Source organism: Oncorhynchus tshawytscha, linkage group LG02, assembly GCF_018296145.1.
Source record: "Oncorhynchus tshawytscha isolate Ot180627B linkage group LG02, Otsh_v2.0, whole genome shotgun sequence".
Classification (NCBI taxonomy): Eukaryota; Metazoa; Chordata; class Actinopteri; order Salmoniformes; family Salmonidae; genus Oncorhynchus; species Oncorhynchus tshawytscha.
The window spans coordinates 39232190-39304278 of NC_056430.1; the positions used below are offsets into that span (position 1 = coordinate 39232190).

At 44.5% G+C, this 72089-nt stretch overlaps 1 protein-coding gene and 1 long non-coding RNA gene across 2 annotated transcripts; both read right to left on the bottom strand.

Annotated features, from left to right (window-relative positions):
- Window positions 1–15403: 15403 nt before the first annotated feature.
- LOC112215695 (transcription factor SOX-4-like) lies at window positions 15404–22067 on the bottom strand. Its single transcript, XM_024374976.2, has 2 exons — window positions 21679–22067; window positions 15404–21201 (listed from the first exon to the last, which is right to left on the bottom strand). Exon 2 carries the CDS (start codon window positions 21151–21153, stop codon window positions 19960–19962), a length of 1194 nt encoding a protein of 397 aa, XP_024230744.1. The 5' UTR covers window positions 21154–21201; window positions 21679–22067; the 3' UTR covers window positions 15404–19959.
- A 28106-nt stretch (window positions 22068–50173) lies between these two features.
- LOC112223277 lies at window positions 50174–51727 on the bottom strand. The gene is made up of 3 exons (XR_002949268.2): window positions 51479–51727; window positions 50395–50532; window positions 50174–50229 (listed from the first exon to the last, which is right to left on the bottom strand). It is a non-coding gene; the product is annotated as an uncharacterized LOC112223277 (long non-coding RNA).
- Window positions 51728–72089: the final 20362 nt, after the last annotated feature.

The window sequence follows — 72089 nt, forward strand, 5'->3', positions numbered from 1 at the left end:
GTGAGTCCCAGCGATAACGATTACAGGGGAGAGCGAGAGCGATGGGGTGAGTGAGTGAGAGCATATTTATCCAGCTACAGCGAGCTGGTTTCCTGCCTGACACACTGAGGTGTGACTGTGAAAATAGATTACTTTGCAGATTTCAGGCCCAACCCAGTTAAGTGTGTTGCCGTGGTGATGCCCACATTAAGCAGCTCACCGGCACAACCCAAATTCATCACCACCAACACCTGAATTGATCCAATTTCCCCTTCCTTCCAAGATTTTCTCCTCCCTGCCTTAAATGTCATTCCTACTTCACTTCAGAGTTTAGTTTCAGTGCCAGGCTGGCTGGCTGGGAGGAGGAGGAGAAGAGGAGGAGAATGTGTCCCTTTATTTGTCTCTCAGCGGATCCTCTTCCAGGATGTTATATTGAAGAGCCTTCCTGGTTTAAAAATATGACTGAACAGGAGTAATTCAAACTAATTGGCAAATTTTAAAATACACTATAGATACAAACGTATGTGGACACCCCTTCAGAGTAGTGGATTAGGCTATTTCAGCCATACCCGTTGCTAACAGGTGTATAAAATTGAGCACACAGCCATGCAATCTCCATAGACAAACATTGGCAGTAGAATGGCCTTACTGAAGAATTCAGTGACTTTCAACGTGGCACTGTCATAGGATGACACTTTTTCAACAAGTCAGTTCATCAAATTTCTGCCCTGCTAGAGCTGCCTCAGTCAACTGCAAGTGCTGTTATTGTGAAGTAGAAACGTCCAGAAGCAACAACAGCTCAGCTGTGAAGTGGTAGGCCAAACAAGTGCACAAGATCTGTTCGTTGGATGCTTCATGAAATGGGTTTCCATAGCCGAGCAGCCACACCGAAGCCTTAGATCACCATGCACAATGTCAAGTGTCGGCTGGAGTGGTGTAAAGCTCGCCGTCATTGGTCTCTGGAGCAGTGGAAATGCGTTCTCTGGAGTGATGAATCACGCTTCACTATCTGGCAGTCCGACGAACTAATCTAGGTTTGGCGGATGCCAGGAGAACGCTATCTGCCTGAATGCATCGTGCCAACTGTAAAGTTTGGCGGATGAGGAGTAATGGTCTGGGGCTCTTTTTCGTGGTTTGGGCTATGCCCCTTAGTTCCAGTGAAGGGAAATGTTAATGCTACAGCATACAGCTACATTTTAGACTGCGAGCCAGGCCTTATCACCCAACATCAGTGACCGACCTCACTAATGCTCTTGTGCTGAATGGGGGGGTGGGTGGACCAACTCAATATTAACCTCTTTGGGCTAAGTGTGCACCAACTCAATATAAATGTCCATGATTTTGGAATGAGATGTTCAAGGAGGACGTGTCCACATACTTTGGTCATGTAGTGTACATGCTCCAAGTTGGAAATACCACCTTAGAAATGAGTGTTTGAACTCAATGACTCATTGTTGGCTTAGATTTGGGCTCGAACTTCACCTCTGTCTACTTATGTTTTTCAAAGTCATTTAGGCCCCAAATCCTATTTTCCTAAATTGGCTCATCTGTTTTTACAATTAATTGTACTGACAAACATTTGAAAAAAATCATTGATAAGAGTAGATGTATTGTCAAATGTGGGCCAATGTGGCTGTGTTACTGCAGTAATGTGCACTAAAACCCATTCAGACTAAGCGACTCCCCTCAATGTAACTATGAAGCGGCCATTTTAACCCTCTGCCCCACAATGCCCCCAAGTTCATGAATCAAGTTCGCCACTCGCACGTGTCAGGTTTAGGGGGGTTAAAATGGGGGCTCTTGTTGTAATTCATTTCCTGCCATTACACGGTAGCAGGCCTGACCCGCTTGATTAAGTGGAGGGGGATTTCAAGGGGAACACTTTGGCACCAGCTCCTGTCTGCCTTAATTGCAGGCTTGTTAAGGTGTAGGATGTGTGTGGGGCGCGTTTGCCAGCCCCCTGTGGGCCAGCTCCATTTGGTATGAACCGGGACTGGACTGGCCTTTAATATAATGCTTTCACCTTCACTGCTGGCGCAGAGGGAGTGTCTTTGCTTTTCTGTGACGCGCAGTGGGAGTAGTGTGTGCATCGGTGCTCTTGAGGGTGCAGTTGTGTGTGTGTGTGTGTGTGTGTGGAGCAGATTGCCTGTGGGCTCCCTGCTGTGTGGGTTCAGCTGTTGTGTATGAAGTGTTCGGCCCAGACTGTTCTCATCAGTGAAGTGTGTGTGTGTGTGTGTGTGTGTGTGTGCGCCCGTCCATGTCTTTGTGTGTATCCTTTATCCTTCCCAGCATAAGGCATGACGGACAGCTGCCCGACACTAACAAATAAACAACAACAACAAACAAACAATAGCACTGTCCAACACTGTAACCACCACATGGGTGTTCATGAACTGAACCTGTTCATAGTGGCCTACTGCCTTAGTGAGTTTAAGACCGAAAACCAATGCAGGAACATGTGTTTACATTACAATGTCTGGCAGTGATGGTTGAAACCAGGAAAGGGGGTTTGGTGTGCTCCTTTGAGCACTGGTTTAATGTGAGTATTGAGAAATAGTACAATTATTGTCATTTTGGGCTCCATAATTACAAAACAACACATTTTCTATGGTTCATGTATCAAATCAAATCAAATCAAATTTTATTTGTCACATACACATGGTTAGCAGATGTTAATGCGAGTGTAGCGAAATGCTTGTGCTTCTAGTTCCGACAATGCAGTAATAACGAACAAGTAATCTAACTAACAATTCCAAAAAAACTACTGTCTTATACACAGTGTAAGGGGATAAAGAATATGTACATAAGGATATATGAATGAGTGATGGTACAGAGCAGCATAGGCAAGATACAGTAGATGATATCGAGTACAGTATATACATATGAGATGAGTATGTAAACCAAGTGGCATAGTTAAAGTGGCTAGTGATACATGTATTACATAAGGATGCAGTCGATGATATAGAGTACAGTATCTACGTATGCATATGAGATGAATAATGTAGGGTAAGTAACATTATATAAGGTAGCATTGTTTAAAGTGGCTAGTGATATATTTACATAATTTCCCATCAATTCCCATTATTAAAGTGGCTGGAGTAGAGTCAGTGTAATTGACAGTGTGTTGGCAGTAGCCACTCAATGTTAGTGGTGGCTGTTTAACAGTCTGATGGCCTTGAGATAGAAGCTGTTTTTCAGTCTCTCGGTCCCAGCTTTGATGCACCTGTACTGACCTCGCCTTCTGGATGACAGCGGGGTGAACAGGCAGTGGCTCGGGTGGTTGATGTCCTTGATGATCTTTATGGCCTTCCTGTAGCATCGGGTGGTGTAGGTGTCCTGGAGGGCAGGTAGTTTGCCCCCGGTGATGCGTTGTGCAGACCTCACTACCCTCTGGAGAGCCTTATGGTTGAGGGCGGTGCAGTTGCCATACCAGGCGGTGATACAGCCCGCCAGGATGCTCTCGATTGTGCATCTGTAGAAGTTTGTGAGTGCTTTTGGTGACAAGCCGAATTTCTTCAGCCTCCTGAGGTTGAAGAGGCGCTGCTGCGCCTTCCTCACGATGCTGTCTGTGTGAGTGGACCAATTCAGTTTGTCTGTGATGTGTATGCCGAGGAACTTAAAACTTGCTACCCTCTCCACTACTGTTCCATCGATGTGGATGGGGGTGTTCCCTCTGCTGTTTCCTGAAGTCCACAATCATCTCCTTAGTTTTGTTGACGTTGAGTGTGAGGTTATTTTCCTGACACCACACTCCGAGGGCCCTCACAACCTCCCTGTAGGCCGTCTCGTCGTTGTTGGTAATCAAGCCTACCACTGTTGTGTCGTCCGCAAACTTGATGATTGAGTTGGAGGCGTGCATGGCCACGCAGTCGTGGGTGAACAGGGAGTACAGGAGAGGGCTCAGAACGCACCCTTGTAGGGCCCCAGTGTTGAGGATCAGCGGGGAGGAGATGTTGTTGCCTACCCTCACCACCTGGGGGCGGCCCGTCAGGAAGTCCAGAACCCAGTTGCACAGGGCGGGGTCGAGACCCAGGGTCTCGAGCTTGATGACGAGCTTGGAGGGTACTATGGTGTTGAATGCCGAGCTGTAGTCGATGAACAGCATTCTCACATAGGTATTCCTCTTGTCCAGATGGGTTAGGGCAGTGTGCAGTGTGGTTGAGATTGCATCGTCTGTGGACCTATTTGGGCGGTAAGCAAATTGGAGTGGGTCTAGGGTGTCAGGTAGGGTGGAGGTGATATGGTCCTTGACTAGTCTCTCAAAGCACTTCATGATGACGGATGTGAGTGCTACGGCGGTAGTCGTTTAGCTCAGTTACCTTAGCTTTCTTGGGAACAGGAACAATGGTGGCCCTCTTGAAGCATGTGGGAACAGCAGACTGGTATAGGGATTGATTGAATATGTCCGTAAACACACCGGCCAGCTGGTCTGCGCATGCTCTGAGGGCGCGGCTGGGGATGCCGTCTGGGCCTGCAGCCTTGCGAGGGTTAATACGTTTAAATGTCTTACTCACTTCGGCTGCAGTGAAGGAGAGACCGCATGTTTTCGTTGCAGGCCGTGTCAGTGGCACTGTATTGTCCTCAAAGCGGGCAAAAAAGTTATTTAGTCTGCCTGGGAGCAAGACATCCTGGTCCGTGACTGGGCTGGGTTTCTTCCTGTAGTCCGTGATTGACTGTAGACCCTGCCACATGCCTCTTGTGTCTGAGCCGTTGAATTGAGATTCTACTTTGTCTCTGTCCTGGCGCTTAGCTTGTTTGATAGCCTTGCGGAGGGAATAGCTGCACTGTTTGTATTCAGTCATGTTACCAGACACCTTGCCCTGATTAAAAGCAGTGGTTCGTGCCTTCAGTTTCACACAAATGCTGCCATCAATCCAAGGTTTCTGGTTAGGGAATGTTTTAATCGTTGCTATGGGAACGACATTTTCAACTCACGTTCTAATGAACTCGCACACCGAATCAGCGTATTCGTCAATGTTGTTGTCTGACGCAATACGAAACATCTCCCAGTCCACGTGATGGAAGCAGTCTTGGAGTGTGGAGTCAGCTTGGTCGGACCAGCGTTGGACAGACCTCAGCGTGGGAGCCTCTTGTTTTAGTTTCTGTCTGTAGGCAGGGATCAACAAAATGGCAGGGCCTTATATGCGTCGCGGAAGTTAGAGTAACAATGATCCAGGGTCTTTCCACCCCTGGTTGCGCAATCGATATGCTGATAAAATTTAGGGAGTCTTGTTTTCAGATTAGCCTTGTTAAAATCCCCAGCTACAATGAATGCAGCCTCCGGATAAATCGTTTCCAGTTTGCAGAGAGTTAAATAAAGTTCGTTCAGAGCCATCGATGTGTCTGCTTGGGGGGGGATATATACGGCTGTGATTATAATCGAAGAGAATTCTCTTGGTAGATAATGCGGTCTACATTTGATTGTGAGGAATTCTAAATCAGGTGAACAGAAGGATTTGAGTTCCTGTATGTTTCTGTCATCACACCATGTCACGTTAGTCATAAGGCATACGCCCCCGCCCCTCATGTATCATTACATATGAAGTATGAAGTCATCACAGATTGAATGATTATGCACGTTCTTTATTTTATTTGATGAAAATTACTACAGTGACTGTCATGAACGTGTTTTATTTTAGCACCATAATCAGTTAACATGGCCATGTTATACAGTATAATTGATACTCCTCACATGTATTCAGCAGGTGTGGATTTGCATGTCAAAAGCCTGTGCTGCTACTCCATATCATACTCCCCGCACCCCTTCACAGCACAGTATGCCTTACACGTTCTATAAGCGCAGGGCAGCTGTAGCTACCTCACACACACAGGCTCCCATCTACCACAGAGGAAATTGTGCATGAAATTGGTTCAGAAAACATGAACTGGAACGATCCCATCTTCAATTCCATTTTCCTTGCTCTGCAAAAATGGTGTCAGAAGTTTAATTACAAAGTATCAATGAAGTGGTGTTGCGATATGGGCAAATCAAGTCCAATCAGCTCAGGCCATGCATAACCACTGCTGTTTTCCTATAGGTTGATTAATGCTATGAGCCCAATCAAGATTGAAGGATTACATATAGGCCTCGGTTATGGGAAATGTCAGTTGGTCTCCCCGTAGGACTGCAGTAATAGAACGACTGTGGCTCTCTGTGTCTTCAGCACTGCTGTAGTAAGATACTGTGTATTGTGGATTATGATATTTGTTATGTTACGACATATTAGCTGATCTTTTCAGTCTTGTGACGTGAATCAGGTAAGTTGTGCATACAAAATCATTCTGAAACATTCTTCAGTAATTCCTGTCGAAGGGGCTGCCGATACACCGGGTGTCTTGACTTAATTTTTTTTGAACGACCAAGGTGCAACACCTTTAAGCGGTTATGGACAAAAACCAGGGCATTGTATTCTATTCAGATATAAAATGGAGGTCACAGTTCATACAGATGTAGGATCTTAATTTGATCACCCTGTTGTTGCAGGAAATGTCCTGCATAGCATGTAGTGTAGTCAAGGATTGAATCACTTGAAGTGTATTCAAGGTTTAAAAAGGTGTCTAAAGTTTTTAATTTTCACTTTAAAATAGTTGATTTTCGGGCCTCCCGGGTGGCGCAGTGGTTAAGGGTGCTGTACTGCAGCGGCAGCTGTGCCACCAGAGACTCTGGGTTCGTGCCCAGGCTCTGTCACAACCAGCCGTGACCGGGAGGTCCGTGGGGCGACGCACAATTGGCCTAGCGTCGTCCGGGTTAGGGAGGGGTTGGCCGGTATGGATATCCTTGTCTCATCGCGCACCAGCGACTCCTGTGGTGGGCTGCGCACAGTGCACGCTAACCAAGGTTGCCAGGTGCACAGTGTTTCCTCTGACACATTGGTGCGGCTGGCTTCCGGGTTGGATGCGCGCTGTGTTAAGAAACAGTGCGGCTTGGTTGGGTTGTGTATCGGAGGACGCATGACTTTCAACCTTCGTCTCTCCCGAGCCCGTATGGGAGTTGTAGCGATGAAACAAAATAGTAGGTATTAAGTAATTGGATACCACGAAATTGGGGAGAAAACGGGGTAATTTTTCTACATAAAAAAAAATAAAAATAAATAAAATACTTGATTTGCCCCAACTAAAAATGTTTCAAACCCTACAAAAATGTCCATTAATTGTGATCCACACAATAATTCACATTTCCTGTTGCTGCAGGATTATTTTCCTGCTGTGAGAAACTGGTCAAATTAAACATCCTATATCTATCTGTACCTTCAGATTAATTTCCCTCCCAGCCAGGTCACAGTGGTTAAATGCCACTGGCTTAGGTGTCTGTCATCGTGGTTGTCACGGCTACACTTACTAAAACTAGACCGACATTATATTATAGCTCCTTAATCCCCCAGGCTAAATGTACATTATGAACTATGACCTGGATTCAAGTATAAGAGGCTTATGTTCTTATGCTTATTTATTCACACTTTGGAGGCCTTGCTGCATGTTGTGTCTTCAGATTGTTATTGATTGAAATGGGAGCGTAACCCCATTGAAATTCTGCTGAGGACATTGGTAGGCTGGGGAGTCTTGAGCATGGCGCTTTTTGTCATACGTGCTGCGGCGAAGTTATTGGGGTGGCATTTCTGTGATTGATGTGGACTCGGCCTGCCATCCGTGAGGCGAATCATAATATCATGATGTGGTGGGTTTAAGCTTCCCTATGCTATGTGCCTGTGGCTCCGTGCTCATAGGCCAATATGACATATTGAACCTATAGGATGATTTGACCTTACAGGAAGGTCAGGAAAGCAGAGCATCAGGATTACTACATTATCACACTTGTTCAGATAACTTATGTGTTTTAAAATAACACAACTGGCAACAAGACGTAAAATCAAAAGATGAGAGAAAAAATATTATAGTATTTGAATTGGAACAGACAGATTAGATTAGACCACCCAATCAAAAGACAGTCAGGGTCCCTCAGAGCCAATTGACACCCTCATGAGACTGAATGGTTCAGTCGTAGCGAAAATAAACTATGCTACATGTAAAGGTCAGATCTCTGTTTGTAAGATAGCTTTCTCACCAGCCATTTTGATAAGACGATTATGTAGCTCCAAAGTGAGGCACTGCTATGAAAAAAGCACTAGATATGACAGATTTGTACATACAATGTGGTGGCCTAAGCAGATTCCCTTAGCTTTCAATGGGTTTTGTCACTCGGCCGCAACAGCAGTGTTCCAACCATATATTCCAAAAAGGTTCTTTGGCTGTCCCAATAGGAGAACCGTTTCTGGTTCCAGGTAGAACCGTTTTAGGTTCCATGTAAAACCCTCTGTGAAAAGGGTTCTTCCTGCAACCAAAAAGGGTTCTCCAAAGGTCTATCCTATGGGGACAGCCAAATAACTTTTTTAGGTTCTAGATAGCACTGTTTATTCTAAGAGTGTAGAAATAGAATCTCATTCTGGTTCTGTGGTTTCAACCCTGCTACAGTGACATAACTGTGTTCTAACCCTTTGCTGGTGGAATTATTCAGCACTGATAAGAATTCTCATAGAACATAACAATAGAGCAATACAGTAGGAGCTGGCAATATTCCCACACATCTATCTCATTATGAAAGGCCCAGTGCAGTCAAAATTCTGTTTTATATCATATTGTACTACAGCTGATGAAACTAACACTTTAAAAGTGTGAAAGCATTTGATCAGTATTATTTCCTGATAGTTGCTGCTTGAAAATACAATCTATAATGGACCTTCCAATCAGCAGGTTTGCATGGGCGGGAGTTTTGGCTTTCAATGGTGACATCACCATGTGGTAAATTGGTTAATAGGCCAATAACAAAAAGAGTTCCAAACCTCTCTGCTAATAACAGCTAGTTTTCAGTTTTCCCCTCCCCACTCAGACCACTAACAGACAAGCACAATTCTTGCTTGAGAAATCGTTTTTTGCAAAAAAAGATTTTTTTTCTCCATTTGAATGGAAATCTGTTACAGTAAGGTACTTAATTGTTACCCAGAAATTATAATATATTCATATAAAAACATCTGCATTTGGCCTTCAAGCACATGAAGGGTCAGGACAAACCAGCATGTGGTATTGTAAATCCAAATAAACATTCCCTGTGAAACCACCAAAAACACAATAAACATGTGACCTTTTCATCTCCTAATCCCTGGAAATTGGAAACGTTATCAATCGTGGATCCTATATTCCCTGCATGCAAATTCACTTTTAGCGTGTTTACAATTGATTAGAAAAAGAAAAGCGTATCTAGCTACAGTGCGGTGGTAATACGTGGTATAACTCATGGATGTAACAGTGATTATTTTAAGGCTTTAATGTGTTGGGGATGTATTGAGGTTAATCTGTTTTTCCCCACTAAATCTATAGAAACCCTGCTGATAGATCCACACAAAGTCCATACAAGACGGGAAATGATGGAAGCAGTTTATACAGTATAACCCGATTTTCACTTCCTTCTCTCTATATTGTTTTTTTTTTCTGTGAGATGAAATCCTCTGGCTTGCACTTCCTGTGATGAGCAGCATACGAGTCCATGATTTGATATAATAAGCCACTCCACAGCCTCTGAATCAGAAGGCAGAGACAGAGCATGCAGAGAGCGGCCAGAGAGAGAGAGAGCGTTGCGTTTTGCTACGGTCCAAAACTCCAGCATCCTTTTTAAAGGGCTTAGACTGGGCTTAAGGGGATCCAGGCCTCACATTTAACTGTAAACCCAGGGAGAAGTGGGTAAATCCACCGGCGTACATAGGATTAAAGGGGAATCCATTTGGGCCAAGCGTAAACAACATCCACAGGAGGCGTGGTGGAGGATGATGAGGCCTGCTAAAACTACTGCAGTGTCCTTCCCTCAGACTTCTCCCAGACTTATGTGCAAATAAGAACTAAAATGAAGTTTTGAACTTCATTTGACAAAATGGCAGACATTGTACAAGAAAATGTACAGTAAGGAGGTCTAACACTGTATTAGCATCTGACCTCTTTGTCTTGCAATGTCATTTTTGATGAGAGAATTGACATCTAGGGCAGGCTCTGAACCCCAGGATGCTTGTAATGAGACAAAGGACATCTCCATCTTGATTTGACGTGAGTTCAGAGATAAGCAGTGGCCTACAAACCCATGAGCCTTTGCAACGTGCGTATGCGTAGCTCGCTGCAGATGCATCCAGGTGGGGAGGATGTGTGTGTGTGTGTGTGTGTGTGTGTGTGAGTGTGTGTGTGTGTGCACATACAAGTACTGCATGTTGTCTCTACTGTCAGCCAATGGTTTGTGTTGACAAGCCGAGCTGAGCAGTGTGTCTGTGTGTTGTGGTGTGAGTCATGTGTCTGAGAATGCACCCACGCTGTCTACTCATCTGCACTCATCTGCCATAGATCTCTTCACACGAGAGTTCACATTACATGCACAGAACAGTGGGAAATGTGTATTAATGTTTTACATTGCTATACATTGGTTATACAATACTGAATGGTATTGCAGTTAGTCATTTTACAACCAACTTTAATTCCATATCATACAGGGGCATATCATTGTTTATTTATCCAACTACATTTTTAAAAGACTGATACGCATTTACAATCTTGTGTGTCTGTATACACTATGCATGTGTGTATGTGGGGGCGTGTAGGTGTCAGTGTATATCATGTTTGTTTGCCTGTCTGTGTCTATGTGTGTCTGAAGAATGTCCTCCACCACTGAAGGTCAGTGTGCAGAGAAGTGGGTCATAGCCAGAAGCAGGTTGCCAGATTGGTTGTGCCTATCCTGTTGATGCAAGACTTGTCCAGACATGTAGGCTACCGCTACACTGCCTCCCTGGAAATGCTAATGTAAATGGCGTCCCAAATGGCACCCTATTCCCTGTATAGTGGACTACTTTTGACTAGGGCCCATAGGGCCCATTCTGTGTAGAGAAAAGGGTGCCATTTGGGACGTGCCTAAGAATGATTGCTTGTCCTAAAGTCTATACGTCTGGGCTTGAGCCTACCGTCTGGAAAGGAAAGGTATGCATAGTCCTACAAGGCTTCTTCAGATGTAGCCTAGGCATTGATCTCACCTATTCAAAACTATTCCAACTAATACCATGACACATTCTGAGAATCAAATCATTTTATTCAAACAAGTCGATGATGTGGTCTATATTTTTCAGTGTTCAATTGAATGTGACTTCAGCAATCACCTCAGGCAGTGAGAGGAAATGTCACCAAATGTTGTTGCCCTTTATATAACAAGTCAATGATGTGGGTAGTAAGCTACTAGCACTGCAGAGATTGCAATGCATGAGGTGTAGAAGCCATTAAAGGTTAGGCAGGACAGGTTGATGTTTATTGTCATGAATCGTACCCTGGAGGCAGAACTAAGGGATTTCCAATAGAATGGCTAGCTGCAAAGTCAAAATTGTCTGTATTGTAAAAATTAATGAAAACAAAAATGTGGTTTTTGGTCTTAATTTAAGGTTAGGGTTAGCAGTGTGGTTAAGACTAGGGTTAAGGTTAGGGTTAGGTTTAAAATAATATTTTATGTCTTTGTGGCCATGTCAGCTGGTGACCACTCCGCAGGGCTTCCTCCAGAACAAGATCCATGACGAAAAACACTAACCTGCGCAGGGCAGACGGGACTGTTTTGGTTAGTTGTAAATTTGTGGGTGAAGTGGTGTGTTTCTGCATCTATCACTATAAAGTTGGGCTCAGGCCAGCTGAGGTTGAAGTGGTACAACAGCTTTTACGGAAATTTACAGGACTGCATGAATGATGCTTTTATAGCATGCACAAAAATACAAACTAAAACATGGAAGGACACGCACGCAGGCACACACACGCACACGCGCACACACGCGCACGTACACACGCACACACGCACACGCACACACAAACACAAACACAAACACACACACACGTGCGCGCATGATCAGATAAGACTTATGAAAGTGTCAGTGCTCAAATGACTTTCCCAGGAAATGAGAACTGGTGCAGTTCATGACAATATAACATCTACAGACGTCTCTGTGATACATGGTGTGTATATTGCCAGCCCTTTAAAAACGCTGCAGTTGTCACTATTTTGAACACCTACAACTCAAGGGAACTAGGCTCAAGACAAGAGGTGTTACTGTTGGTAGCAGAAAACAGTCAACTCCTGACAAATGCAATGTGTTGTTGTGACTGTCATGTATGTGCATGCCATACGGAATCTAACTAGCTATGTTTAATTGGAGCCTGTCGAAAATAATGAACTTGAATGAATGCACATTAACAGTTTGCACTTTCCAATCTGCACTTATCTGGAGTGGCCTATAAGTTGTCCACTGTCTATACTGACTGAGGGTGACTGTTCCATAGACTTCTAGGCTCCGGTAGCAGTGGAAGCAGACTTGGACTGCATCCCAAATGGCACCCTATTCCCTATGGAGTGCACTGCTTTTAACCATAGCCCCATGGACTAAAGTAGTGCACTACATGGGGAATAGGATGCCATTTGGGACACACCCTTGGTCTTGCTGTGTGTCTGTATTGGCTTTCAGGACAGTCCTGTTGTGCAGCGGCTTGCTGCCTGGACACTGAGCATGGTGCCAGCTGTTGGCCCGCACCGCTCCTTACAGCCTCCGTGCTGTCCCCTTCTGGCAGTGCGTGGCCTCCTCTGGCCCCCTTCACACCGTAATGCAGCCTGTCTGGAGATGCTACTAGACTGGCCCAAAGGGGACAGCCAGTCCAAATCTGTCCACACCAATGTCTCCTACCTCACTCAAATCCTGTAGTCTATCTCAGCTTTCTCCAGTGGGCAAACACATGGTGACGGTTGTTTTTCATTATCTGTGTTTGTGTGTGTATGTGAGGGGATCCAGAGAATAACTAGATTTATAGGAAGCCCACTCATGTAGCCTGGTCTCCTTAAGCATCTTGTGTGTCTACCCCGTGTTTTTCCAAAAGGCCAGACATGAAACTCCACTTGAGGTCTTCCTATGGAGGGAGGAGTGAGAGTGAGAGTGAGAGTGAGAGTGAGAGTGAGAGTGAGAGTGAGAGTGAGAGTGAGAGTAAAAGTGAGAGTGAGAGTGAGGAGTGAGAGTGAGAGTGAGAGTGAGAGTGAGAGTGAGAGTGAGGGTGAGAGTGAGAGTGAGAGTGAGAGTGAGAGTGAGGAGTGAGAGTGAGAGTGAGAGTGAGTGAGTGTGAGAGAGAGAGTGAGTGAGTGTGAGAGAGAGAGAGAGAGAGAGAGAGGAGCTGCAGCGTTTTGCTCTGAGCGCTGTTTCATCCCAGACAGAGCTCTCTTAATCTGGAAACACTTAGTCACTGGCTGTGTCCTAAATGGCAGCCTATTCCCTATATAGCACACTTCTTTTGACCAGAACTATATTGACCAGAACTCTATTTGGGACACAGCCACTGACTGACTGTGTACTGCAGTCTGAATCTCCAGCGGCACTCGCAGTCAGACCCAGGTCAGGGGAGACGAATGCAGCTTCTGCAGCCTCATCTGAGAGATCACATCATGGCACAGACAGGACCCTAATTGTCTGTCTGGTACATTGGACTGGCTGTTTTGCTGCTTAGGAGCACCACACACATACAAAAATACACCAAGATCACACATACACTGGACGCACGCACCCACACATAAGCACACACACGCTAGCACACACACTTTTACGCGCTCTCAAAAACTCCCACAAATACACCCAGGCGTTCCCTGTCAATCCTGGCCTCCTCACCTGCCAGGCTATGTAGGAGGACTCTCCTTCAGTCCTTCGGAGCTCCCTAGCAATAACCATGTCTCTCTGCTTATGACTGTGTAATTGGAAGAACAGCAATTAGGTCTCGCTAATTGATCCTGGTATGGACCTGAGTGGACTGACACAGCAGTTTACAAGGACATCATTCTTTTCCTATCAGGACTCTGTATCCCTGGGGAAGATTTATAAATCAGGAGGGACGGAGCAGTACTTTTAACTTTCTCTGACCAGGGAGAAAAGTGGTGCAGAAATGCTCCTTTATTGACAAATTCCGTCGGAGCCATTGGTATTTGGTCCCAGTGAAATATAAGCTTCCAATGAATCAGCCAGTAAAACAGCTATGTGCTTACCTAAGCTCCCTGTAACTCAATAAACTGTTCCACAGATGAGGCTGTTTTCACCAGGCAGACACACTTTTGGGGGCATTTATCACTGTGGGCTGCTCTAAAGAGGGCTGTTAGGGTCAAAGGGTCCAGGTATTAAAACAAAATGGATGCCAGTCGCCCTGTACCCCCTTGGTGGGCCATGATGAGAGAGGTCACACGCAACCTTCACAACATCAGTAGAACCGATGTAGCACCTTGCACTGGGAGTTCATTTTCATATAGGTAGCTTTGTGCATTTGTGTATTCAGGGCATGAGGAAAGTGCTATTTGTCAGACATTATGGTGTGACTCCAGGGTAAACTAGTGTATGCTGTGGAGAGGGAGGAAAGAGTAGGGAGGGGGTGGTAGTGAGTGACAAGCATCCAATCTAATGTGAGAGCTGCTACTACCTATTATCCTTTGAGTAATCCTCTCAGGTGTTTCTCACCAAATCAGCTTATTAGAATCAGGGAATCAAAAGCATGACACACATCAAACCTTCACCCAACCAACCACATCTACTCTGTCTGCACGCTGCCCGCTCGCTCCGACAATACACTGTCTCTCACTCTCACAACGCACAAAGTGTCAGTCACCCCTGAAATGGTCTGAATTCCTAGTGCGGCCCCTATTTCAGCAGCAGTTAATACCATTTGCTGTTTTGTTTAACCCACATTTGAGTTTGGAGCTGACATGACTGTGCAGAGCACACTGCACGTCTGCTTGATTCACCACACCGCTTCGTGTGTAAGTCTCTGAAGTGACAGAAAAGGGATAAATGTCACCCCCATCAGCATAAGCAGTCAAACATGGCCTTTGGCTATAGGAGCCCGGCTGACCCAGGCTAGAATTCTGAATGGGAATCCAGAAGGGCACACATTATTTAGTCAACCAAATAATTCCCCTTTAGAAACATTTTTGTCACTCAGTTGGATTTGGGATTAATCCCTAGCTCAATAATTGTTTTCTTGTATTTTCTTCACGGTGCTGAAAAAAAACAGTAATGCCACAGTTTAAGTGTTAAAAAAATGCTTCTGAGAATGTGTTGTGGTGGGTTTTCAGTCAGTGTGTGACGGGGGTTTCAGTGTGCACCTCACATATATCTCGTGTACACGTACCGTGGATGACATCATGAGTGTGAGTGTTCAAGTTTCTTAAGTTGACCACAAGAACATCTGCATCCTGACAGACACAGAGTGAAACAACAGTCACATAACGTTGTCACAGTGGAAGCCAACTGTTAAAACCCCATAAGGAAGGCAGTTTCGAATATTCCACACTCCACCGTCGTTTGATACAGAGACAGAGAGTTTAAGACAGACACAGAAGACATCCGATGTTGACTGTAACAGTTTATTCAGTGATGGAGTGTCATTACACTGATAACTCTATCCAAAATGAAAAATGGCGTCTCTCAGATCTACGTACATATTCACAACAAAGTGCTTTGATTTCTATACACATACTCGCTGTCAGAACAGCTGAATGTACCACACTACAAAAAGCATACATATACATGATAAAGCAATGCTAATTATTGGTCAAACGCGATACTAAGATGAACGAGATGGTTAGCTGTTGAACCATTTTGCACACAGATTAAATGAGCTTTATGGAATTGCAATACAGCAAATGACTGATCGATAGAAACACATCATGTTTGTTATGCACCAATCCATAATGAATAGTGCAGGAATGACAGTCTACACAGCAGAGGGGGGTTCCAATATGACAATATTAGCATTAAGTTTTGTTAGCATAGTGATGCATTTTTCTAAATGACTTTTTCCACCATTTTCCCCTGGTTTTCAATACAAGTGTTGCATGGGAGGCTATACGAAGTGCAATTACTCCCATTGTTAGAGACATTTACTATTTGTACATGCATACCTATTATCAATGCAATGTCAAGAATTTTGGTTCTACTTATCGACCAATTACATTTATCAACACAGATCTTAAAATGTATGCCAATATATATCTATATACGGATGAATAGGGGTGAGCCTTATAGATTTGATTAGACAGTTTGTTCAGACTAGTACACTCTGGAGTGTACTGCTGGATGCAATGCATTTGTAACACATGAAAATATATTTAAACATCCCCATTTCCCCTGTTTTACAATAACGCTGATGAATCAAAGTTCAACACAAGCATATTTTCAGCTAAACAAGATTCAGTTTGTTTCATGTCGCAGAAATAGGTTTTGTTACAATTTGCCACGACTAAGACCAAAACGTGCTGGTGAATAGACTACAAATCATATTTGACATTGTAAACAAATCAAAATAACCCTTGCTGCGAGGATGAAAGCGGAGGAAACATTCTGTATTCAGCTCAGACTATAATACTGTAAAACCTTGTAAACAATATGTACTTGTATGTGAGGCATCATGGTCATATTTTGGCTACTTCTGTGTGCAGCAAGCCGGGTCTCCCAGTGCTGCTGTTGTGTTGTCAGGTCGGTGTGGTTTAAAGGAATGGTAAGTTAAGTCCTACTAGGACCCTGAGGTTGAGAGTGGCCCCTGTGGACCTCTATAGCCCTGGACTGGTCCTGCTGGGGGCCCCTGGTCACCGTGGTGGCAGCCACATGCAAGACGCTGTAGCTGGAGACAGACAGTCAGACAGTCATGCTCAGTATGGCGGGGGCTGCTATGCCCCACTTGTGATGTGAGGGGGAAGGGGTGGGGTGGGGTGGTAGGAGAGGGAGGCCGACGGCTCGATGAAATTTGCATTGTCCTTGTATTTCTGTCTCAGGGAATGCTATTCATCAAAGGCCGGCCCAGAGTAGGAGGTGCACACCAGATGGGTGTTTTTACCCAGCTTAATTTCTCCACAGCTTTTTGCATTTATCACTCTGACACTAATTTGCCAGAGCCCATCTGTGAGTTGTCTAGGCTGGTTTCTAGCTCTCTTTCTAAAATATGAAAAAGTAAAATAAAATGAGCCTAGAAGTATTCTAATAAAAAACACAAGTATTAAATAAATAATCGGAAATGCTGGTTAGGTTTCTGTCAAGGGTGTCCCTTTCCAACCTTTTGCTTTTTTAAAAACATTTTTATGTAATTAAATAAATATTTTATTTACACTTAAATGCACCTGAATGATTGATACATACTGTACTTTCAAACATTACATCTTTGAAAAGGTATAACTCAGCAGTATCAAATAATTTTGCTGGTACATATTTTTTTCAGATGCATGATCTAATATACAGCACAATAGAATGACTAAAACTCATAGGATCAGTTCCTCAGTGAGCTGTTACCTTAGTCCTGAGTCCAGTTTTAGGCTGCTGGTGTTGAATTCAGTATTGGTTCCATTACACTGTACGGTACTGTAGGTTTGTTGAGTAATACTATTATAACCAGACAGAACATGGGATATATTGTACTGTATCATGTACATAATCAAGAGGTGAAATACCCTTTCAACTGGTGAACCAAGACATTTTTGCTGAATCTGTATTTGTAATTTCACCTGTTTCATCCCTGAATACTGATTTGTTCAGGAATGGTTTGCCGTACTTTGTCTATGTAAACCAATATCAGTGTGTATTAACAGTACAGAATACTGGCGATCACTTTTTTAATACTAGGACACATGCAGTATGTCTAAAACCTCGATTGCAGTTCACTTTTAGATGGAGGTTGGATGTTGTTGTTTCTGGATTATTTACCGTTCAAATGGTATCCTTCCAATATTTTTAAAGGAACTCCTACTTATATGTAACAGAAAAAATTAATCAGTGTTGTTGTATGGATTCTTAAAGGCCTCTGTTCGTAGTAGAACCATCTCTCTTTTTTTCTCTTTTTTTCTTTTTTTTAACCTTCATCTATCTTCTCCTACCATTGATATCTACGAAGGAAGCCACCTTCCAGTTCAGAAACAAGTTACCTGATTTTATTTTTGTTTGTTTTTTTGCTAATGAAGACATTGTACTGTAAAGGTTATGGTGCAGTTCTCTCATCACAAGGAACTGAAAACACTGTCGCTCATAAAAAAAGCATTGGTTCCTTCAGGCGTTTCCTGGGGGGAGGGACTGAAGAGGAACACAACACAAAACCCAATCCTGTTCTCGTCATGATCCCTATACCACACAGTCATTAAGACACAACCCTAAACAGTGCATCTTGGTCTGAAAACAAACTCCCAGTGTATCCCCCATGGTCCCATCACATATCCCCTGTCTCCTGCCTCTCCATGGCCTGCTCCAGAGACACACTGCAACGCGTGGGGCAGCCTCTGTTAAAGGATGTTGACTGGCTTTGACAAGGTCGGTCTGACGAGGGATTAGCATCAGTTTATATAAGATAAGAACTGCAGGAAGGGTTTTTGGTGCTGCTTTCTGGCTGGCTCTTCGGCAGCTGCTGGTGGAGAGTAAGCAAATAACACTGGTCCTTTTCACCACAGTGCCAAAGCCAGGCGATGTAATTAATGAGGATAGAGGGATAAAAAGAAGAAAGGTCACATGTTGGGATGGAGAGAGAAAGGGGGGTCCGTCTCACTCTCTCTCTCTCTGTCACCTCGTTCCCCCGACGGTTGTTTGAAGGAGAGATAGAAGAGGAGAGGAGAGGTGGCGTGCATCTCATCCCCAGATCAGGGCAGATGAATGAGGCAGGGGCAGAAGGACCTCTAGACAAAACGATCCCTGAGAGAGTCAATGGAGGGACAGCTGGCAGACAGATTCTCCTCCATTCACCGCTGAATCGGCCCTGATCAGGCAGCTGCAGCCAGACTGCAGACATGACATGCATTTTACTGAGCTGGTGGGTGTGTGGATGGCCGTGTCCTCATCTACCCCTGAATACACTACCCCCCTCTCCACTACCCCGGCTGGCAGACGCTTGCTCAATAGAGCTCAAACACACACATACACTCACTCACACATACACACTCACTCCGACCCCGGCACAAAGGCTGCTGCCTGCACGGACAGATGTACAGCTCCCTGAAAGAAAAGCTTCTCCTCACCCCCCATCACCGACCCCCTGGCCCCTCTTTCACTTCCCCTCTCTCCCTTCCTGTTCCCCCTCCACTACTCAGCCCCACACTCTAACCACCAAACCACCGCTACGGTCAGCCTCAACTGTCTGGAATGAATCAGGCACACACACAAGGCTTGTGTTTACGTAATACTCCATGTCTTGGAGTCTGCAGTATTATCGAGGCGATGAAAGTGCTGTTATCTAATTACAGATTATTAAATAAATTATGGCCGGCTCCTTGGCACTTGTCTGCAGCAGATTTCTCTCTTGGCAAGAGCCTCTACTTTAACTGATGCTACTGTAAGAACCATGATGAGAAGTGCTGCAGATTCCTATTAGCTGAAACATAAGGACTATCTATGCCTCACATGATCTCCCTTTTTACCCTTTGATATTTAGAGATAATTTGTTGATAACATGAATAAATCAGGAATGAGGCTACTTTGTCAATTTGAAAATGTGAATCTGCAGTTGTTGCCTTCATTCTGGTTGATTATGTCAGAACATATTTGTAATGGTGCTTCATATACAACAAATGCACGTGAAAGACATGGCAATGCTCCATGCTCCTGTTAATACTGAAAACAATAAATACTGAATAGGTTTACTGTTGAAAGCACTCTTATCCCTCTACTAGGAACATATCTGTTCAGAGTCTGCTCTGCTGTTTGTACCTGGTCTCCTGTTCGGTGCCTGGATATTTTAACTTTGATAAAAGGCTTGGAGTGAGAAACATTTCACTGTTTGTACACCAGACCATCAGGATGTGGCATACTGGGAAAAGAAAAGCAATAGCACTTACGGACTTGATTGAGAGAACACAAAAAGGAAGTGTCCAAGCTCGGGGCGGGGAAAAATAAATAATATAAGCAAAAAACCACAGGCTTTTATGAATGAAGGTCAGTAGATCTTGAACACCAGGTCAGAGATACTGGGCACCAGCAAGTCCCCGGATATCATCTCATTCACTTCTGGGGTGCAGTAGTCAGGGAAATCGAAGTGGGATCCTGAGTTGGTGTGAAACGCAGCATCAAAGTCTTTGTCCAGAGTGGCGCAATCCATAGGCATGCTGTCAAAGTTGGCGTTGGAGATGATATGCAAGATTTCCTCATCCAGCTCCTCGTCGGAGGAGGCCGACGACACAAATGAGGAGGAGCTGGTGGAGGTGGGGGTGGAGGAGCGGCCGGTGGAGGAGAGGGGCGTACGGGACTCCGATGAAGAGGACACCCTGGGGGACGACTCTGGGAGGCTCTGGGGTACAGGAGACCCAGAGGAGAGGCCCATAGGGAGGTTGGAGGTGGGCGGGTGGGAGGTGGTGGTGGGCAATTTGACTCTGAGCTGGGCTGTGAGATGAGGTTGCTGCTGCCCAGGGGTCATGGCAGCCTGCTGGTGGTGGAAGACATCCAAGGCTGGCCTCTGCCCTCCTGGCTGGCTTGCTCCCTGACTGGCCATCTCTACATCCACTGTGTCGTCATCGCTGATGCCCTCGTCGTAACCTTTGAACTTATTGCCGTGGAAGCTGGCTCTGTGTTTGGAGGAAGGCGTTCGGACCTTGAGCCCTTTGCTGGTGGCTGTGGAGGATGCGGAAGCGGATGCACGACCACCCGTGTGGGACTTGCCTGTCTTCAGGGGGACCTTTTCCCCGACCCGCACGGGCATGGAGCTCTTGCTCTTCTTCCGGGGCCGGTACTTGTAGTCGGGGTAGTCGGCCATGTGCTTTAGCCGAAGTCTCTCTGCTTCTTTGATGAAGGGGATTTTCTCGTAGTCGGGGAGGAGTTTCCAGCGCTTGCCAAGGCGTTTGGAGATCTCTGCGTTATGCATATCTGGCCACTGCTCCATGATCTTCCGTCTCTCGATTTGCGACCAGACCATGAATGCATTCATGGGCCGCTTGATGTGACCCGTGGGAGTCTTGCACCAGTTGGGGTCTTTGTTGGAGGGTGACGGTCCAAAAACCTCCTCCCCTTCATCTGCTCCCAGTCCTACGAAAACCTCTTGGCTCAAATCACTGTCCATAACTGCTAAGTATTTGTGTCCCCTTTGCTGTACCATGATGGAGGATGATGCTCTACTCAGACTGACGGCTGGAGTCATCCATAATCACATAGACACTCTAAGTTGTTACTGCAACGTTTCCTCTTCCTGTACCACCAAAGGAAAAAGACAAGCCATAAGTATCACCATCAAGGGTATCCCTCAGCTGACAGCATGACTGTAAATGTCACATAAATCTACACTTATGTTTTTCCTTTCGTTTTCAATTGTTACATACAGTATGGTCAGTACAATATGTAACACGAAGACTGCATTTAGACAGGCAGCCCAGTTCGGATCTCTTTTCACTAATTGGTCTTTTGACCAATCACTTCAAATAATTTTCAGAGCTGATCTGATTGGTCAAAAGTGGGCTGCCTGTCTAAATGCAGCCTTAGATTTAAAAAAAAAGATGCCCATAACCCATCTGCTTTTAGAGGTGCAAACTAACACATCCTATACAAATCCCAGAGCACAAAAATCATCTCCAACATTACTCACAACATTACTCACAAGTTAATGAATAACACCACTACCATCACTGGCTGGAAATGTGACCACTAGGACAAACACTAAAACACTCACCAGAAATTCTGTAGGACTCTGCTTCAGTACCCTTGCCTCAGGACCTAGATGCTGAGTGTCTGAAAAGAAGCCGGCTCCCTCTCCATATGTAGAGAATGGGCTGGCTCTGATGATGCAGTGTTGAGCTGAACCAGGTGGGCTTGCTGTGGAGCAGAGAGGAAATTAGTGCTAGAGTTGAACGTCTGGCTGTTTCTACAGTACCAAGCTGTCCCAGGCTGGCTGCATGCAGACTCTCTTTGAGTCTTTGTCTCTGTCTCTGTCTGTCTGTTTGTCTCTCTCTGTCTCTCTCTCTACTCTCGTTCCTTGTCTACTGTTCTCTCTAACCTATTCCCTCTTTGTAGGGACTGCCCCCCTGTCTGCTACTCTATAAACCTCCCAGTAGACAGCTCAACCTCCTCTGGCACAAACTCCTCCCCCTCCACCCACCACTCCGTGCAGCGGCTCAGTGTGTGTGTCTGTCTGTGTGTGCGTGTGTGTGCGTGTGTGTGTGTGTGTGTGTCTGTGTGTGTGTGTGTGTGTGTAAGAGCAGAAAGTCTCCATACAGTGAGGCACAGGCACAGTGACAGAACAGGGAACCTGAGAGAGGGAGTTGAAATGTTAAACGAGGGGGCGTTAAATGTTTAAAATGTTAAGTGCAGTTTTAAAGAAGCTTGGAGTGTATCCTGCAAGACGGTGTCTGTCTGCATGTTTAAATCACAGTTACATAACTGAGAAGTGCTCTGTGTTATGAATCTGTTGACCAGTAAACTGTGTGGGTTAAAGAAGTGTGCATGTTGAATCGTGCCTACACACTCTCAGCATTAAAAGGTAAAAGTTCACTGTTTGAAGACAAGCTGTATATTTGCAGTATGTTTCCCTGTTAAAATGTATAGTGACTGCAACATGTCTGCAAAATACAATAACTAAATTAATTGTATCATAAATAGGTAAGTTGATAAATTGATATGTGATGCAGAAATAGATCAAGTAAGTAATGAATTGATTTATAAAGACAGACCAGACCTTTTCCACAGATACTGATGCAGGTGATATTTTCCTTCTCAGCATTTCTGAGAACCCATACATTTGATGGGCTTTCAGATAAAGCATTTCAGTTCATGCGTAGCCTATAGGGGATACGAGAGAAGCTGTGATGCAGAATCTATGGATTTGAATGTCAAGTTTGAAGTGGAACGAAAAAATGAGCATGATGTCCTAGTCTGACATTAGCTATGTCATTATTGCTAGCCTGGAAAAGGGTCCATTAAAATGAACTATCATTATGTGAGTGGGCAGAACCATTAGGTTCTGTACGGAGTGTGTCTGGTCATTCTGACAGACAGAGCTAGTGCACCAATACACCAATTGAGAAATCCCCAAACAGTATTTAGTAGACATCCATTCCAAATATGATATATATATATATACAGTCTTGTGGTATAATCAATGCTGGTTAGTAGTCTGACAACTGAACTGCAACCTTGCACTTTCTTGGATGTTCCAATATTTTTGGGCTTTAATCCAAACCCCTCTCGTGTCATATATATATATATATTTGCTGTGTTAAGTATACTTATTATAAAGCGGCAAAATGGATCATTGTATGTTCTAAATCTCTCTCTCTCTCTCTCTGTCTCTATTATTAAATCCCTCTCTCTGTCTCTATTATTGCGTCTGCTTCCACAAGCACATTGCATTAGACTCCGGGCCAGCGCAGTGTCTGGATGTCAGACATATTCACTTTGACAAATACTACTGACGTTAGCCCTGGCACGGCCGCACACAAAATGACAACAACCCAATCAGTGGGCGACCTACTTCAGGCCCTGCCGAAATCCCTGAGCAGACACGTCTGGCGATTATTGCTGTAGTGGAGGCTGAAGGATTGGACCCCCTCTCTCTCTACCCCCCCACCCCCCTCTCACATGGGGCAGGCCTGGTGGAGCTGTCTGCCAGATAAGGGCTGGGAAAGAAGGGGTCCTGGGGGGCTTGGGGTGCATCAGGGGTGTGTGTTGCCCCCCCCCACCATTCTACCCACAGATAGATCATTTTTCAGGGATTAGAGGTCTGCTAGAGAACTGCACAGCGAGAGATCCTCTGCTCTCATTTCAGACTAAAGAGGGTCTAACCCCCCCCTGGGTTAAAAAGTAGAGTAATCTTTGGTCTTTTGCTGCTTTATATAATATGTTTTTTAATGAAAAAAAAAATGTCTTATCATATCACACATGGCTATTGGTCACATGCAGTGAGCATTTTGATACCCACCAACCATCATGAAACCAAATTTGTAAATAAAAGTCAATATCCACTGGAAATGATGTATGATTATGTATGATTATTTGTTGAAATGTGTCTTTTCAAAAATATATGACCATCCAACCTGTATCCTCATTTCTTCGGACTCCTGAACCATTTAATGTCATTCATGTGTCCTTTTGTGTACCTTTAAGATGCTTTTCACTCTCAGCTGTGCATTCATTTGTTGTTGGCATTGCTCCCTCAGTGGTGCAAATGTATGCTAAATTTTCTTCATGAGTGGTTTAATGAACACACAGACACTGTGCATTTATGCATCAGCGTGCTTTCGCCATGCCACAAGACACATGTAACCTTTCTCTTATGAATACATTCATTTGCACCTTTTTTTCACATTTCCTTTGCAAATGTTTTATTCTTAGCCACTCTTTAAAGCTTTGGTGAATAGTCAGTTTGGTTAACTTGGCTTGCCCACTGCTTTCCATTCTGAAAAACACCCGCTGTGCTATTGGCATGTTGCCTGCATTGCCCTTGTAAACCTGGCAGCGTGAATCATATTGTAACAACACCGCTGTCAAAGGAATGTCAGGTCGTGAGCTGCTTATGTGAAGAGCCTTGATTCTTGGCCAAATCTGTTTGGGGTGAGATGGTGTTTTTCCCTTGCGAAAAGGTCAAAGGGCACTCTCTGGCTGGACGAGGAGGGGGATGAGAAGGGGGGCGGATTACCTCCAACATGTGCACAGGCAGACAGCTGAGAAGTTCAAGATTTCGGCCCTTCCCCTCCCCTCTCCCCTCATCCTCTGACCTTTGACCCCACTGTCCAACGAAGCAGAGCGAAGCAGGAGAAACGAATGTGAACCGCCCCATCTCCCAGACTCTGACCCCTGACCTCTTTAAGACAGCTCCCCTCCCCCTCTCTCTGCTCATCCTCCTGTTCATTTATCAGAATAGCCACTACGCTGCATCTGAGATGCTAGAGGTGAAGGAGAGAGGGGACAGCCTATATTAACACATCCTGGTCCAGTCACAAACACTTTTACTGGGCATGCAGTTCCTTATCTCACTGTTCTCACTCATCACGCCCAGCCACCATTACCAGCACTCAAAAGCCCATCTAATAAAGGAGGCTGCAATAACATTTTATTGGCAAGAGACGACAATGCCGTTTATATTCATTTAGCTATATCCATTCTGTTACTCTATTATCAAATGTCTTGCGGTGGCCTCCACTATGGCTTCTGTAGCCTACGAAAGGGCAATTACATCATGAACCAACTCCATGTGAGAGGCTGGGAGGACTGCTAACGGGGAAGCTGAGGAACTCACAACAAGGATGGCCTCCCTACTATTTCAAATGAGGGATTCTGTTTCAACGATGTTGTTTACCTTCATTATGTATAGAATGATGTTATAGCTCTATATGTTATGTACTGTAGGCTATAGTGCTGGAAGCGTCACTTCACACAGGAACCTGCAACGCGAGGTCATTTCAACATTTACTCTCTCTCCCCCTACCTTGCGCTTGAATTGGTCCGAGCCGCTGAGTGCTCTCAGGTTCTCCTCGAATGAGGGAGGAGGATTGGGCGGGTCAAGTCATTCCTCGGGGGTCAGTGTCTAAGTGGAGGCGATAAAATGAAATAAATAAAAGAAAACTCTGGCCATGTGGCATGGCAGTGACAGCTGAGGTTTAAAAGGGGGGCCTCGCTCAAGAGCACTTGAGACAACAGACTCCTCCCATCCGAAGGCCAAAGTGTTCTCCATCCACCAAACTCCTTTCTTATTCATGAGACAAACACATTGTTACAGACAAACATTTCACCTAGCACTCCAATTAGAGTCACTAAAACCATCCATATCAATGCAGGTCTCTCTTACTCTCGCTACCATAGGCAACTCCATCTCCTGAGATACTGTACGTTCATCGACTTATTAGCCATTCATATGGTTTCAATGCTATTATCCCTTTGAGCTCTCTAACCTCCAGCCCCTCGCAGGTGCAAAAGCACACACACACACTCTAGCGCACGCACGCAGACAGACACACACACACACACACACACACACACACACACACACACACACGTATGATTCACCTTGGTCAGTTATTTGGCTCAAATGATGTGCTAAGAAATGGGGGTTGACACTGAGGTGACATCAATATAAATATGTATAGTTTAGGCACCTACAGTGCATTCGGAAAGTATTCAAATCCCTTTTTTTGGGGGCTTTTTGTTGTTGGACTTTTTCTGCATTTTGTTATGTTACCGCGTTATTCTAAAATGGATTAAATTGTTTATTTCCCTCATCAATCTACACACAATATCCCATAATGACAAAGCAAATTTATATATATATATTCTTGAAGCACCTTTGGCAGCGATTATAGCCTCGAGTCTTCTTGGGTATGAAGCTACAGGCTTGGCACACCTGTATTTGGGGAGTTTCTCCCATTCTTCTCTGTAGATCCTCTCAAGCTCTGTCAGGTCGGATGGGGAGCATCGCTGCAAAGCTATTCTCAGGTCTCTCCAGAGATGTTCGATCGGGTTCCAGTCTAGACTCTGGCTGGGCCACTCAAAGACTTGTAACCGAAGCCACTCCTGCGTTGTCTTAGCTGTGTGCTTAGGGTCATTGTCCTGTTGGAAGGTGAATCTTCGCCTAAGTCTGAGTTCCTGAGCGCTCTGGAGAAGGTTTTCATAAAGGATCTCTCTGTACTTTCTGTTTTTAAGTTGTAATAAATTGGCTAACATTTCTAAAAACCAGTTTTTGCTTTGTCAATATTGTCACGTTCTGACCATAGTTCTGTTATTTTATTCTTTGTTTTACTATGGTCAGGGCGTGAGTTGGGGTGGGCAGTCTATGTTTGTTCTTCTATGTTGGTTTTTGTGTTCGGCCTAGTATGGTTCTCAATCAGAGGCAGGTGTTTTTAGTTGTCTCTGATTGAGAATCATACTTAGGTAGCCTGGGTGTCACTTTTGGTTTGTGGGTGATTGTTTCCGTGTGAGTGTTTGGGCCACACGGTACTGTTTCGGTTTTGTATATTTTACGTTTATTATTTTGTTTCAGTGTTCAATTGTGTTTTTTGAATAAATCAATATGGACACTTACCACGCTGCGTTTTGGTCCGATCCTTACTCCTCCTCAGACAAAGAGGTGGAAATCCATTACAAATATGGGGTATTGTTTGTAGATTTATGAGAATAAAGAAATATTTCATCCATTTTAAAATAAGGCTGTGACGTAACAAAATGTGGAAATAGGGAAGGGGTCTGAATACATTCCGAATGCACTGTAACAAATCACAGTCTTGGCTTTGTCATTATCAATGGAGGGCAGAATGTATTGAAATGGGATTTGGGAGTGAAGGGTACGACAGTATGCTCTCACCGTGCCAAGCTTGGACTCTAGAAGGCTCACAACTCTACCAGCATTAGCTTAATAAATATTAGCATTTATAACATGTTTTTTTGTATTATCTCCCACTATCTAAGTATTTAAGTAAAGGCATCTGTTTGTCATTAAAGTCAATAGAGGCTTTTGTGGGGGATATCAAACCCCTCATAGAGACACATTAGATCTCAGCATTACGCTTTACTATGCGGTAAGACTTAAAGGCTGCCTGCTGATTTTGGGGGATCTATGTCCCCTTTGCTGAGGCGGAATAAACAGATAGTTAACATTTAGGAACTCTAATCTAAGCAAAAGTTAGGGATTTGTGGTGGATTATTACGCTAAACACACTCTAGGACTTTTGGTTTGTTTTGCATGCAATGACCAAGGAACATATGGTTTGGGTGAGGCTCAGACGGCCAATAGAAGTTCATCAAAACAAAGTTCATCCTCTTAAGCGTAATAAACAACTCTGTCTGTCATTATAGAAACATGTTTTCTGGATATTGGCTAGAGAAAAATAAAGTAACACTCATAAGAACATTGTGTTGAATTCTCGATCTTACACAATTTGTCACAGAGAGAATAATTCATATTGAATGGAGAATTCATTTGTTGAGAAAGAAATGATACCCTATTCCATATGTAGCTTATTACTTTTGACCAGAGCCTATTGGCCCTACAGGGCCCGTGTCATATCTAGTGCACTACATAGGCAATAGGGTGCCATTTCAGATGCGGCCTCTGACTCACTCTCATGTTCATGTTCTCTGTCCTCAGAGGCTGCTTCATCATTATTCCCATCACTGTTCAGGTCCCCTAGGAAACTAGCTTCTAGGGGAAATGAGGCCATCTTTTTCCCAGCCCTGTATTTATAATCTGCCCTCCCAGGTAAAGGACAACAAAGCAGCCAATTACCTCTAATCTAGCATGACTCATGGTAACTAGCATCAGGGGATGACCAGCCCGAGGAGTCTGTCTAGTCCTGCAGATTAAAAACAGCAAAGATGCCCGACTATACTGGGCGCGCTGCATGTAGATAGAGTAGGAATATCGTTTTTTTGTGTGTGTGTTTTTTAAAGTAAATATTTTGAAGAATGAAGCACCTCTCAAACAACCACTCACATCGATTTGTGTGAGTGAAAACCCATTGGCGAATGAGAGGGTGAAGGAGAGGGAGAATGATGAAGGTGAATGATGTGATCTGGTTGACTTGGAACCCCCCCCTTCTGAAATGTATGCTCTGTAACGACGATTGGTGTTGGAAGTTGTTGTGACGTTTTGTCTTCTCTGCCACTGAGGTTGCCTGGTGTGTTTATGGCCAGAGAAGCAGTGATATCACATTGTGTTGACACTCCCACTCACTGGCGCTGGATTGTTACGCTGCGCTCACAGTTTCATAAATGTGTGTATATACTGTACAATGTGTGTGCTCATGTGTGTCTGCATGTGTACGTGTATACTCCCCATCCCCATCTTCACCGCCTCAGTCGGGCGGAACTCAGTTCTGCTCTGCTTTGCTTTGCAGTTCCTGTGCAAGGAGCAGGAGGAGTGGAGAGGAGCCCTGCGAGTGCCAGAGGTCACAATCCTGTACCAATTACTGTCTGCCTGCCAGGCAGCCCCAGCCCAGGGTTTAATATTCCTTCCCCTCCATTTTGATCTTGGCAGTAGGGGTATGCCAGCATGATCAACCCCCCCCACGGTGGGACCTACCTCCCCTGTATCGCCCTCAGTTTTGATCTCTCTCCAAGGCTGGGCTGAGCCCCAGCTGTGCCCTGCATGCCAACAGGGAGGCCCGTGGATGGAAGCTGCTCTGCTCCCACTCGGTTCGCTCTGCCTGCCTGCCTCTTTCTTCAGCATCTGCCAGTTTAAAGGGCCTCTCCTTCACTAACGAGTTGATAGACTCCCTGTAACCTCTGGCACAGTGAATGCTAATGCACCCCGGCTCATGCTGTTGTGTTCTGGGACCTCTACCGTGTGAGGAGAGGCTGTATTGTTAGTGTTTGGCGTTGGAAGGAAGCAGGAGAGAGGAGTGCAGAGTGAATGTGAATTGCTAAGGCCAGGTGAGACGATTTCTGATTGGTGATGACTTTTCACTGTCATAGGCTGAAAGTGCAGGTATCTGTAAAGAACAAGGAAATAACTAGATACCTTTATTGCATGGCATTGTACAGTAACTTGCGCATTCCCTTTATTTGTTCCCAACCTTTTTCACTTCAGTGATTTCTACCATTGGCAAGTAAAACCAGCCTTCTGTCCTCCTTTTCTGCTTCCAGTTATACCTACTTTACTAGTTCTCATCTGTGAAACTTGCAGCCTGCCAATATACTGTTCTTAAGCAAGAGCAACGACTACTCTTGCATTTCCTTTCAAGTCAGCAACTATTATGACTATTATGACAGCTATGACATCTAGTGAGATAGAAGCAGAATGCTTGAAAAAAGACCCCATTACCAGTGTGTATCATTCACAATAATTAGGGCCCGACTTGCCCAAACCATGATCTCATACAACCGGATATGATTGGGGTCTTTCTCGGACACCTCTCCTACATACACCTCACCAGCACTCCTGTAGGTAAAACAGATCAGTATGTCTTCTATCTCTCACTCAGGTGCTAGAAGAGCTCTTCCTCCTCTCTGTATTTCAGAGCTGTATTGGGGGAATCAGCCTTGACAGCTCCGCCAGTAAAATCACACCGGCTCCCATCAGACACCATTACATCGGAAAATGACAGACATGAGGTAAATGAGTGGCGATTTACTGCCATTTAAATGCAAGACAGAGTCTGGGAGGCTTGGCGGCGGCTGCAGACCCTTCCATCTCTGTGTGACTTTGCTACGAAGGGGCCATACATTTCCAGCAGACAGACCCCCACAGGGACACCTCTCAGCAGCTCTGTGCTGTAGCCAGATAATGATTATTACCTCTGACTGAGAGTGATGGATATGAGGAGACAGAGAAAGAGAGAGAGATAGACAGAGGGGGAGCGAGAGAGAGAGGAAGAGTGAGAAAGGAGAGAAAGAGAGAGAAGGTGAAAGGGAGAGGAGAGAGAGGGAGAGAGCAAGAGAGAGATACAGACAGAGAGAGAGACAGAGAGTGAGAGAGAGAGCTAACCCCAGCTGAACCTGTAGAGGCAGCCATGGCAGCACGTCTGGACAATGAACCTGAATAACACATAACTTAAAGTTACATGCGTCACCCCGGTTCTCTGATATTATGAGTGAGACATCTCACTAGTGGGATTAATCAAAATCTCTACGTAGCTTGAATAGCCAATTATACAGATCTGTCGGAGACAGACAGGTCGAGTGGCGAATGAGGGAGCCCCTCCACTCATGTTTAACAGCCACTTTCCCGCCCTCTGATCATTCTCGAGCATGTCGAACTCCTATTGCGAGTAGGGAAATATGGTGAGTGTAGGGTTGCAAAATTCCCAAACTAGGGTTTCTGGAAAACCAGGCAATTTTGCAACCCTAGGTGAGCTGTCTCACTCATAATATCAGAGAACCAGGGTTATGCAAGTAACCTTGAGTTCTGTTTCAATTACTCGTTTTGACACCTCACTAGTGGGATATGGCCTACTCCCGCATCGCTCACGCTCTCTGAAGCCAAGCAGTCTCACATATCAACCGTCAGAGGCCCTGACACTGAGGACAGTATGTGCCAATGACGGGGCAGTGACGTCTAGTCGGTAGATCCTCATAAAAGTATGAGTGGATGCCCTACAAGCCGTATCGCAAATCTCTTATAAGGAGATGCCCTTGAACAGTACCCAAGAGGTAGCCATACCTCTGGTGAAGTGAGCCCTCAGGCCTTCCAGAGACTGTAACCCCTTGCTATTATAGGCCAATATAATAGCTTCCACAATTCAATGTGACAACCGTTGACGAGAAAGGGGCCTCCCCTTGCAGGGATGCACCCAGGACACAAAAGAGAATACGCACAACACGCGTACTGGACACTAACGGTGTCAATAGAAGGGAAAGCGGCAGGTGGATTGCCGCTAACCTTAAGCATAATGGTGGGGTTGAGCAACAAGGTAACGTTGGAAATGCCCCGGGCAAAACTTTAGGCACAAATGATGAACTGACGGTGCATGCAGCGCACTCACTCGCTTTTTGGACGTAAGGGCGGCCAGTAAAGCGGTCTTAAAGGAGAGATATTTCATCTCCATGTTTTCCAGCGTCTCAAAAGTCTGCTGTGAAATAGCCTCAAGCATAATAGACAAATCCCATGACAGCACTAAAGACTTGGGAATTGGACGTAAGCGACATGCCCCGTTCATGAAACAACATAACAGGGGATGTTTCTCCACCGTGTTCTTGTCGAAGCCTATATGAAAGGCAGAGATAGCGGAGAAAAACTTCCCTCTGTTCAAAAGGTCTTGCAGAAAGCATAAAACCTTGGATACAGAGCATTGGTAAGGAATGATCTGTTTTTGGTCACGGCACTTCTCAAAAACGCACCACTTGTTTCCATACAGTGAGCGTGTAGAAGGGGCTCTAGTACTCTGGATAGTCTCAATGACTCTGAGAGGCAGGCCTGTCATATCCAGATTTAACCTCTCACGGGCCAGGCCCAGAGGGGAGTAACAGGAGTTGCAAAGGCTTGTTGTACAGCAGGAGAAGGATCTCTGCTATCCAGAGCTAGCCTTGCAGTTGACGGGCTACCAAGATGAGGGATAAGCGTTCCCCCGGAAGGAGTCTCCAATCACCTTGATAGACATTCCCTCTGGACATTAAGTCTGCTCCTATGGTCAGTTTGCCCGGGACATGAATCGTGTGTAGGGACAGTAGATGTGCTCTGCTCCCCATAATAATACTGACCGATAGTCTGTGTAAGCACAGGGAGCGAGTGCCACCCTGGAGGTTGATGTACGCCACTACAGTCGTATTGTCCGTTCTGATCAAGACATAGAAAGTGTTTCAGTGAAAGAAACACTGTCAGCAACTCAAGGTCATTTATGTGAGCAATGCAGAGTTGTGGGGTCCACACTCCACACGTTTATTGCTTTTTACTCATGAACTGTGCCCCAGCCCCGATAGTGACGCATCTGTCATCATCACTTTCCTCGTTGCCACTACCCCTAGGGGAGTGTCATTAATGAAGATCGCGGTGCTCTTCCTGTGGCGAAGAGCTGAGAGACATGCAGAGGTCACTTTTATCTGACGATTGAGGTGACACCGTGTACACAGACTTTGGGCAAACACCCAGCACTGGAAGTCTCTCATTCTCAGTAGGCCTAGAGGTACTACATCAACTCGGTACTGGTATCCCGTGTACAGCGCCTTCAGAAAATATTCACACACCTTGACTTTTTCCACATTTTGCACATTTTGCTATTAAATTGAGATTTTGTGTCACTGGCCAACACATAATACCCCATAATGTCAAAGTGGAATTATGTTTTTAGAATTTTATACAAATGTATTAAAAATGAAAAGCTGAGTCAATAAGTATTCAACCCCTTTGTTATGGTAAGCCAAAATAAGTTCAGGAGTAAAGATTTGCTTAACAAGTCACATAATAAACTGCATGGACTGTGTGCAATAATAGTGCATAACATGATTTTTGAATGACTACCTCATCTCTGTACCCCACACATACAATTATCTGTCAAACAGTGAATTTCAAACCACAAAGACCAGGAAGGTTTTCCAATGCCTTGCAAAGAAGAGCACCTATTGGTAGATAAAAAGTATATAAAAAGCTGACATTGAATATCCATTTGAGCATGGTGAAGTTTTAATTACAATTTGGATTGTGTATCAATACACCCAGTCACTACAAAGATAGAGCCGTCCTTCCTAACTCAGTTGCAGGAGAGGAAGGAAACCGCTCCGGGATTTCACCATAAGACCAATGGTGATTTTAAAACAGTTTCAGAGTTTAACAGCTGTGATAGGAGAAAACTGAGGATGGATCAACAACATTGTAGTTACTCCACAGAACTAACCTAATATACAGAGTGAAAATAAGGAAGCCTATACAGAATACAAATATTCCAAAACATGCATCCTGTTTGAAACAAGGCACTAAAGTACACCTGCAAAATATTTGGCAAAGAAATTAACTTTATGTCCTGAATACAAAGTATTGTTTGGGGGCAAATCCAACACAACCTATCACTGAGTACACCTCTTCTTATTTTCAAGCATGGTGTTGACTGCGTCATGTAATGGGTATGCTTGTCATTTACAAGGACTAGTGAGTTTTATAGGTTAAAAAGAAACGGCATAGAGCTAAGCACGGGCAAAATTCTAGAGGGAAATCTGGTTCAGTCTGCTTTCCAACAGACACTGGGAGACAAATTCACCTTTCAGCAGGACAATAACCTAAAACACAAGGTCAAATATACACTTGAGTTGCTTACCAAGACGACATTGAATGTTATTGAGTGGCCTTGTTGAAGTTTTGACTTAAATTGTCTTGAAAATCGATGGCAACTTGAAAATGGCTGTCTAGCAATGATCAACAACCAACTTGACAGCTTGAAGAACTTTTTAAATAATATTGTGCAAATATTTTACAATTCAGGTGTGCAAAACTCTAAGACCAGAAAGACTCACAGCTGTAATTGCTGCCAAAGGTGATTCTAAAATGTATTGACTCAGGGGTTCAGGCTGTAACACAACAAAATGTGGAATAAGTCAAGGGGTATAAATACTTTCTGAATGGCACTGTACAGTATATATCCAAGTTATAGATACTCATTGTGTTTTTATACCATGTGTTGTTATTTTAACTATTTTCTTCTATTTACTTTCTCTCTGCATTGTTGGGAATGTCCCTTAAGTAAGCATGTCACTGCTAATCTACACCTGTTGTTTACGAATGTAATGGGGTGCGTAACTGGTGGCAGTGAAGTCAGACGCAGGAGAGCAGAACTAGGTAATAGCCGGAGCAGTTTAATTCCAAAACCAACAGCATAAAGAATTAACCAGCATGGCTACAAAACCCGACGCGCACAGTAAACATGTGCACAAGCACTTACAACAAACAATTCCACACAATTCCACACAAAGACATGGGGGGAACAGAGGGTTAAATACACAACACTTAATGAGGGAAATGAGAACCAGGTGTGTTGGACAACAAGACAAAACAAATGGAAAATTAAAAGTAGATTGACGATGGCTAGAAGACCGGTGACACCGACCGCCGCCCGAACAAGGAGAAGAACCGATTTCGGTGGAAGTCGTGACAGTACACCCCCCTTTGACATCAGGCTCCAGCAGTGCGCCGACACTGGCCTCAAGGACGACCTGGAGGACGAGGTGCAGGGCGATCCAGACGGAGACGGTGAAACTCCCGCAGCATTGAAGGGTCCAACACGTCCTCCACCGGAACCCTGCATCTCTCCTCCAGACCGCACCCCTCCTAGTCCACGAGGTACTGAAGCCCCCTCGCCCGACGCCTCGAATCCAGTATGGATCGAACGGAGTATGCTGGGGCCCCTCGATGTCCAGAGGGGGGCGGAGGAACCTCCCACACCTCAGACTCCTGGAGCGGGCCAGCCACCACCGGCCTGAGGAGAGACACATGGAACGAGGGGTTAATACGGTAATCGGGGGAAGCTGTAACCTGTTTTATTTTTTTATTTCACCTTTATTTAACCAGGTAGGCTAGTTGAGAACAAGTTCTCATTTGCAACTGCGACCTGGCCAAGATAAAGCATAGCAGTGTGAACAGACAACACAGAGTTACACATGGAGTAAACAGTTAACAAGTCAATAACACAGTAGAAAAAAAGGGGAGTCTATATACATTGTGTGCAAAAGGCATGAGGAGGTAGGCGAATAATTACAATTTTGCAGAATGACACTGGAGTGATAAATGATCAGATGGTCATGTACAGGTAGAGATATTGGTGTGCAAAAGAGCAGAAAAGTAAATAAATAAAAACAGTATGGGGATGAGGTAGGTAAAAATGGGTGGGCTATTTACCGATAGACTAAGTACAGCTGCAGCGATCGGTTAGCTGCTCAGATAGCAGATGTTTGAAGTTGGTGAGGGAGATAAAAGTCTCCAACTTCAGCGATTTTTGCAATTCATTCCAGTCACAGGCAGCAGAGAACTGGAACGAAAGGCGGCCAAATGAGGTGTTGGCTTTAGGGATGATCAGTGAGATACACCTGCTGGAGCGCGTGCTACGGATGGGTGTTGCCATCGTGACCAGTGAACTGAGATAAGGCGGAGCTTTACCTAGCATGGACTTGTAGATGACCTGGAGCCAGTGGGTCTGGCAACGAATATGTAGCGAGGGCCAGCCGACTAGAGCATACAAGTCGCAGTGGTGGGTGGTATAAGGTGCTTTAGTGACAAAACGGATGGCACTGTGATAAACTGCATCCAGTTTGCTGAGTAGAGTGTTTGAAGCAATTCTGTAACTTACCTCGTTCAGTCTCCTCAGGACTTTAAATGGCCCCACAAACCGCAGACCCAGCTTCCGGCAGGGCAGGCAGAGGGGCAGGTTTCGGGTTGAGAGCCAGACCCGGTCTCACTGCGGTGACGGTCTGCGCTGGCTTTCTGGTGCAGCACGACGCGCTGAAGTTGAACATGAGCGTCGTCCCATGTCTCCTCTGCGTACCGGAACCAGTCGTCCACCGCAGGAGCCTCGGTCTGACTCTGATGCCAAGGACCCACAACCGGCTGATACCCCAGTACGCACTGGAAGGGGGAGAGGATAGTGGAGGAGTGGCGGAGTGAGTTCTGGGCCATCTCTGCCCAGGGCACAAACGCTGCCCACTCCCCCGGCCGGTCCTGGCAATAAGACCTCAGAAACCTACCCACATCCTGGTTAACTCTCTCCACCTGCCCGTTACTCTCGGGACGAAAACCTGAGGTAAGGCTGATCGAGACGCCCAGACGTTCCATGAACGCCCTCCAGGCCCTCGAAGTGAACTGGGGATCCCGATCAGACACTATATCCTCAGGCACGCCGTAGTGCCGGAAGAGGTGAATAAACAAGGCCTCCGCAGTCTGTAGGGCCGTAGGGAGACCGGGCAGAGGAAGGAGACGGCAAATGATCCAGAACAACCAGGATCGTGGTGTTTCCCTGTGACGGGGGAGATCGGTCAGGAAATCGATCGACAGGTGCGACCATGGCCGTTGTGGAACGGGTAATGGGTGTAGCTTACCTCTCGGCAGGTGCCTAGGAGCCTTACACTGAGTGTACACCGAGCAAGAGGAAACATGAACCCTCATGTCCTTGTCCAAAGTGGGCCACCAGTACTTCCCACTCAGACAGCGCACCGTCCGACTGATGCCTGGATGACCAGAGGAAGGTGACGTATGGGCCCAACAGATCAGCCGATCACGGACAGCAGACGGAACGTACAGACGCCCAGCGGGACACAGGAGGGGAGCGAGCTCTGCACGTAACACCTGCTCAATGTCCACGTCCAGCTCCCATACTACCGGTGCCACCAGGCAGGAGGCCGGGAGTATGGGGGTGGGATCCATGGGCCGCTCCTCCGTGTCATACAGCCTGGTCTGTAAGAAAGTGAGAAAACAAAACGGGTGAAAAACATGGCCCACCTTGCCTGGTGAGGGTTCAGTCTCCTCGCTGCCCGGATGTACTCCAGATTGTGGTGGTCAGTCCAGATGAGAAAGGGGTGTTTAGCCCCCTCGAGCCAATGTCTTCACGCCTTCAGAGCCTTGATGACAGCCCACAGGCACAGGGGCGGAGCTTCGGTGGCGTACCCGACCACTGAGAGAGCATGGCTCCTATCCCAGCCTCAGACGTGTCCACCTCCACTATGAACACCAAAGAGGGATCCGGATGGGCCAGCACGAGAGCCGAGGTAAACAGAGCCCTCAGGTGACCAAAAGCCCTGTCCGCCTCAGCCGACCACTACAAACGTACCGGTCCCCCCTTCAGCAGTGAGGTAATGGGAGCCGCTACCTGACAAAAACCCTGGAGAAACCTCTGGTAGTAATTGGCAAACCCTAGAAACCGCTGCACCTCCTTTACCATGGTGGAAGTCGACCAATTACGTACGATGAAATGCGGTCACTCTCCATCTCCACCCCTGAGGTGGAAATGCGGTACCCTAGGAAGGAGAGTATATCAGAACGTCATCAATATACACCACTACACCCTGCCCGTGCAGGTCCCTAAAAATCTCGTCTACAAAGGCTTGGAAGACTGATGGAGCATTCATCAACCCGTACGGCATGACGAGGTACTCATAATGCCCTCAGGTCGTACTGAACGCCGTCTTCCACTCGTAACCCTCCCTGATACACACCAGGTTGTAAGCGCTCCTGAGATCTAGTTTGGTGAAGAAGCATGCCCCGTGCGTTGATTCAATCGGCGTGGCGATAAAAGGTAGCAGGTAACTGTACCTCACCGTGATTTGAATGAGACCTCTATAGTCAATACACGGGCGCAGACCTCCCTCCTTCTTCTTCACAAAAATTTAACTCGAGGAGGCGGGTGAAGTGGAGGACCGAATGTACCCCTGACGCAGGGACTCGGAGACATATGTTTCCATAGCTGCCATCTCCGCCTGTGACAGGGGATACACGTGACTCCTGGGAAGTGCAGCATCTACCAGGAGATTTATCGCACATTCCCCCAGTTGATGGGGTGGTAATTCAGTCGCCTTGTTTTTGGAGAAGGCGAGAGCCAAATCGGCATATTCGGGGGAAATGCGCATGGTGGAGACCTGGTGTGGACTTTCAACCGTAGAAGCACCAACGGAAACCCCTAAACACCTCCCTCAGCACTCTCGCAACCACCCCGTGAAAGCCCTCTGTTGCCATGAAATGGTGGGGTCATGACGAGCTAACCAGGGAAGGCCTAATACCATGGGAAACGCAGGAGACTCAATGAGGAAGAGACTGATTCTCTCCTCGTGACCCCCCTGCGTAACCATGCCCAGGGGGATGGTAGCTTCCCTAATCACCCTGGACCCTAATGGTCGACTGTCCTCTGCGTGAACTGGGAAAGGCGTAACAACTGGAAGAGTAGGGATCCCTAACCTATGGGAGAATGCTCTGTTGATAAAATTCCCAGCCGCGCCTGAATTGACGAGCGCCTTATGCTGGGAATGCGGGGAAAACTCAGGAAAGTAAACATGCCCAAACAGGTGTACAACAGAGGGCTCTGGATGGGAGTGGTGCATGCTCATCTGGGGAGACGTCAGAGTGCCCTGCCTGCTGCCTCGACCCCTAGAGTAACCAACCCGGCCCGACCAGCAGTGTGACCTCTGTGGCCACAGATGGTACACGTGAAAACAGCTCCTCCGGCCTCCCTGAGCGCAGTACCTCCCAGCTCCATAGGCACCGGAGCGGTGGTGCTGGGAGAGGGAATCGACAGAGCCCTCTCTGGACGCCCGTGGGTGACCAGCAGGTTATCCAACCGAATGGACAGGTACACCAGCTGGTCGAATGTGAGGGTGGTATCCCTGCAGGCCAACTCCCGACGGACATCCTCGTGCAGGCTGCAAAGGTAGTGGTCGATAAGGGCCCTGTCGTTCCATCCCACTTCTGCGGCCAGGGTCCATAATTCCAGGGCGAACTCCTGGGCGTTCCTCGTCCCCTGCCTCAGGTGGAAAAGACGTTCACCTGCCGCTCTACCCTCTGGCGGTGGTCGAAGACTGCGTGAAGTCGTCCAACGCCGCATATCCTTCTCCCCACACGGCGTTAGCCCACTCCAGAGCTCTCCCTGAGTGGCACGAGACAAGTGTGGACACTCTCCCTTTCCGAGGGAGCCAGATAAACGGTGCCCAGGTATAGGTCCAGCTGTAGCAGGAACCACTGGCACCGTGCCGCCGTCCCATCATACTCCCCGGGAAGGGCGAGACGCATCCCACTGGGACCGGGTAAAGGAGGGACGAGTATTGGGAACCCCTGTTGTGCTGGTGAAAGCACTGGAGGAGCTACCTGTCTCTCCCAGCGGTCCATGGTCTGGACGACGCAGTCCATCGCGACGCCGAGATGTTGTAGCATCGCCGCGTGTTCTCTGACGCGCTCCTCAACTCCTGTAACCGGGGTACCTGCTGGTGCGTAATTCTGCAATGGGGTGCGTAACTGGTGGCAGTGCAGTCAGACGCAGGAGAGCAGAACTAGGTAATAGCCGGAGCAGTTTAATTCTAAAACCAATAGCGTAAAAAATTAACCAACATGGGTACAAAACCCGATGCGCACCAGTAAACATGTGCACAAGCACTTACAACAAACAATTCCACACAAAGACATGGGGGGAACAGAGGGCTAAATACACAACACTTAATGAGGGAAATGAGAACCAGGTGTGTAGGAAAACAAGACAAAACAAATGGAAAATGAAAAGTGGATCAACGATGGCTAGAAGACCGGTGACGCCGACCTCCGAACGTCGCCCGAACAAGGAGAGGAACCGACTTCGGTGGAAGTCGTGACAACGAAGCATGTGACAAATACATTTTAATTTAATTTGACTACTGAGATGGTGGACCCCATCAACCCCGGCACTCGGAGGCACGTCTTGAACGTGATGAGCGCCCCCTGTGGAACAAGGAGCGGCACTGTCGAAACGAAGTGGTGCAGTCTCTGAGAGTGCTGCCTGTCAGCCTCACGCTAGGTATTCTATTCTCTCTTTTGGCACCAAACAGCTCTTTTTCTGATTGATCTTGAACCCTAGCTCAGAGAGACGGGTTACAAGGGAATTTGTGTTTCGTACCACTCGTTCACAGAATCAGGAGCAAAGCAGGTAATCATCATGTAGGCAGAGACTCTCAGCTCCTTGTTTCTAAGTGGTGTGAGGAAGTAAAAAGTACATCTTTTCTTTTGAGGTATAGTGAAGTAAACGTAAAAAATACCCTACCGTTCAAAAGTTACTTTGAAATGTCCTTGTTTTTGAAAGAAAAGCACATTTTCTGTCCATTAAAATAACATCAAATTGATCAGAAATACAGTGTAGACATGGTTAATGTTGTAAATGACTATTGTAGCTGGAAACAGCTGATTTTTGTATGGAATATCTACATAGGCGTACAGAGGCCCATTACCAGCAACCATCACTCCTGTGATCCAATGTCATGTTGTGTTAGCTAATCCAAGTTTATAATTTTAAAAGGCCAATTGATAATTAGAAAACACTTTTGCAATTATGTTAGCACAGCTGAAAACTGAAAACCAGAATAGAAAGAGGAGTGGGAGACCCCGGTGCACAACTGAGCAAGAGGACAAGTATATTAGAGTGTCTAGTTAGAGAAACAGATGCCTCACAAGTCCTCAACTGGCAGCTTCATTAAATAGTACCCGCAAAATACCAGTCTCAACATCAACAGTGAAGAGGCGACTACGGGATGCTGGTCTTCTAGGCAGAGTTGCAAAGAAAAAGCCATATCTCAGACTGGCCAATAGAAATAAAATATTAAAATGGGCAAAAGAATATAGACACTGGATAGAGGAATTCTGCCTAGAAGAGTGCTTTTCTTTCAAAAACAAGGACATTTCTAAGTGACCCCAAACTTTTGAACGGTAGTGTAAATACTCAAGTAAAGTACAGATACCCCAAGTAATGACATAAGTAGTACTTCAAAGTATTTTGACTTAGTTACTTTACACCACTGCACGTTGTGAGACAGAGTGCTTTGCTGATGCAGCTTGCGGTGCGGCTGGGGTGTCATTACAGAAGGAAGTGACTGGAGTTGTGATTTATTACCCCTCCAACAGCAAACCTAATTAATGGACACACAATGTACATGCCAGACATGGAGGTATGACATCGTTTTAAGTCTCGGCCTATCGTGAAATTAATTTGACTCACCATGACATAAATATCTCCAAATTCCCGCAGTATGCCATAATCTGTGTGGCTATCTCTGGGGAACTGCATTTTAATTTCATGGGTATCATGCTCATTTGCATTGGGTAGTGTGTGAGTGAGCGGAGCGGAGGGGGGGCTAGGTGTGAAGAAAAGGAAGATGAGAAAAAATGCCCCATGTCTAATCCTGGCTCCTTGTTCTGACTGGATGCTATTTCAACACTGATACTCAATATGCAGATTTTTATAACCCTAATGCGAAGAAATGTTTGTGTGTTATCATCGCCGCTCAGAGCCAAGAGCTTATACTGTAGATCTTTCTCTGGCAATGCATTATACTGGAACACAGTACTGTAAAAACATGTTCTCTTGTGTTGTGTCAAGACACATTAAAATGAGTTTTAACTCCTGAAAGCGTGCCTGATTTAAGCAATGATGTATTTTCTTATTAAACAATAATATATACCATGTAGGCCTACTTGTACAGCAAATTTTCTCTTTCATATGAATATAATTTTTCAGAATTTCTCCCCTATAAAGCTAGGTGAATTGGAACAGCACTAGGCTGCATTCGAAACAAATCTCCCCCCTCACCCGCATTCAATTTCCCCGTAAGGTGTCGGAGACTCATGCTTGAGCCTTTTACTTTCGGTTTTGGTCAAGTTTCAAACAGATGTAAAAACAACATTTTGGTACAATGATTTCATACTAGTAATAGACTATTCTATCTGCTACCGCACCGCAAGCGGTATAGGAGCGTCAAGTCTAGGTCCAAGAGGCTTCGAAACAGCTTCTACCCCCAAGCCAACATGAACATGAACATCATGAACATCTAATCAAATGGCTACCCAGACTATTTGCACCCCCCCCTTACACCGCTGACACTCTCTGTTGTTATCATCTATGCATAATCACTTTAATAACGCTACCTACATGTACATATTACCTCAGTTAACTCGACTAACCGGTGTCCCCGCACATTGACTCTGTACTGGTATATAGCCTCGCTACTGTTATTTTTACTGCTGCTCTTTAATTACTTGTTACTTTTATTTCTTATTCTTAATCATGTATTTTTTTAAACTGCATCGTTGGTTAAGGGCTTGTAAGTAAGCATTTCACTGTAAGGTCTACACCTGTTGTATTCGGTGCATGTGACTAATACATTTTGATTTGATTTGAAAACGGATGATTACGAATACGAGTATGATGAGATCGGCACACCCTTAGTAGTTAATTCTGTGAAACACTATCGTTCCACTTTTACTGCAGATATATTATGGACATTTTCTGAAAATTACAATGTGAAAATAAAAATAACATCTTATGTGTAGCACCTTTAATCTCACCAATACTCCATGTGTCTAGAATGTCTCATTTCTTCACAGGTTAATTTAGATGAACCACAAAAGCTCACATAGTCACTTCGCTTCCATCTCAAAACCTTGTTTGAGGAAGTGCTTGTCTTGTCTTCTCTCAAATTCTCGCTCATTAATGAATTTAGCAGCATCAAGCAGCAAACCTGAGATGATGTTTTTGTGACAAGCTAGGCAGGCCTTCCTTCCCGGGGCTCGCTGGCATCATTGGCATGTTTTGTGATGTGTCTTTGATGCAGCTCAAATGTAAACATCTGTTTGGTCTCCAGGGAGCCTGTTGTGCTGGTCTAGCTTCCCCAGGAATTATTATCATCCTCCTCCTCCTCAGCCTCCTTTTGTGTTTCCTGGAAAAAAAACACAAAAAAAACATTTATTATTCATAAGAAGTTCTTAGGAAAATTATTGAATGCAATACTGGAAATTGAATAATGGAAAAGAACATAATAATATATATATAATATACAATAATATATGCCATTTACCAGACGCTTTTGTCCAAAGCGACATACAGTCATGCGTGCATACATTTTACATATGGGTGGTCCCGGGAATCGAACCCATACCCCTGGCATTATGCTCTACCAACTGAGCTACAAAGAACCAAAATATAACTTCTGTGGGAATGGGAAGATAGGCATCTGGGCGATGATATAGAAGTTAGTGGTGATAAAACTGGGAATACAGTGTGTAGGCTAGAAAGTATACGACTCATTGTGTCACATATTTGAATGCAACATGAACACCAAAGCTCAATTAAAACCAGTAATGCAAGTACAAGAAAGGCATACAGTACAATATCAAATGGTATAAGAAAAAAGAAAAAGCTGTCTTGTATTTCAAATATTTCAGTAAATCTTACGTTCACTAGTCTACAATAAACTTCATGAAGACTAATGCAATCCAAAGATGCTATGCTTTTTAAGACCCCCCCCCCCAAAAAAAATGCATTCAGACAAAGGAATTATATTAGAGGCATGTCTCAAAAGAAAAGGCGGTTTCACTCGCTCAAAGTTTCCATTTTAATACCCAAGTTCAAAAGTAACTCTCTAAAGATACAAGTTGTCTTGAGGTGATTTGAGTGAGAGGAGGGCTCCCTCCTTTAAAACAAAGAAGACTCGGGAGAGTCTGAATCAAAGATGTGTCTCTCTGCCTGCCTTCAGTCATCAGAATGCTTTAAAGGCTTATTTCTTCCCCCATTTGAAATTCTGCCAAACCTGGCTCATCCCTGCACCACTTCCCTCCCTCCCTGCCGCCTCCCTGAGCAGAGCAGAGCAGGACTCCAGCTGTTAGGTGCTCCACTGGCCTAATCAGCGTACCAACACACACAGGCCTGCTGCTGCTGCTGCTGCTACCCCCTTTGGAGAAGACGAGGTAGAGAATAAGGTCTCTCTCTACAGTGCCTCTCCCTTTCTTTATTTCTCTCTTTCTTTCTGTCTCTCACAGGCACACGTACACACACACACAGTGGCATTGTGGCGCCAGGATAACAACCTCTCCCTCAACGTCAGCAAAACAAAGGAGTTGATTGTTGACTTCAGGAAGCAAAGGGGACATCCCCCTGATCCACATCAACGGGATTGCAGTAGAAAGAGTCAGCAGTTTTAAGTTCCTTGGCACCACATCACCGAGGACTTGACATGGACCAACACCACCACCACTCTTATCAAGAAGGCGTAACAAGGTCTCTACTGCCAAAGGCGGCTTAAAGGATTCAGAATGCAACCCCGGGTCCTCTCCAGATACTACCGCTGCACCATCGAGAGCATCCTGACCGGGTGCGTCACGGCCTGGAACGGGAATTGCTCCATCCACGACTAGAAGGCCCTCCAGCAGGTGGTGAAGACAGCCCAGTACACTGGGACCATGCTCCCACCCATCCAGGACATCTACTTGAAACGGTGCCCGAGGAAGTCCTGCAGCATCACCCCAGCAATGAGCTGTTCACTCCCTTACCGTTGGACAGACGTTATCGGAGCATGAGGTCTGATACCAAGAGGCTCAGAGACAGTTTCTATCTACAAGCCATCAGACTGCTCAAGACATGAACTGGACTGACCACCTGCACTGACTCTCCACACCTTAGCACACAGACACAAGCTCACACACACAAACACACACACATTCATGCTAGGCTAGAACACACTCCCTCACGAACCACTGCTTTTAATCAGGGCAAGGTGTCTGGTAACATGACTGAATACAAACAGTGCAGCTATTCCCTCCGCAAGGCTATCAAACAAGCTAAGCGCCAGTACAGAGACAAAGTAGAATCTCAATTCAACGGCTCAGACACAAGAGGTATGTGGCAGGGTCTACAGTCAATCACGGACTACAGGAAGAAACCCAGCCCAGTCACAGACCAGGATGTCTTGCTCCCAGGCAGACTAAATAACTTTTTGCCCGCTTTGAGGACAATACAGTGCCACTGACACGGCCTGCAACGGAAACATGCGGTCTCTCCTTCACTGCAGCCGAAGTGAGTAAGACATTTAAACGTGTTAACCCTCGCAAGGCTGCAGGCCCAGACAGCATCCCCAGCCGCGCCCTCAGAGCATGCGCAGACCAGCTGGCCGGTGTGTTTACGGACATATTCAATCAATCCCTATACCAGTCTGCTGTTCCCACATGCTTCAAGAGGGCCACCATTGTTCCTGTTCCCAAGAAAGCTAAGGTAACTGAGCTAAACGACTACCGCCCCGTAGCACTCACATCCGTCATCATGAAGTGCTTTGAGAGACTAGTCAAGGACCATATCACCTCCACCCTACCTGACACCCTTGACCCACTCCAATTTGCTTACCGCCCAAATAGGTCCACAGACGATGCAATCTCAACCACACTGCACACTGCCCTAACCCATCTGGACAAGAGGAATACCTATGTGAGAATGCTGTTCATCGACTACAGCTCGGCATTCAACACCATAGTACCCTCCAAGCTCGTCATCAAGCTCGAGACCCTGGGTCTCGACCCCGCCCTGTGCAACTGGGTACTGGACTTCCTGACGGGCCGCCCCAGGTGGTGAGGGTAGGCAACAACATCTCCTCCCCGCTGATCCTCAACACTGGGGCCCCACAAGGGTGCGTTCTGAGCCCTCTCCTGTACTCCCTGTTCACCCACGACTGCGTGGCCATGCACGCCTCCAACTCAATCATCAAGTTTGCGGACGACACAACAGTGGTAGGCTTGATTACCAACAACGACGAGACGGCCTACAGGGAGGAGGTGAGGGCCCTCGGAGTGTGGTGTCAGGAAAATAACCTCACACTCAACGTCAACAAAACTAAGGAGATGATTGTGGACTTCAGGAAACAGCAGAGGGAACACCCCCATCCCCATCGATGGAACAGTAGTGGAGAGGGTAGCAAGTTTTAAGTTCCTCGGCATACACATCACAGACAAACTGAATTGGTCCACTCACACAGACAGCATCGTGAGGAAGGCGCAGCAGCGCCTCTTCAACCTCAGGAGGCTGAAGAAATTCGGCTTGTCACCAAAAGCACTCACAAACTTCTACAGATGCACAATCGAGAGCATCCTGGCGGGCTGTATCACCGCCTGGTATGGCAACTGCACCGCCCTCAACCGTAAGGCTCTCCAGAGGGTAGTGAGGTCTGCACAACGCATCACCGGGGGCAAACTACCTGCCCTCCAGGACACCTACACCACCCGATGCTACAGGAAGGCCATAAAGATCATCAAGGACATCAACCACCCGAGCCACTGCCTGTTCACCCCGCTGCCATCCAGAAGGCGAGGTCAGTACAGGTGCATCAAAGCTGGGACCGAGAGACTGAAAAACAGCTTCTATCTCAAGGCCATCAGACTGTTAAACAGCCACCACTAACATTGAGTGGCTACTGCCAACACACTGTCAATGACACTGACTCTACTCCAGCCACTTTAATCATGGGAATTGATGGGAAATGATGTAAATATATCACTAGCCACTTTAAACAATGCTACCTTATATAATGTTACTTACCCTACATTGTTCATCTCATATGCATACGTTGATACTGTACTCTATATCATCGACTGCATCCTTATGTAATACATGTATCACTAGCCACTTTAACTATGCCACTTGGTTTACATACTTATCTCATATGTATATACTGTACTCGATATCATCTACTGTATCTTGCCTATGCTGCTCTGTACCATCACTCATTCATATATCCTTATGTACATATTCTTTATCCCCTTACACTGTGTATGACAGTAGTTTTTTTTTTTGTTTTTGTTTTTTGGAATTGTTAGTTAGATTACTTGCTCGTTATTACTGCATTGTCGGAACTAGAAGCACAAGCATTTCGCTACACTCGCATTAACATCTGCTAACCATGTGTATGTGACAAATAAAATTTGATTTGATTTGATTTGATTACACAGACATCACAACTGTTGCTATCAGACTCTTATTGCTAATAGTGTATTATTTCTTATTGTTGTTGCATTGTCCAGAAGGAACCTGAAAGTAAGCATCTCATTGGACGGTGTAAACCATGTGTATCCTGTATATAGGACTTGGGAGGGCTAAACACACACACACACCCACACCCACACCCACACCCACACCCACACACACACACACACTTCGATTACTTATACTGAACAAAAATATAAACGCAACATGCAACAATTTAATTTCAAAGATTTTACTGAGTTACAGATCATATAAGGAAATCAGTCAATTGAAATAATCTATGGATTTCACATGGGTGGGCCTGGCATAGGCCCACCCAATTGGGAGCCAGGCCCGCCCACTGGGGAGCAGCCCAGCCACTCAGAATGAGTTTTTCCCCACAAAAGGGCTTTATTACAGACAGAAATACTCCTCAGTTTCATCAGCTGTCCGGGTGGCTGGTCTCAGATGATCCCGCAGGTGAAGAAGCCGGATGTGGAGGTCCTGGGCTGGGGTGATTACACGTGGTCTTCGGTTGTGAGGCCTGTTGGACATACTGCCAAATTCTTTAAAACGAAATTGGAGGTGGCGTATGGTAGAGAAATTAAAATTTAATTATTTGTCAACAGCTATGGTGGACATTCCTCCAGTCAGCATGCCAATTGCACACTCCCTCAAAACTTGAGACATCTGTGGCATTGTGTTGTGTGACAAAACTGCACATTTTAGAGTGGCCCAGTACAAGATGAACCTGTATAATGATCATGCAGTTTAATCAGCTTCTTGATATGCCACACTGTCATGAATATTACCGAAGGTGACTCCCCTTCTTGTTCGGGTGGCGCTCGGCGGTCGTCGTCACCGGTCTACTAGCTATCGCCGATCCGTTGTTCTGTGTTCCTTTGGTTTTGTCTGATTGGTATCACCTGTTTCTTGTTTGGTTGTTAGGGTAGGGTTATATATAGTTTGTTCAGCCCGCTTCTGTTTCGTGCGGGCTTGTTAGTCTGTTGTGTTGTTTGAGTGTTTTTTGTTTGTATTTGGGTTTCACGCTGTCTGTTTATATTTCTGATCATTTGTTTTTCTACTTTTGGTTCATGTTATGTTTCCGGGACATTAAAGCGTGTTTTTTCCCACATCTTTTGCTCTCTGCGCCTGACTCCACACCTCCTCACTCATTTATCGTAACACACACCTGTCAGGTGGATGGATTATCTTGGCGAAGGAGAAATGCTCCCTAACATGGATATAAACAATTTTGTGCACACAATTTGAGAGAAATACATTTTTGTGCATATGGAACATTTCTGGGATCTTTTATTTCAGTTCATGAAACAGGGGACCAACACTTTGCATGTTGCGTTTATATTTTTGTTCCGTATAACTAAATAGGATCTCTATGCACACACCCCTATCTTTCTTAAAACAATAAGACAGGTTGACCACAGATTTAAGAAAACCTTACCATCTCCACCCACACCTATCATGCTGATCCTATACTCATTACTGTGACTGGTGACTGTTGTTTCTAGTCCTGGCTGGAGCCAGAGCTGTCAGTGTCAGTGCTGTCCCTCTGGCTGCTGCTGTGTCAGAGGCTCTTTAAAGGCAGAGGCAGCCTGCTGTGCACGTAGCCACCTGTGAAATGCCAACGTCAGGCCCTGCCGCCACAGATAGCCCTGATAAAGTATTGATGGGAGCCCCATGTTGCGAGAGCCACTCTGATGTGAAGTTCAGGGCCGATCGGAGTGACTGCCAGCTGGGTCTTTAGCCCTCCCAAGGCCCCGTGGCCACGGTACAGTGGTTGTGTCCCAAATGGCACACTATTCCCCACTATACTACATTTAACCAGAGCCCTAGTGCAATACATAGTGATACACATACTAGAGATAATAGACATAGAGGAAGATTTGGTCACACTTTAATAAACACATTTATAGTGCATTATTACTTGTTATAAGCAGCTATGAGCCTTTATACTGTTTTGACATCTCCTTATAGCTTATGTTATTTCATGAGATCCTTTTTCAACAGACTCAAAATGGCTAAGAATAACTCTCAGGATCATGATGAGTCACTAAGAATGATTGAATGAATAAGACTTTATTGACCACCAGAGGGTAAAATGAATTTGTCACCAGCCAAAGACACACACATGGACAATACAGAGACATATGAACACATCACAGACAGCACTGCAGACTCTACCAAGGTGTCATACATGTTTACCATGCACTATGACTCCTTCTAAGGCATTATACCCGTAGGCCTTTAGTGAACAATAAATATGTCTGTATATCCTAAAGCCTTCAAAAGAATTGGACAGGGAGGGTCAGCTGAGAGGACTAACTTACACCCAGGGGTGTAGGAGCGTCTCTGACAAGCGGGGGTGGGGTGGGGTGGGGGGGTGGAAAGAAGGTATAACCTAAATGCGCTTCAGCCCAACTTAAATGAAAAAGGGGAAATCAGGTGCTCAACTGAGAGACTTGAATTCCCCAAAACGTTCCTTTCCTTATCTCAGCAGGCTCTGATGAAGGCAATTTATGTCGAAACGTAAACCGTTTGTTTACTTGTCCCGTCAATAAATCTATCGGATTTATACAACAACAGTGCTCCTTTTTCTGTATTCTTCCAGATAGTCACCAGTTGAATTATTCTGGGATAAGGAATGTTTTTTTGGATTGGGGGACACACACATTTCTCTACGGGAGGAATTTGAAAAACAGGTTTTAAATGCTTTTTAGTGACTTTTGAGAAAAGGATGCAAAGGAAATCTTAACTTACTAATGGGCAAGTATAAAAGGGGTGCCATGCAGAGGAGCACTTACTCTGCTACGGTCCAATCAGTCTTAAGGCCATGGTCATTCATACTGTATTGAATACCACACACACACACACACACACACACACACCTGCACACACACACACACACGCACACAACTATAAGAATTAAATAGTATCATGGCTGCCTCTCTCCTGCATTAAGTTAACACATGCAATAGACCCTCTAGACTCAAGCTGCTATCATTTCATCAGAGATGATATATGATAATTCAGATTGATTCACGCTATGACAGATCATCAGTCTATGAACCCTATGAGCTTGGAGAGCAGTGGAGGCTGGTGACTTGAAAAACTGAGGAGGATGGGAGACCCACGGTAAAGGTGCGGAATGCACGTAGATGACAAAGGGTGTTTCAAAAAATTGCCAGACTAATTATTTGAACCTAAAGCATTTAATAAAGACATTTATAGTACAATATTATGGGAAATGGGAATGAGAGGGCTACTTACACCGTGTTGGAAAGGGATCACAGCAGTGATTGAATGAGGGTATGAGGCATGAGTCGAGGTGTTCAGAGGCTTGACCAGTGCAGGACAGGATTTGACTGGGAAGACAAAAAACAATAACACAACACACTACACAGTAAGACCAAAGAGCTAAGAATTAGTTAGTCAAAGCAAGGAGTAAAATCACTGATGTGTAATAATGTGATTGTGTATGTGATTGACTCTACATACAGTAAAGAGAGAAAATTGATAGGGGTACTCACAATGCTTGGGGAGGAAACATTCAACATTCATGCCGGTGGATGAGTGGGCACATGAGATGTGGCTTCAGTTCATGTCAGGAGATAGTTGAGAATGGTAGTGGTTATCACCTCTTAATCAGGAAACAGGAGTGGACTTAGCTGTAAATACAAATAGCAGATACATTCCATCATAGCTCTGCCAACGTAGGTTTGTACAACGAGTTTCTCTATGAAGTTAAACTCAGACATCTAAAAATGCATAAAGTCAAACACAGACTGCGCATCTCACACACTTGACACATCAAAGTAGCCCAAGAAACATTCCTGAATAAAGCCCTGATCATCCACATACCTGATGATAACTGACAACTGCAAGCAGACTGGTGGCACCATAGGTCTGGTGGGGCAATTTTTACACCCTTTGGCCTGGAGATTTTCCTTATACTGTATGTTACCCTAACAAGAAAAACGCATCATGCAGGCCTATGCAACTGTACAGTAGGCCTTATAAAACATTTACTCACATCTGTCATCACTATTATGTTGACTGATTAAATCCAGTAAATCATTTTTGATTAAAAACGTATCGGCAGCCTAGCCAGCCCAATATAGAATATAAACCAAATTTGATCACATTCATATTTTCTTCTGACACACAAATTGACTATAAATACATAACATGACCAATTAGTTTACCTTGACCAGATGGACAGGGCGCATAGGATGTATGCAGCAGCTCTTATTAGTAGCCTACAGTTGATCAGACTGAAAAAATGTCTCGTTTTCAGCCCATACAGCATGTCCCATTTCTAATGCTTAGGTGTAGCCTAGGCTGCTGCTACATTTATGTCATGAGTTTTTGCTTGTGTCTGTCCGGAGTGATTATGTGTTATCATCTTTGCTAAATAGATACCGGAGGAAAGTGGAAAGCCTACATGAGCGGATTTGAAAAAAATGCGCTGCGTCAAACTCTCTCTTTAATCTACATTTTAATGGATGATGCAATGGAAGCTATCAAATCATTCGGACTTGTTTACGATATCCTAGACAACACAGTCGAAACTTTGATATGTTCAGCAAGTAAAGCGTCGTAGCGTGCAATTACCTCTGCAAGCTCCTTGTAGTTGAGCCTTGTTGGCGGAACTTTCCCTCTTGTTGTGTCCTCTACCGCTGCAGCTTTTTCACAGAAGCTTGAATCTGATGTGGGTATTTATATGCTCCCTTCTTGTTTTTTGCCGTTTAGCTGAACGATCAATGTTCTTCAAGTCACTGTACCCACCTTTCGACCAAGGCCTAGGCTCAACCAATCAGGTCTTTATGATGGTGGTCAGACGGAAGCAACTCCTCAGTAAAAAGGCACATGACAGCCCCCCAAAAGGCACCTAAAGACTTTCAGACCATGAGAAATAACATTCTCTGTTCTGATGAAACCAAGATGGAACTCTTTGGCCTGAATGCCAATTGTCTCATCTGGAGGAAAACTGGCACCATCCCTATGGTGAAGCATGGTGGGGGCAGTATCATGCTGTGGGGATGTTTTTCAGCGGCAGGGACTGGGAGACTAGTCAAGATCGAGGGAAAGATGAACAGAGAAAAGTACAAAGAAATCCTTAATGAAAACCTGCTCCATAGTGCTCAGAACCTCAGACTGGGGCGAAGGTTCACCTTCCAACAGGACAATGACCCTAAGCACACAGCCAAGACAACACAGGAGTGGCTTCGGGACAAGTCTATGAATGTCCCTTAGTGGCCCAGCCAGAGACTTGAACCTGAACAAACATCTCTGGAGAGACCTGAAAATAGATATGCAGCAAAACTCTCCATCCAACCTGACAGAGCTTGAGAGGATCTGCAGAGAAGAATGGGAGAAACTCCCCCAAATACAGATGTGCCAAGCTTGTAGCGTCATACCGAAGAACACTGAAGGCTGTAGTCGCAGCCAAAGCTGCTTCAACAAAGTACTGAGTAATGGGTCTGAATACTTATGTAAATATGATATTTCAGTTGTTGTTTTTTTATGAATTTGCAAAAACTGTTTTAAAAAAACTGTTTTTTCCCTGTCATTATGGGGTACTGTGTGTGGATTGATGAGGGGAAAAAAACTATTTATACATTTTAGAATAAGGCTGCAATGTAACAGAATGTGGAAAAATTCAAGGCGTCGCAGTACATTCCGAATGCACTGTAAGTAGGCTACAACTTATACTGTAGTACTCTGTATTATGGAGGCTTAGTTGATTGTTTATGCAAAGCTTGAAGTCTAAATTGGAGAAAAGTTGAGTTTATAAAGCTCAAACCAAGTTTATTCACCCAATGGGTCAGACAGCTGAACAGACAAAGACATCTTCACACAAGCACTGGTATTTAACTCTTCCTCCTATGCTGAGTCTCCTCCTTACACATCTGAACAGCCAATACATATCTGTTGCTAGACAGAACTTTAGTGATATCTGTTCTTTCTCACTTCATCTGACCTGACCTCGGCCCAAATTCCTCACTCCTCCCCAACTCACAGCTGTCCTGTTGACTTGTACCAGACTTCTCCTTCCCATAGGATTCCTGATGTCGTAACAATAACATGTTCTGATGGAATGTAAATGTTCTCCATTCCCCTCTCTCCCTCAGTGACATGAATAAGGATTTTTCATATTTTCAAGTTTAGAAGTCAGAACCCATCATTAGTTAGGAGAGGATGGTGTGGGTGGCTGACTGGTGTCTGTTGGGGCTGGGTATTGTGTGTGAAAGTTAGTCAGCATGATCTATTGACACAAGGGGGATGGGTGGATCTAGTACCATGTTTGAGTGTGTATTGTTGGGGACAAAGTAGTAAAATGTTGTCCTACAGACTAAATCTGCTGCTTGCGGACCTTGACACCAGCCTTAGTAGTGCAGACGGGGTTGGGGAGTTACATGTTTGACACTGCTCTGTTTTCTCAATGACATTCAAATCAGCATTCAAAAAAGGTGCAAGTTTAATTACCCACTTTCTGTACAATTTTATTTTTCTGGATGTATTTAAAAATGTCCTCTTAACACGGTCATCCAATTCATTATAATACACATCACAGAATGTCATACCAGGAGTAAATGCCATCTTGATTTTTCGGGTGTATTTCAAGTTGATCAATGAGCTCCAGCAGAGCATTATAACACATACTGGAGGAATGGAAATGATCTGGTAGGTTTCTGAGTCTTCGTTTGATACATACATTAGACTAGCCTTCAGACATATCATTACAAACATCCTGATTGAACCCCAGCCTGAAATGTCAGACTCAACTCAGTGGTCAGGTATTCTACAGCGATCCCCAATTAAAGACATACAGTCAACTCCCACACTTTCCGACAGCTCATTAGGGGTAAAGACATTATACTCAAAACATGTATTGAAACAGTCATGGGGGGTAATGATGTTATCAACAACGTTTTTCCCTTTTGTAGAGATTGATGTGAAATTATCTTTCTCAGGGGATATTCTTCCATTTAGAATACAGCATTTTGAATCCCTTAGGTATTCCAGTAAGGTTTCACCATGCTTATTTAACACAGTGTCTAAGTTGGACCTGGGTGCAACATTATCACCATCCTGTATACAGTCTTCCAAACCAGCAATACAACTATTTAAATCTCCACCGAAAAAGTATACATTTGAGCCAACAAGTGGCTAAAGAAAGTTTGAGAATCACATTCTGATGTAGCGCCCACAGGAGGCAAATAATAGGAGACAATAGCAAAACAATATTCCGATAGTGAATGCTCAAATCTCAGTCCCATTATGACATCTACTGATTTGTCAGTCACATTAATTATAGGACTCACGTATCTTGTTTCTAACAAAAAGTCAAACTCCACCAGATCCTTTAGGCGCTCTTACATGCGTTTTCCCATTATGTCCAAACCAAGTGTACCCGTCTATTTCAAATGAACGCTGACCTGTTAGATGTGTCTCATTCAGGGATATAATGTCAGGATTCAGTGAAAGTAACATCAATTGTCTTAGCTCACAGTTCAACCATTAACGTTACAGGTGGAGTCTCAGTCCTCCGCGCTATCCCTTCTCTGCAGCTCCCGGCCCCTGCTACCAGCATCAAGACCAAATGGAGACCGTTGCATCACTCGCCCACTCCCAATGATGTTCTTCGGAATCTCCCGAAGAAGAGTTCTGAAGATTAGATCAATGAGTCGCACCGTGTGTGACTTTGACGATCGTAGATAGACCCTGCTGAACCTTTCGTCTCTCCTTAGCCTTTGTGTCTGCTGAAGGACAGCCACTTTCTGCAGGAAAGAGCATAGTTCCAGCTTGATCACCCCTGGGACCCCGGCCTCTCACCCGCATCCGCTCTGTAGCTACTAACACAGGCATCCACTCTGTAGCTACTAACACAGGTCAGACTGGATCCCCTCCGTTAGAAGTACCCTTGCTTTCTCAATCGCATCCTCTCCCTCTTCCAACAGTAGGCCTGCTATAATGATGGACACCTCAGGGTTGAATTTAGTGGAGGGGTTTGAGTTTATATCAAACTCCATTATATACATACACTACATGATCAAAGGTATGTGGACACCTGCTCCTCAAACATCTCATTCCAAAAGCAGGGGCATTAATATAGAGTTCCCCCCCACCCCCCCCCACCCACCCTTTACTAATAATAGCCTCCACTCTTCCAGGAAGGCTTTCCACTAGATGTTGGAACATTGCTGTGGGGACTTGCTTCCATTCAGCCACAAGAACACAGTTGGCGATCCAATTCATCCCAAAGGTGTCCGATGGGGTTGAGGTCAGGGCTCTGTGCAGGCCAGTCAAGTTCTTCCCACACCGATCTCAACAAACCATTTCTGTATGGACCTCGCTTTGTGCACAGGGGCATTCTTATGCTGAAACAGGAAAGGGCCAACCCCAACTGTTGCCACAAAGTTGGAAGCACAGAATTGTCTAGAATGTCATTGTACGCTGTAGCATTAAGATTTCCCTTCACTGGAACTAAGGGGCCTAGCCCGAACCATGAAAAACAGAACATTATTCCACCAAACTAGGCAGTACAGTTGGCACTATGCATTTGCACAGGTAGCATTTTGCTGGCATCCGCCAAACCCAGATTCGTCAGTCAGACTACCAGATGGTGAAGTGTGATTCACTGCTCCAGAGTCCAATGGTGGCGAGCTTTACACCACTCCAACAGACGCTTGGCATTGCGCATGGTGATCTTAGGCTTGTGTGTGGCTGCTCGGCCATGGAAACTCATTTCATGAAGCTCCAGACGAACAGTTCTTGTACGGATGTTGCTTCCAGAGGAAGTTTGGAACTCGGTAGTGAGTGTCACAACCAAGGACAGACAATTTTCACGCATTTCACGCTTCAGCACTCGGCGGTCCCGATCTGTGAGCTTGTGTGGCCTACCACTTCACGGCTGAGCCGTTGTTGCTCCTGGACATTTCCACAGATATTTGACGAACTGACTTGATGGAAAGGTGGCATCATATGACGACGCCACGTTGAAAGTCACTGAGCTCTTCAGTAAGGCCATTCTACTGCCAATGTTTGTCTATGGAGATTGCATGGCTGCGTGCTCTATTTTCTACACCTGTCAGCAAAGGGTGAGGCTGAAAGAGCCAAATCCACTAATTTGAAGAGGTGTACACGCTTTTGTAAATATAGTGTATGTACAAGAGCTAGCAATATCTTTACCACAATGCACAATGCAGAGCATACTAAGCCTTCTATATTATACTACAACATCAGTCTAACTGAATATGGATGTTGTGTTGGCTGAATGTTCCAGACAGGGTCCTGAATGTTCTTCAGCTAATGAAGCTCGTGTTGGGCAATGGCAGTTGGTCTGGCAGAACTTGAGCTCCATGACCTAGGACTTTGTCTCTTGCCAGCCCCGTGCAGTCTTTTCCTATTCTGAGTCAGATGATGTTGAGCTTGTTCCCAGCTGAAAGATTTATCCAATGGGTCTACAGGATCTGTACTCAAGGTTGGGTAGGTTACTTTCTAAATGTAATCCGTTACAGCTCCTAATTACTTGTCCAAAATTGTAATCAGTAATGTAACTTTTGGAATACCTAAACTCAGTAACGTAATCTGATTACATTCAGTTACTTAGATTGCTTTCCTCTTAAGAGACATTAGAAGAAGACAAAAATGTATGTTACCAATTGAACGACATCTATTGCAGGATAAATCGATGTTAAAGTTAAAGTTTACATAGCTGTTACATTTTACTTTATGGGTTGGTTATGTAGGCTTCTTCTAACCCACCGCTTTCTACAACATATAATAATATAATGTAATTATATCTTTACATTAATATATATCATTTATAATTCCAAAAATGGATGTAGAAACTACAGATTGCCCCTTTAAATCTATCAAAACTGTGCGAGTTTGAGCATGTGTCCATAAGGCCTATGGATGTATTTTTTTATCAGCATGAATTAGATTGAGCAATAAAATCCCCACTTTTATTCCATAGGCTGGGATCCGCACTATGCAGCTGTTGCAAGAGCGCATTTTTCACTGGCTGTCCACTTGTTTCATAAACAACGATTGATAGGAAGCTTAAACTTATTGTATTCAACCATTTTTGGGTTCAAATACACAGGTGTTCTGAACAGCCATCCACAACAACCACAATCCGTATGTCGCTAATAGCTAAATGAGAGAGCAGCAGTGTTATTCACATCAATGCGCTATGTAGATATCAATAATAAGTGATATCCGTATTTCCGTAGACTATACCTCTGCTCTCTTCCTTACCTCCAAGCGTGTATTCAAGTTGGATAATCTTTGGATCCCGACAGCAGTCACACCATTGGAAGACATAGCTTGGACTGTAGCCTACAAAAGCCTATTGCTGCTCTTCTCCCACAATCCATCAAACACATTTGGTGTGTCATCATAGCGGTCTCTGACTTGTGGTCAGATACGCTCAGTTGGAACAAACTTTTAATACACCCTTCTGGACTAAGGAGTTAGATGCATTATGGTCTTACACGGAACCCAAACCGGCTGCACGCGTGCACCGTGTATAAATGTATTTTGTCCCCCGACACCAAACGCGATCACGACACGCAGGTAAAAATATCAAAACAAAATCTGAACCAATTACATTCATTTGGGAACATGTTGAAAAGCATTAAACATTTATGGCAATTTAGCTAGTTAGCTTGCACTTGCTTGCTAATTTGTCCTATTTAGCTAGCTTGCTGTTGCTAGCTAATTTGTCCTGGGATATAAACACTGAGTTGTTATTTTACCTGAAATGCACAAGGTCCTCTACTCCGACAATTAATCTACACATACAACCGAATCATTTCTAGTCATCTCTCCTCCTTCCAGGCTTTTTCATCTTTGAACTTATATGGTGATTGGTATCTAAACTTTCATAGTATTACTACAATGACCGGCAACACAATTCGTATTTCAATCACCCACGTGGGCATAACCAATGAGATGGAACGTGGGTACCTGCTTCTATTAACCAATGAGGAGATGGGAGAGGCAGGACTTGCAGTGCGATCTGCGTCAGAATTAGAAAGGACTTCTATTTTAGCCCTTGGCAATGCAGATGCTCGTTGATGCGTGCAAGCAACGAGAGCGGTGTGGTCAGCCTGTCAGATGAGATTGTCTGAAAAAATCATTCTAAAAGGTAAAGGAAATAAAAAGCACAAGGATTACCAATATAATTAATTTGAAGCTTGTCAATATAAATTTGATAAAATATTACGATCTATAAAGCATATATTTAAGTGGAGGCAGGGATTACAGTTGGAACAGTTACAGACCAACAACCCACAACAGTTTTGGAGTGAGATTAACAAGTTAGGTCCCAAAAAGGTTAAGGCAATTCCCATGAAAATTGAATTAGAAAATGGAGAGCTTCACCATCAACCTGACAGGTTGAGGTGGAGTTGGAGAAAGAAAAGAAGATGGATTCTTACACCCATAGCCACTCTCTGAATGGCCGTCTTAGATTAGAGGTCAGAAAGGTGATTGAGCGTATTAAACCAAAGAAAGCCACAGGAATTGATGACTTATCTAATTAAGTTTTGAAGTAACCTAAATTGTTACAAATGCTATCAGACTCTTCCAGGCTTGTTTTGAGAATGGTATCATTCCATCTGTATGGTTAAAATCCAAAATCAAGCCTCTTCCAAAATCCTCCCAAAATTACCCTGAAATCTCATTGAACTATAGAGGGATTAGTCTCATTAGCACTGCATGTAGGTTGTATTCATGCTTTCTAAATAACAGGATCTCCCACTATCTAGAACTGTCTGGTCAGCTTGCTGATGAACAGCATGGCTTTAGGAAAGCCACAGCTTGTACAAACCACATATATACTGTATATACAGTGATTTAAGCTAGAATTCAAGAGAGAAACCAACTTTTTCCTGTTTTATTGATTTTTAGAAGGCTTTCGATTGGGTGAATAGAGACCTCGCTTTTAGACTAATTAAAATGGAAATTGATGGAAGATTTTATGATGCAATTAAAGCCCTGTATAGATCTCCAGTCACCTGTGTACAGGTAAATGATCTGAGGACTGGATGGCTTCCCACTCTGTTTGGGGTCAAACAAGGTGATGTGCTTTCTCCAACATTATTTGCCCATTTTGTAAACGACTTGGCCCAGCAAATCAAACATGCTAATTTAGGAGTTAAACTAGATGACACGGCTCTGGGAATACTGCTGTGTGCAGACAATATTGATTTGGAATGTACGGTATGTTGAAGACTCTCAATCTTTGGTGTACAAAGTGTAGAATAATGATTAACCAAGATAAAACCCAGATAATGCACTTCAGAAAAAAGGGTACAGTAAGAAGTATTTATGACTTGTCTTTTGGAGCTATGCCCCTAAAGTACACTTGCTCATATAAATACATTGGTTTCCTTTTTGATGAATACATAACCTTTGAGAAGGGTATAAAGTCCCTATCTGATTCTGCATGTAGCGGGTCCGTTGGTAGTACATTTTAAATCTGTAAAGACCTTGGCTATAATTCGTGTGTGTCCTATATTGAACTATGCTGCTGGAATCTGGGGTTGTAAAGAAGCCAAAACAGCAAACTCTATTCAAAACAGAGCCAAACTATGTTTCCTTGGAGTGCATACGCTTGCTCCAAACTTTGCTATTCAAGGAGACATGGGATGGGAGCCCAGTGTAATAAGACATAGGGGGGAAATTATTAGGCTATGGAACCATCTTATCGATATGCCAGAGGACAGAATAACAAAAAAGTTTTCATTTGGGGATAAAACATACAATTACCCTTGGACAAAGGAACAAAGAAACTCAATATTTAAGGAAGTTGATCTACAACACATATTTGGAAACAAGTTACGATGCAATGTCAACATGATCAAACACAAGTTAACCTTAAGCTCCAAAGAAAAACGGTCACCTGATATATGGCTAAAACCAAAACTCAGAACATATAACCAGATTAAAAACGCATGATGCAGAACCATATGACTCTTGTCAACTAACAAGAAGTCAAAGATCCTTGTGTGCCCAGTTGAGAACCGGTATATTGCCTCTGGTAATTGATGTAGGTAGGTTCATTGCTCTAAATGAAGAAGAATGGCTATGTACAGCCTGAGATTTGGGGGAGATTGAGAATGAACTGCACTTTTTTATTGTACTTTATATGATGATTTAAGAGTAACCGTGTTTGAAAGAATGCAAGAACAGAAACCAGAACTATTCTAGAGTAGTGATGAAGAAAACTTTTTATTTCCAAAGTGTGGAAGACACAACAAGATAAGTTGTATAACTGAAAGGTTTTAGTTTTTTTGTGTTTCAATTGTATTCATTTTAGTAGGAATGCAAATGTGTATGTATAATGAATACAATTATAAACGCAACATGTAAAGTGTTGGTCCCATGTTTCATGAGCTGAAATAAAATATCTCAGAAATGTTCCATACGCACAAAAAACGTATTTCTTTCAAATGTTGTGCACAATTTTTTTTATATCGCTGTTAGTGAACATTTCTCCTTTGCCAAGATAATCCATCCACCTGGCAGTGTCCCGCCCTGATCTAAGAGACATTTTATTTCTCTATTTGGTTAGGTCAGGGTGTGATTTGGGGTGGGCATTCTATGTTGTCTATTTCTTTGTTTTGGCCGAGTATGGTTCTCAATCAGAGGCAGCTGTCTATCGTTGTCTCTGATTGGGAATCATACTTAGGCAGCCCTTTTCCCACCTGTGTTTGTGGGTAGTTATTTTCTGTTTAGTCTCTGTTACCTGACAGAACTGGAACTGTTCGCTTTCATTTTGTTACTTTGTTTGAGTTTTTTTTTGATAATAAAAGAAATCATGAACACTTTTCACGCTGCGCTTTGGTCCACTCCTTCCGACAACAGGCATTACAGGCAGGTGTGGCATATCAAGAAGCTGATTAAACAGCATGATCATTACAAGGTGCACCTAGTGCTGGTAAAAATAAAAGACCACTATAAAATGTGCAGTTTTGTCACACCGCACAACAGTGTGCAATTGGCATGCTGACTGCAGGAATGTCCACCAGAGCAGCCGCCTCCAACGTTGTTTTAAATTATTTGGCAGTAGGTCCAACAGGCCTCACAACTGCAGACCACGTGTAATCACCCCAGCCCAGGACCTCCACATCTGGCTTCTTCACCTGCGGGATCATCTGAGACCAGCCACCCGGACAGCTGATGAAACGGAGGAGTATTTCTGTCTGTAATAAAGCCCTTTTGTGGGGAAAAACTAATTCTGAGTGGCTGGGCCTCTTAGGCCCACTCATGGCTGCGCCCCAGCCCAGTCATGTGAAATTCATAGATATAGCATCTATTGAATTCATTTCAATTGACTGATTTCCTTATATGAACTGTAACTCAGTAAAATCGTTGAAATTGTTGCATGTTGCGTTTATATTTTGTTAGTATATGTAATATGTATGTAGGTATGTATGTATGTATGTACTGTAAGTGTGTGCATATACACTGAGTGTACAAAACATTAGGAACACTTGCTCTTTCAATGACAGGTGAATCCAGGTGAAAGCTATGATCCCTTATTGATGTCACCTGTTAAATCAACTTCAATCAGTGTAAACGAAGGAGAGGATACAGGATACATCTTTCCCGGGTATCCTGGAAGGACATTGACCTCATCCCGTCAGTTGAGGATGCCTGGTCATTCTTTAAAAGTAACTTCCTCACCATTTTAGATAAGCATGCTCCGTTCAAAAAATGCAGAACTAAGAACAGATATAGCCCTTGGTTCACTCCAGACCTGACTGCCCTCGACCAGCACAAAAATATCCTGTGGCGGACTGCAATAGCATCGAATAGTCCCCGCGATATGCAACTGTTCAGGGAAGTCAGGAACCAATACACGCAGTCAGTCAGGAAAGCTAAGGCCAGCTTCTTCAGGCAGAAGTTTGCATCCTGTAGCTCCAACTCCAAAAAGTTCTGGGACACTGTGAAGTCCATGGAGAACAAGAGCACCTCCTCCCAGCTGCCCACTGCACTGAGGCTAGGTAACACGGTCACCACCGATAAATCCATGATTATCGAAAACTTCAACAAGCATTTCTCAACAGCTGGCCATGCCTTCTGCCTGGCTACTCCAACCTCGGCCAACAGCTCCGCCCCCGCAGCTACTCGCCCAAGCCTCTCCAGGTTCTCCTTTACCCAAATCCAGATAGCAGATGTTCTGAAAGAGCTGCAAAACCTGGACCCGTACAAATCAGCTGGGCTTGACAATCTGCACCCTCTATTTCTGAAACTATCCGCCGCCATTGTCGCAACCCCTATTACCAGCCTGTTCAACCTCTCTTTCATATCGTCTGAGATCCCCAAGGATTGAAAGCTGCCGCAGTCATCCCCCTCTTCAAAGGGGGAGACACCCTGGACCCAAACTGTTACAGACCTATATCCATCCTGCCCTGCCTATCTAAGGTCTTCGAAAGCCAAGTCAACAAACAGGTCACTGACCATCTCGAATCCCACCGTACCTTCTCCGCTGTGTAATCTGGTTTCCGAGCCGGTCACGGGTGCACCTCAGCCACGCTCAAGGTACTAAACGATATCATAACCGCCATCGATAAAAGACAGTACTGTGCAGCCGTCTTCATCGACCTTGCCAAGGCTTTCAACTCTGTCAATCACCATATTCTTATCGGCAGACTCAGTAGCCTCGGTTTTTCGGATGACTGCCTTGCCTGGTTCACCAATTACTTTGCAGACAGAGTTCAGTGTGTCAAATCGGAGGGCATGCTGTCCGGTCCTCTGGCAGTCTCTATGGGGGTGCCACAGGGTTCAATCCTCGGGCCGACTCTTTTCTCTGTATATATCAATGATGTTGCTCTTGCTGCGGGCGATTCCCTGATCCACCTCTACGCAGACGACACCATTCTATATACTTCCGGCCCGTCCTTGGACACTGTGCTATCTAACCTCCAAACGAGCTTCAATGCCATACAACACTCCTTCCTTTGCCTCCAACTGCTCTTAAACGCTAGTAAAACCAAATGCATGCTTTTCAACCGTTCGCTGTCTGCACCCGCACACCTGACCAGCATCACCACCCTGGATGGTTCCGACCTTGAATATGTGGACATCTATAAGTACCTAGGTGTCTGGCTAGACTGTAAACTCTCCTTCCAGACTTATATCAAACATCTCCAATCGAAAATCAAATCAAGAGTCGGCTTTCTATTCCGCAACAAAGCCTCCTTCACTCACGCCGCCAAACTTACCCTAGTAAAACTGACTATCCTACCGATCCTCGACTTCGGCGATGTCATCTACAAAATTGCTTCCAACACTCTACTCAGCAAACTGGATGCAGTTTATCACAGTGCCATCCGTTTTGTCACTAAAGCACCTTATACCACCCACCACTGCGACTTGTATGCTCTAGTCGGCTGGCCCTCGCTACATATTCGTCGCCAGACCCACTGGTTCCAGGTCATCTACAAGTCCATGCTAGGTAAAGCTCCGCCTTATCTCAGTTCACTGGTCACGATGGCAACACCCATCCGTAGCACGCGCTCCAGCAGGTGTATCTCACTGATCATCCCTAAAGCCAACACCTCATTTGGCCGCCTTTCGTTCCAGTTCTCTGCTGCCTGTGACTGGAACAATTGCAAAATTGCTGAAGTTGGAGACTTTTATCTCCCTCACCAACTTCAAACATCTGCTATCTGAGCAGCTAACCGATCGCTGCAGCTGACATAGTCTATCGGTAAATAGCCCACCCATTTTTACCTACCTCATCCCCATACTGTTTTTATTTATTTACTTTTCTGCTCTTTTGCACACCAATATCTCTACCTGTACATGACCATCTGATCATTTATCATTCCAGTGTTAATCTGCAAAATTGTAATCATTCGCCTACCTCCTCATGCCTTTTGCACACAATGTATATAGACTCTTTTTTTTCCTTTTTTTTCTTTTTTTTTCTACTGTGTTATTGACTTGTTAATTGTTTACTCCATGTGTAACTCTGTGTTGTCTGTTTACACTGCTATGCTTTATCTTGGTCAGGTCGCAGTTGCAAATGAGAACTTGTTCTCAACTAGCCTACCTGGTTAAATAAAGGTGAAATAAATCAAATAAAAAGTTTTGAATTTTTTTTTTATGGTAGTAGGTAGTAGGTGCCAGGCACACCGGTTTGAGCGTGACAAGAACTGCAACGGTGCTGGGTTTCCCGTGTGTATCAAGAATGTTCCACCACACTAAGGACATCCAGCCAACTTGACACAACTGTGGGAACCATGGGCCAGCCTCCCTGTGGAACGCTTTCAACGCCTTGTAGTCCATGCCCCGACAAATTGAGGCTGTTTTGATGGCAAGAGGGGGTGCATCTCAATATTAGGAAGGTGTTTTGTACACTCAGTGTATAAGTATGTATACAACAAATACAGTGTCTTAGAAGCCCATGTGGGAAGATGCATGACACTATAATAAATGATGCAGGGAGTTGGTATATCATTTCAACTTTAATTTGTTGGCAAGTGAAAATGTTTCAATAAAACAGATTAGTCTGTCAATGTAGCAAATAAGTAGACATGGCTTGTATTCAAGACTAAATGTATTTGCTCTGGAGACCGAGGTGAGTTTACACAGCAGTATGCAGAAACAGTTATGACAATGTATGACATAGATGAAACATATAGTACAAACGCCTATAACAGTAAATAAATAAAATAAATAGAACTGTAAATACTACAGTTCTACAAAGGGAATAGTTGCATATTATATGGTGAGTTTGGGGGGTGCAGTGAGGTGTTCAGAGTCACTTTGAAACGAGAGGAGATTGTTGTTATGGACCTTTCACATCTCCGCTTGAATTGCTGGAAGGGCTCGAATGGCCCCATCAACACATGCAGGCAAAGCGGATTTGGTGTCCTGTGCCTAGCTTCTCCCCATGTACAACAAACTCCATCTGTAGGCCACCAAGCGGTACTATCTGTAAGAGAATGACAAAAATGCTATTAGACTTTCATGGGCAAGCATTGTGTACTGTCTGTATTCCTACTGTACAGCACGATGCAGAATATTACACATCTCACAGACACAACACACAGGTATAGTTACTCAAAGACTAATATGAGTAATAAAGGCAAAGTCATTCCTTTACTCTTCGTCATCGTCATCAAAACATTTCTCCAGTTTTGTTCCTAGTCCTCCTAATGAGATGCACTGAGGCTAGGTAGGCTACAGTACATTTTTGGTATAGCAAACAAAGCTAGCTAGCTCAACTTGGCTTGCATTGGTATTGCAAGCCCTGTAATGGCCGAATCGATCATGAAATTGTACTGTACTGAACAACACTGCCTCGTGTGAAAAGAGATCTTAGCTATATTGCTAGCTAGCTACCAACAGCAAAAACAACTTACTTGTTTGTCATTTGCCCTCCTGGCCTAATTGGTCTATGCTGCCACCGCCAGTTGATCTTGGAGGTCATCTCCAGTACACCTCTATCCCTATGTGTGTCAAAATTTCGATGGTCACACACACACATTCCATGGGGTCGGCAGTGACCCTCTCTAGTAAAAACTCAAATGAATAGGGCATTATGTTACATACTATGTAAGTGTGTATAAGAACGTCAAAAACTGTTTAGTCGTGCAGCTCTCCTTGGAAAGAAGAATAACTGTAAATATTTAGCTAGCCATCTCAGATAGACAGTGCATGGTATCATAGCTCACGTGAACCTGTAGTAACTAGTAACTCCCCCGTTTTGAAAAGCCTGCCTTCAAGGGAGGGAACACAATTGGACAAGGAAGTAGGACTCCTTCCTGTAGTCTTTACAAAGCCAGGGAAAATGAGTAGGAACATCGTTGAGACAAGTCCAATGGCTCTATTGAACAAGGACAACCATATCTACATATCTACACAAGGGCCACAATAACTGCTACAAAACATGACTCCATGAATTTTTTTTTATCAGACAGCAGGCTCAATCAACCAACAATGTCATTGGTTGAACTTTCCCAGCGCAATTTTAAAAAGTTTTTAAATAATTATGACTGAAACACCTCTCATCACTCATAATTAAGTAAGGGAGACTGGAAAAACACCCTAAATAGAGTCTAACGGTGAAATTTCCCTTTAACACATTGAACACACCTTCAATGACCTTGCTAACACCCATGAATTAGTGTAGTCCTGCTGCCATAGAGATGACCTACCAACTGTGAATAACTCCTACATGTCTAATGTATCGTGTATAGGCATTGAATGGGTCAGTCCAATAAATATGTTATTTTAATCTGTCTGGTAGAAATGTTACATTTCTCCCATTACTCCATCAGCCTTTACAGCCTTTAGATTTAACTAATTGTATTCACTGTACGCTGTATTTATAGCTCAATATCATATAGGATATTGTTATTGTTATATAACTGTGCTATAACCTTATATACTGTAGATCCTTCATATCCAATGAGGTAATCATAGTACTAAAACAAAAAAGTTAAATATCGCTGATAGATAGTTTGGCTGTCTGGGCTTTTCACACCCGTTAGGGCGGCACTCCTCCATCCATCCACTGATACAGCATTTACCTTTGATCATATAGGCTTTGTCCAAAATGGCACCCTATTCTTTACATAGTGTGCTACTTTTGACCAGAGCCCATAGCACTCTGATCAAAAGTAGTGCACTATATAGGGAATGGGTTCCACTTGGGTCGCACCCTGGTGTAGCAGCCATCTGGTCAAAAACATTCATAGACGACACTGACACAATAAATGGCAAAGCTCAGAGTTAAAATCTATGGACTTACTGTAGCTTTTCTATTAGGAGCTGTGTCAGTGCTGAGGTTAACAGGCTTTAGCCTTAACGGTCCACCTAGCATCAGCTCTGTCTCACTCTCCCTTTTCGATGTATGAATATTTTGTTAACATTAATATAATTGATTTTCATCAGGGGCCCTGGCAGGATGGGAGGGAATATTAGCCACAGTGGAGGCCTGCCTCCAGAGTTAATGAGGCTGCAAATAAGACTGACTCCCACAGAAATCTCCCTTGATCTGAGTGGAAGAGTCGCTGCTGGGTTTGATTTTCCTGGGGGTGATAGAAGACGAGAGGAGAGGGGGGGTGGTGGTTTCAACGGAGCTTGGCAAAAGTTTCTATCTGTAAGGCTAGATTAGATGGTTAGTAGTTGTACGTGAGAATGTGTGTGTATGGGGCTGAGATGTGCATAGGAAGAGGTTTATGGGGGTTGGGTTGCTCTACGTGTTTCAGTGTAATGTAGCCTATATAGAGTGTGTGTGTGTGTGTGTGTGTGTGTGTGTGTGTGTGTGTGTGTGTGTGCAGTATGTGTCTGTACACAGAAGTAAATAATTGACATGGCTGTGAATCAGTGCCTCACAGCATGAGGAGGAAAGCTATCAGCTGCAATGATCCAGCTTAATGCCTTCTTCTTTTCTTGGACCTACTGTATAATATACTTTGGATGCGTCCCACATGGAACCCTATTCCCTATATAGTGCACTACTTTTGATCAGGGCCTGGTCAAAAGTAGTGCTCTATGTAGGAAATAGGGTGCCATTTGGGACGTGTCCTATATACGGCCCATGAAGTCAGGACAGCAATACCAAGAGCTGCATTAAACAGTTTTGCCAAAGTCTGCTTTAACAAACCGGCGTAGTAATTACTCTCCTCTTTCTCATCATTTCCCCATCTCATCCAGGCTGAAATAATATACTGTAACCCCCGTTGGGAATGTTTGGGAAGACAGCGTGCGTCTGCTGAAATTGCTGATCAGCGGGGTGCATCCACAGCCAGGCATGATATTGGACGAATGTTTGCAAGCTGATGGGGATTTTTTCTTTTTCACAGCATTTGCGTTTGTGGCTGGGAACATTCCAGTCAAAGTCGAGGTCGCAGATAGAGAATGCAATAGGTGAGGTGGAGGTGAGAGCTTGGCTATTTGTTTCTGAGCTTGTCTAATCTCATTAAGGCTTGTAAGACATGCTGGAGGAGGACAAGGAGATCTATTATGTTTCTGTGGGTGAACTCACTTGTAGGCCTACACACAATTGCTTGTGTACTCGAGGGCACTCCACTCACTCTACGCTTTGAGTGAAACTATCTGATAGCTCACTACCAACACTACAACAACAACAAACCCTCTCTGTAGTGCACCATTACTTAACCGTGAGGCGAGAAAATAAAACAACTGTCCACTGATGCTTTTACAATAATTTTCTGATGAGGTAAAAAAAAGTCACTGATTGATAGGCATAAATGTTTTCTGGGTCAGGGGGTAGCTTGACTGCCATGCTGCAGCTGTAAAATACCTGTTATTGACCACCAGAAATAGTCATTTGCTAACAGCTATTAAGCCTGGTCAAAACCTTCAGGCCAGGCAACAAAAAGAAAGGTGTCTTCTCCATTTCTTCCGTTATAGCCAGTGACGGAGTCTCTCTGTAATTACGGCCATAAATCAAACATATTACTTTTCTTGTACCCTTGAAGGGGAATCTGCCATAGTGGACAAATTAAATATGTTTGTCATTACTTTTTAAATACTGTGTGTGTGACTTACTCTATTTCATATGAGGAATCCATATCTAGAGTGCATTGGAAGGATGTTCTTTGACAATGTGGGTTGTTTTAGAATGTGGAATTCTAATTCAGCTACATTTACCTTCATGAAACAGCATGACAAAAGGAACTTGTCATAGGAACATAGGAATTTCAAATCATCCTCTAAAACACATCACACTGGCACTAGACCACAATATGGCTGACAGGTCAAACACAAAATCTATCGATCATTATCGACCTGACTTTGAACAGATTGGGTACAAATCATTCTGCCTCTTGGCCACTCTGACAGCCAAAATAACATGCCGTGAATGACTCCCTATTGAACAGCATACAAATGCAGTGCCACCCCTCCCACAACTCCAACCAATATGATGAGTGCTGGGGACAGCCGGGGTTTTTGGGTAACCTCATTAGTAAGCTGCCACAGGGCTTTTTTCATTGTTTGTGTGACTATGGACACAAAAAGAGGTTATTAACCATTCATTTGTGGGACACTGCTTCAGTGACAGTTATGTACTGTTTTGTGTCACATGTATGTGCATGCGTGTCTGGCATGAGGACACGCTACAGTAGCTAGAGTGGGCGAAGGAAGGGCTCTAAGGAGAGGACTATGTATCTGGGGAGGGTTAACGAGCTCTGAAATATTTCTCTAATTAACACATTCATCTGAAGAATAAACGCGACTCAGACATCCCTCCACAGTATGCCGAAGTGCATGGATGATGACACAGAGCTCCAATTATCAATCAGCCGTGCCAGACTTTCCACTGGAGCAAAGGATTCTGGGAAAAGTTTTGATAAATTGTATTTAACCTTTGAGATTGGACGATGTCATTAACTGACACACAGAGATATTTCTTCCTTGTTTTGGTTGAATTAATTCTTATAGCCGCGATTAGAAGAGATCCCACTTATGACACCAATATCAGCTCATCAAATACAGTCTGCTTGTATTTCCCTCCATGCCTAACCCTAACAAGTCAGTGTGTAGTCTTATATACTGTAACAGTGCATTCAGAGGATATACAGTGCATTCAGGAAAGTATTCACACCTCTTCCCTTTTTCCACATTTTGTTAGGTTACAGCCTTATTCTAAAATGGATTAAATACATTTTCCCTCATCAATCTAAACACAATACTCCATAATGACGAAGTGAAAAACATTTTTTTACAAATGTTTGCACATTTATATAAAAAAAACAGAAATACCTTATTTACATAAGTATTCAGACCCTTTGCTATGAGAAAATTGAGCTCAGGAGCATCCTGTTTCCATTGATCATCCTTGAGATGTTCCTCCACTTGATTGGAGACCACCTGTGGTAAATTCAATTGATTGGACATGATTTGGAAAGGCACACACCTGTTTATATCAGATCCCACAGTTGACAGTGCATGTCAGAGATAGGAGAACCATCCAGAAGGACAACCATCTCTGCAGCACTCCACCAATCAGGCCTTTATGGTAGAGTGGGCAGACGGAAGCCACTCCTCAGTAAAAGGCACATGACAGCCTGCTTGGAGTTTGTCAAAAGGCACCTAAAGGACTCTCAGACCATGCGAAATAAGATTCTCTGTTCTGATGAAACCAAGATTGAACCCTTTGGCCTGAATGCCAAGGGTCATGTCTGGAGGAAACCTGACACCATCTCTACGGTGAAGCATGGTGGTGGCAGCATCATACCCTGGTACTGAGAGACTAGTCAGTATCGAGGGAAAGATGAACAGAGAAAAGTACAGAGAGATCCTTCATGTAAACCTGCTCCAGAGCACTCAGGACCTCAGACTGGGGTGAAGGTTCACCTTCCAACAGGACAACAACCCTAGGCACACATTCAAGACAGCGCAGGAGTGGCTTTGGGACAAGTCTCTGAATGTCCTTGAGTGGCCGAGCCAGAGCCCGGACTTGAACCCGATCTAACATCTCTGGAGAGACCTGAAAATAGCTGTGCAGCAACGCTCTCCATCAAACCTGACAGAGCTTGACAGGATCTACAGAGAAGAATAGGAGAAACTCCCCAAACATAGGTGTGCCAAGCTTGTAGCATCACACCCAAGAAGACTCGAAGCTGTAATCGCTGCCAAAGTTGTTTCAACAAAGTACTGAGTAAAGGGTCTGAATACTTATGTAAAAAAATTTTTTTTACATGTTTGATTTAAAAAGAAATCTAAACCTGTTTTTGCTTTGTCATTATGGGGTATTGTGTGTAGATTGACGAGGGACATTTAAAAAAAAAAATCAATTTTAGAATAAGGCTGTAACGTTACAAAATGTGGAAAAAGTCAAGGGTTCTGAATACTTTCCAAATGCACTGTACTTATCACGGTTTACAGCTTTCGCATCTCGTCATGCAACTTAATCCTCAGGGAGGAAACTATGTAGATTGTGTTAGACCAAGCTAATGCAGGGAAAGCCCCAATGGAGAACCCAAGTGAAGCAGTGCAGAAATCCCATTATGTCAACCTTTTCCTCTAGTCTGTCCATTTGGCACACAAATATCACTGGAAAGGTCCATCAATCCCAATCAGTGGAGCAATCTGTCAGGTCCAGCCAGTGACATTGTTTATGACTGCCTGGCGACTGATTATTCAATCTGATTCTAAGTACATATTACCTTAATCCTTAAGATGGATGAGGTTTAGCCTTTTAATGCTCCTAAGAATGTAGTCCATGGCAGGATTTTGAGCCCCACAAAAGCACCCATATGTCCCCTACTCTCCACAATTCAATTTAATATTATGGACATGATCTGGCGCTAGAGATTAGCAGTTGACGGATTAGCATATTGTTTCTTTAGTGGCATGGCGCCACGTAGACAGACACACAGGCTTTAACAGACCGGGGTTCATATCCTATTTGAAATAATTGGAAATACTATAGCTGGGCTTGATTGAGCTTGCCTGGCTTAATGGACCATTAGAAAAGTCCCAAAACTGCAAGCCCCACCCATCTGGCAGTGGCACTCCAGGCAGGTTAGAGCGCAATGCTGAAAGTATTGGAAAGATTTCAAATTCTATTTGAACCCAAGTCTGGGCTTTACAGTCCACACACTCCACTGGCGTATTACAGGGAAAACAGTTGAGTCATGATCTAGATACTGTGCTTAAGCAAGGACCCTAAACATTATGCTTGTTGCCTAGAGACTGCATTTATCCTGAAGCTAAACTCATACTGTCGTTAACCTGAGCCCATTATACATGACGTTTGACTGTGTGTGACTTTACTTACTGCAGGCATAGCAGTTACTAGAGCTTGGATTCAAACATGATGCATATTCAACCTGGACATGAACGCTCTATCTAGCCTACTGAACCTGTACTGTATACGTTTGTGCTTTAGAGAAACATTTGATTATCCAACTGTGATGTACCTTGTTATGCCTAAATCATGAGGTGTTGGTGGTTAGTTTACCATCAACAGTTTGACATTTTAGATGTATGGTCCAAGTCTTTTCTTTAGATTAAAGGTTTAGAATGAAATGGCGATAATCGGTTTGACAGATTTGACAAATGTCCAAAAATGCAGTCAGAGGCTACCTGCCCGCGCAACCATACTGAAATATCCAACAAATGTTTACAACCAAACTCACAAAGTTGCATGTTTGAATTTTATAGGGAAGATTCATAGTTATTGGTGTACAGTGATGTTAGCCTACAGTATGTTCTG

Excerpts from the sequence above, each read along its gene's own strand:
- LOC112215695 (XM_024374976.2), bottom strand. The coding sequence starts at position 21,153 with ATGACTCCAGCCGTCAGTCTGAGTAGAGCATCATCCTCCATCATGGTA.